The 56792-nt window shown below is 39.7% G+C and overlaps 1 protein-coding gene and 1 long non-coding RNA gene across 4 annotated transcripts; one reads left to right on the top strand and one right to left on the bottom strand.

Annotated features, from left to right (window-relative positions):
• Positions 1–15779: 15779 nt before the first annotated feature.
• EIF4H (eukaryotic translation initiation factor 4H) lies at positions 15780–39899 on the bottom strand. Of its 2 annotated transcripts, XM_077140965.1 has the most exons (7): positions 39698–39899; positions 21479–21666; positions 19774–19838; positions 19592–19688; positions 19249–19308; positions 16324–16461; positions 15780–16056 (listed from the first exon to the last, which is right to left on the bottom strand). In XM_077140965.1, the coding sequence occupies exons 1-7, from the start codon at positions 39868–39870 to the stop codon at positions 15917–15919; spliced, it is 861 nt and encodes a 286-aa protein (XP_076997080.1). In that variant the 5' UTR covers positions 39871–39899; the 3' UTR covers positions 15780–15916. The 2 variants fall into 2 exon arrangements, with proteins under 2 accessions (XP_076997080.1, XP_076997081.1); XM_077140966.1 differs by lacking the exon at positions 19249–19308 and having other exon boundaries at positions 39698–39892.
• A 149-nt stretch (positions 39900–40048) lies between these two features.
• Positions 40049–42542, top strand: LOC143667130 (uncharacterized). Of its 2 annotated transcripts, XR_013167863.1 has the most exons (3): positions 40049–40311; positions 41041–41269; positions 42373–42542. It is a non-coding gene; the product is annotated as an uncharacterized LOC143667130 (long non-coding RNA). The 2 variants fall into 2 exon arrangements; XR_013167864.1 differs by lacking the exon at positions 41041–41269.
• The last annotated feature ends 14250 nt before the right edge of the window (positions 42543–56792 follow it).

The following is a 56792-nucleotide window of genomic DNA, read 5'->3' as shown; positions in this document are numbered from 1 at the left end:
GACCTCTGTTCTTAACTGAAATTCTCCAAGTTCATTCATTAATGTTAGTTCATATCAGTGAGACCATACAGTATTTGTCCTTTTGTTTCTGGCTAATCTCACTCAGCATAATGTCCTCAAGGTCCATCTATGTTGTTACATACTTCATAACTTTATTCTGTCTTACAGCTGCATAATATTCCCTCGTATGCATATACCACAGCTTATTTAGCCACTCACCTGTTGATGGACATTTTGGCTGTTTCTATCTCTTTGCAATTGTAAATAATGCTGCTGTAAACATTGGTGCGCAAATGACCATTTGTGTCCTTGCCCTCATGTCTTCTGAGTAGAGACCTAGCAATGGTATTCCCGGGTCATATAGTCTCATCGGGCTTCCCTTGTAGGTGATGGATTGCTTTTCTCTTGTTGCTTTCAAAATCCTCTTTTTTAAAAAATTAATTTATTTATTAATAAAAAAATTTAACAAACGGAACTAAAACATTAATATGTGATCATTCCGTTCTACATGTATAATCAGAAATTCGCATTATCATCACTTAGTTGCATAGTCATCATTTCTTAGAACATTTGCATCAATTCAGAAAAAGAAATAAAAAGACAACAGAAAAAGAAATAAAACGAAAACAGAGGTCAAGAGGGCGGCTTAACAACGTGCACATTTTAGTTCGTCCTCCAGAACAACTACTAAATAACCAGAAACAGTACAGAACAGCTCCCCGAGCCATGATAGTGACCGGACACACAGCATACCCCAGTCTGGACCAGCTGGACTAGCTGCGGGCACCCCCCAGAACCGTGAGTTCCCAAAGCTGCGGTGGCCAGCGCCCCTCCCCCCAGGTCGCTTCCCAGAGGGAAAGGAAAGGACTTTACCAGCAGCAGGGACTGGGCACAATCAAACGCCAATTGTGGAACTAATTAACAAATACTGACTACTAAAAATAGGCCCCCAGCTTAGGTGAACCTGATCAAAGCGGAGGTTGCTCATTTTTGCCCCGGCGCCAAGGGGGCAGAACTGACAGAAAAACGGAAAAAAAAAAAAGAAGGAAACAGAGGTTTTTGTGGCTGTGTATCTACAAAGGCTTGACTGCCTCTGGATACAGTGGCAGGACTTTTCAGGCTGCAACTGCCCCAGGCATAGGCAGAAGTGAGCTCTTTGGGGGGCTTATCTGGAGCTTGTGCCTTCACCAGGGGAGGGGTGGAGCCCCACCCAGGTGGAATCTCTCCATCAAGGAATTCAGACACCAGGGCTTGGTAATTTGAAGCCATTAAAACGAGCCTACAACCTCTCCTCTGTCTCCACCATGCCCCCAGCAGGGAGAGTCTGCCAAAGTTAAAGGTACCACATCATCTTATGCTGGTGGGACCTGCAGTCAGACAAGCGCCACATACTGGGCAGGATAAGAAAAACAGTCCAGAGACTTCACAGGAAAGTCTTTCAACCTGCTGGGTCTCACCCTCAGGGAAAACCGACACAGGTGACTCTTTCCTCCTGATAGGAGGCCAGTTTGGTCTGGGAAAATCTGGCTGGGGTCTATAATATCTAAGTAGACCCTCCTAAGTGTGTGGGGGGGAAAGGCACCACACAAGCAGGGCAAGAAAAAAGAAAACAAGAACTGAAAAATTCTCCTCTGTTAAACAAAACTTAAGCTAAAGGTCCAGATAAAGCTGAACGGAATGCCAAAGAACAGATAGACAACAAATTTATCCAGCAAGAAAACCCTAGATAAAATAAGTGAAAGCAACCTCCAGAATAAACTAATTAAGGTAATTAAATGCCTAGGTGCCAGCAAAAAATAACAAATCACACTAGGAAAATTGAAGATATGGCCCAGTCAAAGGAACAAACCAACAATTCAAATGACATACAGGAGCTGAAACAATTCAGAATGTACGAACAGACATGGAAAACCTCACCAAAAACCAAATCAGTGAAGTGAGAGAGGATATAAAGAAAGAAAGGAACGAACAAAAAGAAGAAACTGAAAGTCTGAAAAAACAAATCACAGAACTTATGGGAATGAAAGACACAGTAGAAGAGATGAAAAAAACAATGGAAACCTACAATGGTAGATTTTGAGAGACAGAACACAGGATTTCTGAACTGGGGGACAGAACATCTGAAATCCAACAAGAAACAGAAACTATAGGAAAAAAAAAAGGAAAAATATGAGCAGGGACTCAGAGAATTGAAAGACAATATGAAGCGCACGAATATACGTGTTGTGGGTGTCCCAGAAGGAGAAGAGAAGGGAAAAGGAGGAGAAAAACTAATGGAGGAAATTATCACTGAAAATTTCCCAACTCTTATGAAAGACTTAAAATTACAGATCCAAGAAGTGGAGCATACCCCAAAGAGAATAGATCCACACAGACATACTCCAAGACATTTACTAATCAGAATGTCAGAGGTCAAAGAGAAAGAGAGGATCTTGAAAGCAGCAAGAGAAAAGCAATTTATCACATACAAGGGAAGCCCAATAAGACTATGCACAGATCTCTCAGCAGAAACCATGGAGGTGAGAAGACAGTGGAATAATATATTTAAATTATTAAAAGAGAAAAACTGCCAACCAAGAATCCTATATCCAGCAAAATCGTCCTTCAAAAATGAGGGAGAAATTAAAACATTTTCAGACAAAAAATCACTGAGAGAATTTGTGACCAAGAGACCAGCTCTGCAAGAAATACTAAAGGGAACACTAGAGACAGATACGAAGACAGAAGAGAGAGGTGTGGAGAAGAGTGTAGAAAGGAAGACTATGAGTAAAGGTAAAAAGAAGGAAAATTAGATATGACATATAAAATCCAGAAGGCAAAATAGTAGAAGAAAGTACTACCCATGCAGTAATAACACTGAATGTTAATGGATTAAACTCTCCAGTCAAAAGACATAGTCTGGCAGAATAGATTAAAAAACAGGACCCATCTATATGCTGTCTCTACTCAGAGGACACGAGGCCAAGGACACAAATGGACATTTACATACCAATGTTTATGGCAGCATTATTAACAATTACCAAGAGATGGAAACAGCCAAAATGTCTATCAACAGACAGTTGGCTAAACAAACTGTGACATTTACATAAGATGGAATATTATGCAGCTGTAAGACAGAATAAAGTTATGAAGTATGTAACAACATGAATGGACCTTAAGGACACTATACTGAGTGTGATTAGCCAGAAACAAAAGGACAGATTCTGTATGGTCTCACTGATATGAACTGATATTAGTGAATAAACTTGGAGTATTTCCTTGGTTAACAGAGACCATCAGGAGATAGAAATAGGGTAAGATATTGGGTAATTGGAGTTGAAGGGATACAGACTGTGCAACAGGACTGAATATAAAAACTCAGAAATGGACATCACAATATTACCTAACTGTAAAACAATTATGTTACAACACTGAATGAAGCTGCATATGAGAATGATAGAGGGAGGAGGGCTGGGGTATAAATGAAATCACAAAGAAAGATAGACAATAAAGATTGAGATGGTGTAATCTAGGAATGCCTAGAGTGTATAATGATAGTGACTAAATGTACAAATTTAAAAAATGTTTCTGCATGAGGAAGAACAAAAGAATGTCATTACTGCAGTGTGCTGAAAATAGATGGTACTTAATACTTTAAAATTTCAACTAAGGCCTAAGAGTCACCCCCAAGAGAGCCTGTTTTGTTGCTCAGATGTGGCCCCTCTCTCCAGCCAACACAACGAGCAGTCTCACCACCCTACCCCTCTCTATGTGGGACATGACTCCCAGGGGTGTGGACCTTCCTGGCAACGTGGGACAGAGATCTTGGAATGACGGAGACTCAGCATCAAGGGATTGAGAAAAACCCTAGAATGAGCTGAGATTTAGCATCAAGGGATTGAGAAAACCTTCTCGACCAAAAGGGGGAAGAGGGAAATGAGACAAAGTGTCAATGGCTGAGAGATTCCAAACAGAGTCGAGAGGTTATCCTGGAGGTTATTCTTATTCATCAAGTAGATATCATCTTGTTATTCAAGATGTAATGGAGAGGCTGGAGGGAACTGCCTGAAAATGTAGAGCTGTGTTCCAGTAATCATGTTTCTTGAGGATGATTTAATAATGATACAGCTGTAACAATGTGACTGTGTGACTGTGAAAACCTTGTGTCTGATGCTCCTTTTATCTACCTTGTCAACAGATGAGTAGAATTTATGGAATAAAAATAAATAATAGGGGGAACAAATGTTAAAATAAATTTAGTTTGAAATGCTAGTGATCAATGAAGGCAAGGGGTAAGGGGTATGATAGGTATAATCTTTTTTTTTTTCTTTCCTGTGTTCATTTTATTTCTTTTTCTACTGTCTTTTTGTTGCTTTTTCTGAATTAATGCAAATGTTCTAAGAAATGATGAATATGCAACTAGGTGATGATACTGTGAATTACTGATTATGTATGTTGTTTTATTTTGTTTCTTTTTTAATTATTAAATAAATTTTAAAAAATTCAACTAATGTGTGAGACTAAAGCAAAAAATGTTTATTTGGTACAAACCTATACTTTGACTAGTGCATCTCCTAATATAACTTATGTAGATAGTTGATTGAACACCTTAAGTACATGGAACTTTGTATAGGACATGAGATTTTGTTGGTTTGTCCAGGCGATGCCCTGATGAATCCCAGAGTGATTTGATCAGTGAGTGGAAAAGTATTTGCAAAGTCCCCTTCAGGGAATGGTGAGAATGGGGGAAAACTCAACTTCCCCAACTTGAATTCTTGATATTCTCACAAGCAGTGTGGACAACCAAAGCTATAGGCTGAGCTCTCAGTCTTGGGGTTCGTTCATATGAAACTTAACCCCACAGGGGATAGGTCAAGCCTACTTAAAATTAAGCCCAATAGTCACCCCCAAGAGAACCTCTTTTGTTGCTCAGATGTGGCCTCTCTCTCCAGCCAACACAACAAGCAGACTCACCACCCTCCCCCTGTCTACGTGGGGCATGACTCCCAGGGGTGTGGATCTTCCTAGCAGCGTGGAACAGAAATCCCAGAATGAGCTGAGACCCAGCATCAAGGGATTGAGAAAACCTTCTTCACCAAAAGGGGGAAGAGGGAAATGAGACAAAGTGTCAATGGCTGAGAGATTCCAAACAGAGTCGAGAGGTCATCCTGGAGGTTATTCTTAAGCACTGAGTACATGTCACCTTGTTATTCAAGATGTAATGGAGAGGCTGGAGGGAACTGCCTGAAAATGTAGAGCTGTATTCCAGTAGCCATGTTTCTTGAAGATAAATGTATAATGATATAGCTTTCACAATGTGACTGTGTGATTGTGAAAACCTTGTGTCTGATGCTCCTTTTATCTACCTTGTCAACAGACAAGTATAACATATGGAATAAAAATAAATAATAGGGAGAACAAATGTTAAAATAAATTTAGTTTGAAATGCTAGTGATCAATGAAAGGAATCAGTAAGGGGTATGGTCTGTAAAATTTTTTTTTTCCTGTTTGTTATATTTTTCTGTTGTCTTTTTTCTTTTTTTGAATTGATGCTAATGTTCTGGGAAATGATCATGATGATGAATATGCAACTATGTGATGATATTGCAAATCGCTGAGTGTATGTGTTGGGAATGTTTGTTTCTTGTAATTTTTTTTTTATTAATTAACAGAAAAAAAGAAATTAACCGAACATTTAGAAATCATACCATTCTACATATGCAATCAGTAATTCTTAACATCATCACATAGATGCATGATCATCGTTTCTTAGTACATTTGCATCGGTTTAGAAGAACTAGCAACACAACAGAAAAAGATATAGAATGTTAATATAGAGAAAAGAAATAAAAGTAATAATAATAGTAAAAAAAAAAAAACCTATAGCTCAGATGCAGCTTCATTCAGTGTTTTAACATGATTACTTTACAATTAGGTATTATTGTGCTGTCCATTTTTGAGTTTTTGTATCTAGTCCTGTTGCACAGTCTGTATCCCGTCAGCTCCAATTACCCATTATCTTACCCTGTTTCTAACTCCTGCTGGACTCTGTTACCAATGACATATTCCAAGTTTATTCTCGAATGTCCGTTCACATCAGTGGGACCATACAGTATTTGTCCTTTAGTTTTTGGCTAGACTCACTCAGCATAATGTTCTCTGGGTCCATCCATGTTATTACATGCTTCATAAGTTTATCTTGTCTTAAAGCTGCATAATATTCCATCGTATGTATATACCACAGTTTGTTTAGCCACTCGTCTGTTGATGGACATTTTGGCTGTTTCCATCTCTTTGCAATTGTAAATAACGCTGCTATGAACATTGGTGTGCAAATGTCCGTTTGTGTCTTTGCCCTTAAGTCCTTCGAGTAGATACCATTGCTGGGTCGTATGGCAATTCTATATTCAGCTTTTTGAGGAACCGCCAAACTGCCTTCCACAGTGGTTGCACCATTTGACATTCCCACCAACAGTGGGTAAGTGTGCCTCTTTCTCCGCATCCTCTCCAGCACTTGTCATTTTCTGTTTTGTTGATAATGGCCATTCTGGTGGGTGTGAGATGATATCTCATTGTGGTTTTGATTTGCATTTCTCTAATGGCCAGGGACATTGAGCATCTCTTCATGTGCCTTTTGGCCATTTGTATTTCCTCTTCTGGTAGGTGTCTGTTCAAGTCTTTTTCCCATTTTGTAATTGGGTTGGCTGTCCTTTTGTTGTTGAGTTGAACAATCTCTTTATAAATTCTGGATACTAGACCTTTATCTGATATGTCATTTCCAAATATTGTCTCCCATCGTGTAGGCTGTCTTTCTACTTTCTTGATGAAGTTCTTTGATGCACAAAAGTGTTTAATTTTGAGGAGTTCCCATTTATTTATTTCCTTCTTCAGTGCTCTCGCTTTAGGTTTAAGGTCCATAAAACCGCCTCCAATTGTAAGTTTCATAAGATATCTCCCTACATTTTCCTCTAACTGTTTTATGGTCTTAGACCTAATGTTTAGATCTTTGATCCATTTTGAGTTAACTTTTGTATAGGGTGTGAGATATGGGTCTTCTTTCATTCTTTTGCATATGGATATCCAGTTCTCTTGGCACCATTTATTGAAGAGACTGTTCTGTCCCAGGTGAGTTGGCTTGACTGCCTTATCAAAGATCAAATGTCCATAGATGAGAGGGTCTGTATCTGAGCACTCTATTCGATTCCATTGGTCGATATATCTATCTTTATGCCAATACCATGCTGTTTTGACCACTGTGGCTTCATAATATGCCTTAAAGTCAGGCAGCGTGAGACCTCCAGTTTAGTTTTTTTTCCTCAAGATGTTTTTAGCAATTTGGGGCACCCTGCCCTTCCAGATAAATTTGCTTATTGGTTTTTCTATTTCTGAAAAATAAGTTGTTGGGATTTTGATTGGTATTGCATTGAATCTGTAAATCAATTTAGGTAGGATTGACATCTTAACTATATTTAGTCTTCCAATCCATGAACACGGTATGCCCTTCCATCTATTTAGGTCTTCTGTGATTTCTTTTAACAGTTTTTTGTAGTTTTCTTTATATAGATTTTTTGTCCCTTTAGTTAAATTTATTCCTAGGTATTTTATTTTTAGTTGCAATTGTAAATGGGATTCATTTCTTGATTTCCCCCTCAGCTTGTTCATTACTAGTGTATAGAAATGCTACAGATTTTTGAATGTTGATCTTGTAACCTGCTACTTTGCTGTACTCATTTATTAACTCTAGTAGTTTTGTTGTGGATTTTTCCGGGTTTTCGACGTATAGTGTCATATCGTCTGCAAACAGTGATAGTTTTACTTCTTCCTTTCCAATTTTGATGCCTTGTATTTCTTTTTCTTGTCTAATTGCTCTGGCTAGAACCTCCAACATGATGTTGAATAATAGTGGTGATAATGGACATCCTTGTCTTGTTCCTGATCTTAGGGGGAAAGTTTTCAATTTTTCCCCATTGAGGATGATATTAACTGTGGGTTTTTCATATATTCCCTCTATCATTTTAAGGAAGTTCCCTTGTATTCCTATCTTTTGAAGTGTTTTCAACAGGAAAGGATGTTGAATCTTGTCAAATGCCTTCTCTGCATCAATTGAGATGATCATGTGATTTTTCTGCTTTGATTTGTTGATATGGTGTATTACATTAATTGATTTTCTTATGTTGAACCATCCTTGCATACCTGGGATGAATCCTACTTGGTCATGATGTATAATTCTTTTAATGTGTTGTTGGATACGATTTGCTAGAATTTTATTGAGGATTTTTGCATCTATATTCATTAGAGAGATTGGTCTGTAGTTTTCTTTTTTTGTAATATCTTTGCCTGGTTTTGGTATGAGGGTGATGTTGGCTTCGTAAAATGAATTAGGTAGTTTTCCCTCCACTTCGATTTTTTTGAAGAGTTTGAGGAGAGTTGGTACTAATTCTTTCTGGAATGTTTGATAGAATTCACATGTGAAGCCGTCTAGTCCTGGACTTTTCTTTTTAGGAAGCTTTTGAATGACTAATTCAATTTCTTTACTTGTGATTGGTTTGTTCAGGTCATCTATTTCTTCTTGAGTCAAAGTTGGTTGTTCATGTCTTTCCAGGAACCCGTCCATTTCATCTAAATTGTTGTATTTATTAGCGTAAAGTTGTTCATAGTATCCTGTTATTACCTCCTTTATTTCTGTGAGGTCAGTAGTTATGTCTCCTCTTCCATTTCTGATCTTATTTATTTGCATCCTCTCTCTTCTTCTTTTTGTCAATCTTGCTAAGGGCCCATCAATCTTATTGATTTTCTCATAGAACCAACTTCTGGTCTTATTGATTTTCTCTCTTGTAATTTTTTTAAATAAAAAAATTTAAAAAAACAAACAAAAATGATATACATACCATACCCCTTGCCCCTCACCTTCACTGATCACTAGCATTTCAAACTAAATTTATTTTAACATTTGTTCCCCTTACTATTTATTTTTATTCCATATGTTATACTCATCTGTTGTCATGGTAGATAAAAGGAGCATCAGACACAAGGTTTTCACAATCACACAGTCTCATTGTGAAAGCTATATCATTGTTTAATCATCATCAAGAAACATGGCTACTGGAACACAGCTCTACATTTTCAGGCAGTTTCCTCCAGCCTCTCCATTACATCTTGAATAACATGGTGATATCTACTTAATGCATAAGAATAACCTCCAGAATAACCTCTCGACTCTGTTTGGAATCTCTCAGCCATTGACACTTTGTCTCATTTCCCTCTTCCCCTTTTGGTCGAGAAGGTTTTCTCAATCCCTTGATGCTGAGTCTCAGCTCATTCTAGGGTTTCTGTCCCACATTGCCAGGGAGGTCCACACCCCTGGGAGTCATGTCTCACGTAGAAAGGGGTAGGGTGGTGAGACTGCTCGCTGTGTTGGCTGGAATAGAGAGGCCACATCTGAGCAACAAAACAGGCTCTCTTGGGGGTGACTCTAAGGCCTAAATTTTAAGTAGACTTGTCCTATCCTTTGTGGGTTAATTTTCATATGAATGAACCCCAAGACTGGAGGCTCAGCCTATAGCTTTGGTTGTCCACACTGCTTGTGAGAATATCAAGAATTCAACTTGGGGAAGTTGAATTTCTCCCTGTTCTCACCATTCCTCAAAGGGACTTTGCAAATACTTTTCCACTCAGTGATTGAATCACTCTGGGATTCACTGAGGCATCACTCTGGACAAACCCACAAAATCTCATGTCCTACCTAAGATTCCAAGTACTTATGGTGTTCAATCAAGCTATCTACATAAGTTATATTAGGAAATGCACTAGTCAAAATATAAATTTTGTACCAAGTAAACATTTTTTGCTTTAGTCTCACACATAAAGAGAGATTTAAAAATATTAATTACCACCTATTTTCAGCACCCTGCAGAAATGACATTCCTTTGTTCTTCCTCAAAATCCTCTCTCTGACATCTGACATTCTGATTAGTATGTATCTTGGAGTATATCTATTAGGATCTATTCTGTTTGGGGCATGCTGCTCTTCTTGGATCTGTAATATTAAGACTTTCATAAGAGTTGGGAAATTTTCAGTGATAATTTCCTCCATTAGTTTTTCTCCTCCTTTTCCCTTCTCTTGTCCTTCTGGGACACCCACAACATGTATATTCGTGCACTTCATGTAATCATTGAATTCCCTGAGTCCCTGCTCATATTTTTCCATTCTTTTCCTTAAAATTTCTTTTGCTTGCCAGATTTCAGATGTCCCGTCCTCCAGTTCACTAATCCTATCTTCTGCCTCTTGAAATCTAACATTGTAGGTTTCCATTGTTATTTTTCATCTCTTCTAATGTGCCTTTTATTCCCATAAGTTCTGTGATTTGTTTTTTCAGGCTTTTGATTTCTTCTTTTTGTTTGTCCCTTGGCTTTTTTATATCCCCCAATTCATTGATTTGATTTTTGATGAGGTTTTCCATGTCTGTTTGAACATCTTGAATTAACTGTTTCAATTCCTGTATCTCATTTGTATTGTTGGTTTTTTTCTTTGGGACGTATCTTCAATTTTCCTAGTATGTTTTGTTATTTTTTGCTGGCATCTAGGCATTTAATTTCCTTAATTAGTTTATTCTGGAAATTGTTTTTTTTTTTTTTTTTTTAACCTAGGATTTTCTTGCTGGATACTTTGTTCCCTATCTGTTCTTTGACATTCAGTTCAGCTTATTCTAGTTCTCTAGCTGAGGTTTTGCTTAACAGATCAGAATTTTTCAGTTCTTGTTTGTTTCTTGCCCTGCCTGTATGGTGCCTTTTTTCCCCCCTTAGGAGGGTCTACTAAGGTATAATAGACCCCAGTCAGATTTCCCCAAACCAAACTGGCCTCCTCTCAGGAGCATAGAGTCACCTGCATCAGTTTTCTCTGAGGGTGAGACCGAGCAGGTTGAAAGTCTTTCCTGTGATGCCTCTAGACTCTGTTTTTCCTACCCTTCCCAGTATGTGTAGCTTGTCTGCCTGTGGGTCCCACCAGCAGAAGGTGATGTGGTACCTTTAATTTTAGAAGACTCTCCCTGCTAGGGATGTAGTTGAGACAGGAGAGGTGGTAGGCTGTCTTTAATTGCTTCAGTTTTCCAGACCCTGGGGTCTGAATTCCTTGACGGAGGGATTCCACCAGAGCTAGGCAACCCCCTCTCCTGGGGAAGGCACAGCCTGCAGACAAGCTCTCAGACAAGCTTAATTCTGCCCTTGCCTGGGGCAGTTGGAGCCTGAGAAGCCTGGCACTGTATCCAAACAGCAGTCAAGCCATAGAAACACAGCCACAAAAAAGAATCCTCCTTTCCAGACTAGGACTCCCGTTCCTCGGGTTTGCCAATCAAGAGCTTAAGTTGGTACGCTGCTCTGTGTATCTTCAGGTCTTATGTGGCCCCTCCTTTCCTTCAGGGCCTAGATCCTTTCAAGTATTTTGTGCTGTCTGATCAAAAAAAAAAAAAATTTTTTTTTTCTTTTTCTGTCAGCCCTGTCCCTCTCTGCACCAGGGAAAAAACCAGCAACCTCAGCTTTTACTCTAGGTTCAGCTGAGCTGGGGGCCTATTTTTAACAGTCAGAATTTATTAATTCCACAAATTTGAGCTTGATTGCTCAGCCCCTTGCTGCTAGTCGTCTCTCTTTTTCCTTTCTGAGAACCAGCCTGTGGGGGAGGGGTGCTGGCTGCCACAGCTTGTGGGACTCAGAGTTCTGGGTGGGGTCGCAGCTGGTCCAGACTGGTACACACTGCATGTCTGGTCACTGATGTAGCCCCAGCAGTTGTTCTGTACTGTTTCTGGTTATTTACTAGCTGCTCTGGAAGACAAACTAAATCTCACACCTCACTAAGCCGCCATCTTGGCTCCTTCCTCTTCTTCATATATCCTTGATCTTTTTTTCTGTTTGTAATTTGTTTTCCCATATGAGAATGTTCTCAATTGTATGGTTTGATAAATGTAAGGTTTTTATCTAGTGAGCATATTCTTGATTTTAGTATAGAATGCATGAGACTTTTACCAACTCCAAGGAAACTTGGTGTTATTTACAGAATCTTTGGGCCTCTGATTTCCTTCCCTTCCAACCTGTTTAGGATAAGCAGTTCATTGCCATCATTTTAGATCATGTTAACAAAGTTAACTATCTCCCACAGTGAACAGAAGTACAGGAAACAAGGTCTCTCCAGTCTTCAAAATGGATATGACAAGAGCCTGCCACTACACACATGTGCTTTTACTTGTGTATTCAATAATTTTAGACCTGGTGGGTGTAGGTATTGATAGAGATAGAGACAAGATAAAAAGTGAAGTCATTACTTTGGTTCATTTTCATGACAAAAGGCCACAAGACCCTCTAAAATCCACATTGCTTCATCATGCCCCAAAGAAATGCTGTTTCTAGTGAGTCTCAAGTCATAATGGCTTTAGAAGTTGCAGTTGATTAATACAGCTCATTCTGTTCTGGAGTTAATCTCAGTATTAAGTAAGCTGCTTCACGGAGAAAACCAGGCTATTCTCTAGAAGTCAAAATGGACACCACGTAATCCCAGCACCTTCCTCCCTCAACCAATGTCCACATGCCCGTTGCCTGCCTCCTGCTAAGGACATCCATGAACATTTTGAGTCCCAATAGCAAATACAGGTTTGTAGAAATCAGCTGTGGAGACCCACCACCCCACTCCTGGGACCTAGAGACCAATTTTGTTTTTACCATAGAATCACACCATCAAAATTGAATCACCAAATACCAGGCTGGCTTTGGAGAAACTACCTGGCTCCTGACAAAATGGACTCCAGTGGTTAAGAATATTTATTAGAAAGTTGAGCCCTTTATCTTGGCACTTGTTCGGTTTGGTTTCTTTGAAGTTAATCTAAGAGCAGCAGAGAAAAACCTGGCATCAACTACTTGTCCCATCTCTCCAACACTGAAAAAGTTGGTAAGAACCCATGAGAATGACCCCATTCACTCACGTGCTTACTTGGGGCTGACATGCCCTCCTCTGATTTAGTCTCTTACAGGAGGAGACAGCTATCAACACGTTTTCTGTAAAAGAACTTACGTGCCAAAAGACCTAGGGGCCAGGTGCTTCTGAGAAGCAACCATTGTGAAACTAGAGTGCCAACCTTCAGGTGCACTATAAAGGTATTCACTGCAATCCTAAGAAACCCTCTCAACTGCTGGAAGGCCCAGATGACCCTTCCTAATTTACATTCCACAGGCCCTCAAAGATGGAATCCTAAGGACCCCTGCTTAAGCCCGTCTACCCAGCCTCAGAAAAACGGAAAACAAAGTCCCAATTCCTCAATTTAGAGGAGAACAGCCAGAATTATAGCTTTTCCTCCTTTAAAGAAAACACCAGCAGGCTTTCCAGTCCTCTGGGCACACGTTCCTGGCTAGGGTACAGTGGAAGCAGTTACTTCAGGCACTGGCTTTAACAGCACATCCCTCCTCATCCTATTTCACAAAACTAAGCTGAACCCCAGGCTCTTACCTCAGGATCCTAAGACACACCTCCCTTGGATAAGTTCCGCCTTGGGCCTAGGCCCCTACCACCACCCTCCCTGACAGCTGGGTCTCCCCCAAATATACCACCAAGGAATTCCACTGGGTTCTTCTGTTTACCTGCAGAAATTGGCTAGAAAAACAAATAAAAAATGGCAAACGCAACCCTCCCCTCAAAATGTGATTTGCCTGCCACGAAGCAGCAGATGACACTGTCATGTAGAGCACCTAGGATTTCTTTAAAAACAGCTGTTAGGGAAGGCAGGTGCACATTATGGAAAGACTTGATTTCTTCCATTTTTAAGAAAAAAATGACATTCCTTTAGCTAACCAAAAACTACTGCCAGACCATATCTGAAGTTTCTGTCTGGTTAAGAAAATTACATTTTTAGAAAGGGAGAAAAACTTCGCATCCTATTTCTAATTGCCAGCTTTTAACAAAATTTGTCACTAAACTTCTAACTTTGAAAAGCAAGATACTTTTCTCACTTCGATTACAGTATACTCTCTTCTAAATTTGGGCGGAGCTTCCCAAATTCAAAACTGATTTAATTTCTTGAATAGGTGAAAAAAACCCAAAATAAAAACAACCTTTAAATATTATGTAAGGTTTTCTTTTATTTAAAAGATCATTCACAAAATACCATATCCATAGATTTACTTTCTGTCATATAGCTGAATGTGTTAAGTGTTTGGAATTCCATTCTTACATTTAAAAGTCAACTGGACTGCCCAGAAGTTTTAGATGAATTTGTTTTGTTCTTAATCTTTTTCCACATTGAAGATGTAAGTAGGTCATCTGAAAGCATCAGGTTTGATTACAACCACATAATGCATGTCTTTCTTAAATTAAGTATTGGTGTTACACAAATGGTTCTTATCTCAGAAGCAGAAAAGAGGTGGAAGGAAAGAAAGGAGTGAGAGTTCTGTAAACTGCTGAGCCCCTGTGATAAAGAAGTAAGAAAAGGCAAGTGGCCACCTGGCCCTCCGGCATTCTGGAGAGGGCCTCTCTTCCTCAGCTTCATCTCTAGTTTCTCCAGCTGTGGGAGGACCCTGAATTGCTCCCCATGGACAGGCTGGGACTTGGGTATTAAAAGAATTTTTAATTTGTTTGCATGTAGGTGGTTCAAACTCAAAAGCTACTGCCTGGTCCCCTACCCCCAGGTAAGGGCTGAACACTGTACATGGGAACAATAAGCTTTGCCCCAAAGATGCAGCAGCAAATTTAATGATTTAGAGCCACCTACAAATTATTGTAAGGTTTCTGACAGTTCTGCATAGCAAAATTTTCAATTCATCAAGTGAAATAAAGTGCCACATTCTAGGTTCATTTTCACTATAAATTTAAGGGATGGTGGGAAGCACAGTGTCTTGTTACTTATGCTGGGAAGAGATAAACACAAGGGAGAGATGCAAAATACACAGACAAGACAGATTTGGAAAAAAAGCAATATCAGTGCTTTCAAGTGAGCCCAGCATAACTCCACCATGACCACTCAATCCTGCTAAGCACCGTTTCCCAGCGGAAATGAAATGAGATGGCAATCTGCTACATCTAGACAGCTCGAAGAGTCTTCTGACAAACCTGGTGAAAGGAGTGAACTAGTTTGGACTTGGTCTTGAAAGAGCTCTAATGAAAAATGTAAACACATCAGTGTATCCAATTTATCTTCTATGTGAGCTCCCCACCAACATTTCACAAGTCTCTTCTTTTAGGTTTCACTGTTTGCAAGGTGAGCCTCTTATGCTTGAATAATCCATTTGGGGAAGGCGTAATGGAGACAGGGCTACCTATAAATGGGGAGAGGACGGAATTTGCAAGGTACCAATAGATATTTTATCCTTGTTTTGAAAACAAAGTGTCTCAAATTCTGTATGATAATTGCTGAATAAAAACAAGATGCTATTTAATTTTCCAGTGACTTCATCTGTTCTTTTCTTGGAAGTCACAGCACTACAGAACTCAACATGCAGGTCCAAAGAGAGACACTGAGGAAAATCAAAGGAAAAGACTGGCATCTGGCCAGTATGTCTAAAAAGTAAAAAAGAGAAAGCAAAGGAGAAAAAGGAAGCAGCACCTTCACTGAAAGAACTGCCCACGTGCTTGCTGGCTGCCTTGGTTCCTCTACGGAATCCATGTGCTGTCTGCAAGATGAGGAGCAGGAAGGGAAAAAGGACAGAAGGAAAAAATGGGGAAGGGGTGGTAGAAAAAGGAAAAAAAAAAAAAAAAAAGCACAAAACAGGCACTAGATAGATATAGCAAAGCCAAGAATGTACTAAAAACCACTTGTTAACAGCTGACATGCACTCACAAGCTCTGTGTTTCCGTTGTGAGAAAGAAGGACAAAGGTCAGGTGCGGGAATGGTAACTGCAGGCCAGCCAGCCCAGGGGCTAACCTGGCTGCCCCCACCCCACGCCCCATTCCCTCCCGACGCCAGCTCATTCCTGCTCTTTGTGAACGACTTCCTCTCTGGGCCTGGCTCCCCCGAAGATAGCAGAGTTGGGATTGGCTACTTGATTGAGGGGCGTGGCAACTGTTCGAGGTTTAAGCTGGAGTCGTGGTCTCTGTGCTCTTTCCTCTGGGGGAGAAAAAACATGGTTTATAAAGAAATGAATCCCATTCCCCACCCAGGCAAAAATGTTGATCTCAATGACCCAGCCCGTTTTCTAAAACTTTATGTCCTTGAAGAACTACCATTCCATCACCAAATACTCTAATAAAGGTAAACTTAGTATTTAACCACTTAAGGGGGCAATCTACTGTGACAAAAGACAGCAATTTTGTATGCGGAGTATAATCAGCGTATTATGAAAAGACACCCTCCTTTTACAAGTTATCCCCGTACCTTCTGTTGGTTCTCTGAAATCCATGTTGGATCCACGAAGGGGTGGGCCGTCTCTAAACCGACTCCCCATGGGAGGGCCTGTTCGCCGGTCACCTGGGCGACTCCCTCCCCTGCCTCCCAAGAAGTCATCCCTGAAACCTGAAGATGGAAGATGACCCTGAATTATTTTTAAAAACTACTGTCTCAAAGGCTATGTAGTGTTTTGTGAACTGTTTCTGAGTTTAACTTTTTAAAAATTCTTTAGTTTTGTCCAGTATCTGAGGTTACTCCAAAATAAAGTGCACTGAAAATGAATCCAGGTGAATCTGCTGGGTAATTAGAATGCTAAAAGACTTTAAAAAAAGAGTCAGAATTTTAGGAGAGAAAAATAATTCTTAGCTTGTGGCAAAAGTGGAAAAATACCATAAAAGCCTGTTTTAAAATTGTTTAAAACTCCTCCTCAAAGTAGGTTTTATTCTGTTTTCTAGCATATAGCTAGCTATACAGTTATTGAAAACGATAAACCTGAAATTTCGAAGTATTCAGAGCACAAAATCTTAAGGAAAAGCTAGATATGAAGACAAAATAAAAAAACGAAGTCACCTCTGGGTGACACTCCCCATTTTCGTTTCTGCTGCTTTTCAGGTGTGGATCATTCTAATACCAGAGTACCTGTGTGGTAAACAAAGCAGTTATCCAAGTAAGGCCCACTCCCCACAGTGGGGGTGCCTGTTGGAAAGAGCAGAAAGCACCTGAGATCCAACCTATACCTCCTGTTTGTAAAGAGATTTTTACTTTTCCCATTCATTTGTGTATCTATTAAAACAGTTACAAACAGAATCAAATTACATCTCCTTCAGAAACATCAAAAGTAAGTTGCAATTCTCATAGGGTGTGGTGAAGGAAGATTATTTCCTCAATGGATTTTAAGCTCCTTAGGCTTTAGTTTTATCAGATTTAAGTGAAAGTCTTTCATAGGGAGCAGTAAACTAACTTTTTAATAGTATAGCCCATTAGAGTTAACTTTCAGTAAAAACAAACTTAAGAAATAAAACCACAATTAAATAAGCTGGTCCCTTTAAGCTCCCAGAGATGACTTTCACTCATTCCAAGGATGGTACTGAGGAACTTTAAGCAGAACTCCCTGAGCCTGAGTTCCATGTATCACTAATGGTACACATTTATCTTTCCAAGGGGCAGCAAGGATAAGTGCAACGAAACCCAGTTCAGAGACTGAGTTGAACAGGATTAATTTTAATGAGACAAGAAAGATTTAGACCATTATGTGCTTTTGAAAAAAAAAAAAAAACACTTGGATGCAGAGTCAAGTATAAGAATCTTTACAAAATCTGTTAACAACCACAGCATACACAGTTCATTAACAAACTTAATTAGCATTCAAACATTTAACCTGACATTTTCCCCAAACCAGCATCTAAACTGTGACAAGTACCTTTCCTTGTGAGTACTGAAGTAAAATTACTCCCCTTCATTGAGATTAAATAATTTTCCACCACCAGTGTTTAGCATAAAACAAATAAGTTCACACACTGTCAAGGCAAATAAACACAACTGTTACTTCGTCCACGGAACAAGAGACAGTACAGAAGAGGATAAAAAAAATCAGTGTATATTCGTATCAAGTGAAGGCTTCGTTTTAAAAATTACATGATCCAATACTGGGGAGATTACAAGGGAAAAGCAAAGCTCAACACTGGCTGTTTGCTACCTGTTTCTGCATGAATCAAAGCCCAAGCCAATCCCAAAGGTGTCAGTTACCGAGGTAACCCTCGCAGTTCCTGAGCCACGAGCAGACTGTGCTACAGCACCGAGGAAATCAGAACTGGCAGGTCAAAGGCCATTATTCACTGAATCATTACTGTACTTGGACTGGCTTGGAGAAGACATTCGTTGCATGTTTCAATCAGAGACCAGTTTATACATAAAATTACAGGTTTACTGGATTATACCGTAATTTGATGAACAAGCTTATTTCTGACTGGTTATAGAACTTCTAGGAATTACATTATTCAACAGATAATTTAGTTACTTGTTTAGCTAAAGCAGTACTGTAAATGGATTTTTTAAAATTTTAAACTCACAAGACACTTTGCGCCAGTCTTCCCCATACTCACCTATTATTTTACAGAGTTAGTTTTTTCTAGTGAGGGTAAGGGGATACTGCAGTGTAGAGGGGGACGTAGAGAGAATATCAAGTTTGTGGGAAGGAAATTGACTTGTTTTTCTTTTTCTGCCCTTTCTTGACATTAGACTTTTTTTTCCCCACTCTGTATACAAATTACTTTCATAATTAAAAAAATGCTAAAGATGAACATATGCTTAGGAGATCAATTCTTAAAAAGCCTAAGTCTGGCATGCAAAGTGACCATTTGAGTTGAGACAAGGAGGCACCTATTGGTTAGCCTTGGCAGGTTAACAAAAGGAACGATGAGGATGGTGCCCACCATTAATTTCAATTAAAAAAAAAAAAAGCCACCAGGACCACCTTTTAACACCTCAGAAAAAGTCACGAGAAACCAGTTACGAGGCTTTTTGTAAATGTCTAGAAAATCTGCAATATTTCTAGAAATAACAGCACCATGTGAGCAGTACACAAAGCGACCACTAAGAAGTCTCCCTGGACTGGATCCTGAGAAAGACCACTGAGAGATAAAGGCCCATAAACACACAAGGCCCGGGAGGCTAAGGTGAAGGAACAGCAGGAGGTGGATCATTCCAGCTTGTCCTAAGTGTGGTGTCTCTCAAGTCCTACCACCCCATTTAGGTTCAAGAGAGGCTTACTTGCATGCCTGGGCACCTTTTAGGGAAGTTTCATTGTGAAAAGAGCTAAAGGAGTAGTCCGACCAGACAGACTACTCACAAGAAACATACGAGAGCAGCAAGGCCTCTGGGAAAGATAAGGGGTGATACTTTAAATACTGATACCGGAATTGAAGTCATCCCGGGAATCCCATCCACCTCTAGATTCTCGAGAGCCACCCATTCCTGAGGATACACAAAAAAGATAAAGTTGAGGTTGTATCATTACCTTGCTGCAAACATGGAAAATTTCATTTGGAAGATGTACAACTCATGTGATGGGAAATTCAATGAAATTATAAGAGTTTTTGCTGCCAACAGAAAAAAGAAATCCCAGGCCTGCAGAAGCATTATTCAGTCTTTCTAAGATTTTATATTTATTATTAAAGGTCACAAAAACCTACCAGACCTACGTGACAGTATTCTACTAGTCATCTGTGGACATATAGCAAGTTTTAAAACTAATCACCTCTGTCGTCTGGTCCACCTTTCCTGAATCCAAAGCCGCCTTTATCTTGTTTTCTGCCTTCTGCAATGTCCACACGCAGTGACCGATCACCCAACAGCTACGATAAAGAGAAAACCGGGTAAGTACTGGCAAGAAAAAACTCTCAGCTGCTAACTCAATAGAGAAAAGCTGAAGATACTTACTGCACCATCATACGTCAAAGCTTCCTTAAGGGAATCCACCTCATCAAATTCTACATAGCAGAATCCTGTAAGAGAGAAAACAAACCCTCAAGTTCGAATAATTTAGAGTTAGAGATATGGGGGGGATATATATCCATACCCCACATCAGAACTACCGTTTTGTTGTGTCTACTTCATAGTAGACTGGTAGAGGCTGAAAGAGCATATTTTACTTCTCAATAAATACAACTTCACTGCTATTCACTCCTTTCAATTACATGCTTTCAGATAGAAAGTGCTAAGCAAACAGGCACTGAAACAGCAGCTGTGTTTCTATAAAGGTTTCTTATGTTTTACCGCTATATTAAAACCTTTCTTGGGTCACTGCAGAACTCTTAGATTTGACTTTCAAATGACTCTTTAATGTAACCCAACTGCAGTTTTAAGAAGAGCTTTTAAATTCAGTATCTAAAATGCTGAAGGTACCTATTACTACTTAGTCAGTAAACATAAAATTCACTTTAAAAAGCTAAAAAATATAACCTTGGCAACAGAAGCATCTTCCTTTGGATATTAATGACAAGACAGATGCCCCAGATCCAAGCACATGCTACTGACAACCTGCTTTCCTAACACTGGGTTTGAATGTAGGCTTGTAAGCAGAGGAGGGAGAGGAGTATTCCAGGTAGAGGAAACTGCACCTTCTCTCTAACCTCTAACTGTTCCCTCTACATGGAACAGTCTTGTCCATATCCCCTCTTCTCCCAGGTACTCAGCCTTAAACCTCAGTTTTGTAGGCCCTTCCTATGGCAAATCTGTCTGGACTCTAAATCTGTATTAAGTACTTTCCTCTGACCCATCCTGGAGGCAAACGTTTCCCGATTATTTCTATTCACCATTTACTGAGTAAGTATTTAAAGAAAGTACTGCCTTGGTTGGAGGATTGTCCTCCCCATTCCCCTCTAACTTTCTTGCCTAAGTGGATTCAGTATTGAGAGTAACAGAAAACCACTCTCAAGTTCAAAGAGACAAAAAGCAATGCCGTCATCCACTCACAACCATACCCTCTCTAGGGCTGCTTAAACTAAAAACGATCCTCAATGGGACAAACTCTAAAACCTGTTGCTACTAATCCAGCCAAAGGCTGGGTTCACCAACATATTTATAATTTTATGTCTATATAAAGCAGGTTAGCAGGCAAAATGAACAGGACTGACTTTCTTTCATAAACTTAACTGACACATTTGTTTCCATAATTTGATCATCTACCATACACATGGTTTCAGGTTCTAAAGTAAAAAAAAACTTCCAATAAGGTAAGAACAGCACCTATGCTATATGCAAAACCACTCTAATAGGCAATACCTTCTCTGCTTCTCGTGCATCTCCCCCCTGTATCTTTTTAAGGATGTATCTTTGGACAAATCATTAAACCATGTGTCCTGCACTTAAATGCTGGGTGCATGTCCCTGAAAGAAACCTTGAAAGCTGGATGACAATACTCACTCAATTCTGCACTCTCATTCTCCTACTCAAGTGCCCCAGAGACCAACCTACAGACACATACACTCTAGGAGGTAAAGAGCATATATATTTGTTTCAGCTACCTAGCCCTGGCAAATATTTAAATCCTTCCATGATTAGGGTCCTTTGGTTCACTAACACATTTTGGTTCTTAGATCTCCCCCCCTTTTACCTAATACAATATGAATCCCATCACACTCACCTTTAAATTTGTCTGTGTCTTTGTCTCTGACTAGCCGTACACTCCTTATGCTGAGATCCTTAAAGATAGCATCGATGTCGCCCTGAACTGTGTTAAAAGGTAGATTTCCTACATATGCTGTGTAGGGGGGCTCTGTGGGCAGCTCCTTCTGGCTTCGGGAACCATGGCCACCAGCACTACCGCGGGACCTAGGAGGGAAAACAGACAGGATTCTGAGTCTACCTGTGTGTACCTGTCTCCAGAGGACGGGTCAAGGAAGACTGGCTTCCTCTCAGCCGCATGAGTTGGCACCCCAAGTGAGAGGCTGTGCTCTAATTTATTTTCTTATCATATACAATAACATTTGAAAGATTTTATAGAGAAATATCATTTGTAAAAAAGGTACTTTTTGGTGAAAAAAAAAAGCCCACTAAAATGCAGAATGTATATAAATTAACTTGTTCTTTGGAAAAATAAAATCCAAACCTAATGTCCTAAGACAACCGGTTTCTCTCCAATTCACTTAGAGTCAGAATCTGTAATGTTTCATTCTAAAACGTAAGCAAATCCATTCCTTCACACCCCAAAATACTAAGAAATACACAAATGGAATCTCCAGAAGTAAAGCATTCTATGTATAGGAAGGGCTATAGAAGCTGCTAATTTTTACCTCATTCTTCTATAATATAATTATTGCTGTTTTTAAATCATGGATAACAAAGATGCTGTAATAAAAATTGTAAATTGTGAGTAGCAAGTACCATTTATGTAACAGTCTCCACAGATCACGTCACTGGGTCCTTAGTGTACGGTGTGTTTGACTAATCCATTTAAACCTCAAAGTCTTTTCCTCAGCTACTGAGTTGTTTACCTGTCCGTGATTACATACTAAAAAGTGGCAATTCTATCAAATCACTGCTAACTTTCAGAGGTACTGGTTTAAATCTCTGCTTGGTTACTTACTAGCCATAGGACCTGAGGAGTTACTCAGCTTTTCTAAGCTTCATTTTCTTCATCTGTAAAATGGGGTTACGACCAAACAGGCCTTTAGTTAGAGAAACGATAAATACAAGGGGCTTCAAACAGTGCAGGTGTGCAGGACAGCAAGTACCACCATTACCTTCAACCAGGACCTGAGGCTAAAAATATATTCTATACATACTTCAAAGTAAATGGGGGGGCACATTTCTTTACACTAGTGGCAGGATGTCAGCTAACATATAGAAGGAACCACGTGGTTAGACAATCACTATCCTACAACCATGAATGCAGTGATAATTCAGGCAAGGCTCATGGTGACTGCTAAAACCACGAAATAAGTGGTTTTGGGGAACAAGATATTCATATGACCTCAAATTATGACCCCACAAATTAGTAATCTCAAATGGGAAAAAAAATTCTTTTCAAATGGAGCACTCTGGCATTTAAAATCTAAAATCAAATCTAAATCTAATGTCTAGGACTAAACAGCACTGCCAATAAGGAACAAATTTACATTATGTGTCTCCTGATTTTGGCTTGGATTTTTCAAATATGAAGTCACGAAAGTCAGAAAAAAATTCTGACCACTCACTGCTGCGTGCAGTCTTTGGACCCTGGAATGAAAAAAAAAAAAAACAGCTATAAAAGTCATTACTAGGGTGGGCCAAGGTGGCTCAGCAGGCAGAGTTCTCGCCTGCCAGGCAGGAGACCTGGATTCGATTCCCAGTGCCTGCCCATGAAAAAAAAAAAGTCATTACTAAGGCAGTTGGAGAAATTTGAATATGGTATAAATAGAAATTATTTTTATCAATGTTAAATTTCTCAGGAGGGATAATGATATAGTTAGAAAATACCTATATTCTCAGGAAAGACTTTAAGGCATTATGAGTAAGTGTCAAGGCAGCCAAGATTCATGTTCAAATGACTCAGTATAAAGTATATGTATGCAGATATGTATATACAGAGATAAAACAAGTGTGGTGTGCTGGTGTGAAACTGTTGTATACCACAGAAAGGCCAGGTTCTTTAATTCTGATTCAATATTGTTTATGGTGGGACCTTCTGATTAGGTGGTTTCCATGGAGACGTGTGTCCACTCATTCAAGGCAGTTGCTTATTGGAGTCCTTTAAGAGGGATCCATTTTGGAAAAGAGCAGACAGAAGTGACAGAGCCAACAGGAGAGCCAGATGTTTGCAGATGCAGAAAATGTCCCTGGGGAAGCTGTTTGAACCAGAAGCCAAAGACCCCAGCAGACACCTTCCCAGCTGACAGAGGTGTTCTAACCCACCAGCCGTTTCTTGAGTCAAGGTATCTTTCCATAGATACCTTAGTTTGGACATTTTTATAGCCTTAGAACTGTAAACTAGCAACTTAATAAAGTTCCTTTTTAAAAGCTAACCCATTTCTGGTATATTGCATTTTTGGCAGCTTTAACAAACCAAAACACGTGGCAGGTATCCACTGTATCATTTTTTCAACCTTAAGTTTGAACATTTTCAAAACAAAATGTTGGAGTCATGGTAAACTCAGGAGAAAAATTTTTTAAGGGGGGTTGTTTCCTTTTTAAGGGACACATTTAAAACCAACACCCCCTCGGGGCAAAGATCTACTCAAAGTCACCCTTTTCTTTTCAGGGAAATTACCACGAAAACCAGCTTTGGAAAGCAAACTATGTACTGCTTTCCTCCATATGAAGGAAATCACACACCTACCTTGAGATAAACGACAGATATCTTAAATATTTGACAAGAAATTAATCTTTAAAACAACAGTTTCCTAAAGCAGTTAGGGGGCTAAAATTCGTAAGTTCTATAATTTAGAATTCTGCTACTTCACAGTAGGATGCCCCGTGTTCTGTTCAAGGTACCCCAGAGAAATAGGTTTACAAGTCGCGTCCCATTTCTCCTACTGTGCTGGTTTGAAGTTGTTATGTACCCCAGAAAAACCACATTCTCTTAACCCAATCTTGTGGGGGCAGATGCAGTGCTGGTCGAGCCCTCTTGATTAGATTATTTCCAAGGAGACGCGGCCTTGCCAATTGAAGGTGGGTCTTGGACTGAGGCCATCAAGACAACCCCCCCAGAGTGCATATGCACATAAAATGATATAACCTTCCTACCCACCAATCAAAAAATCAAATGTGAGAGAACTCTTGGAGCTAAAATTCCAATGATACCTTGAAGTTACTAGAGTGGTATCTAAATAAAGAAGCTGTGTTACATGAAAGTACTTTCTAAAACAGGTCTGTTCACCCATGGGGAGAACAGATTCATCTGATACATTAACATGCATGGTGTAGGACCTCTGTGCCTCAGTTTTCTTGTTTGCTATTTTTTTGTGTGTGATTTAAAAAAGATAAAAGTTTATTCCTAGCTGCCCCCATCATGACGTTAAGAACCATGTTTCTTCTTTCCTTTGTGCTGTCACTCTCAGCATGCAGCCTTCTACTGGATGACTGCTGACTCTCCAGCATCAGGTCCATGTTCCAGACGGTAAGAAAGAGGAAAGGGATAAAGAGCATGTGTTCTGCTTTTAAGGACACCCTCAGAAGTCCTTCTGTTTATATCCCATCAGCCAAAAGCTGTACACATTCTAGCTAAAACCTATTTGGGGGGAGAGAGAAGAAAGGAAGAATGGATACTAGGAAACAATTTGCAGTCTCTGACTGCTAAACACATTGGTTTGAAATCATATCAAAATCACCTCCAGGACTCCATGGCCTACTTGTATTGTTGAGGTTTTCTCATCTTCTTAGTGTTTAATCCCAAAGATATGGTAATAAAATCATGTTTCCTTTAACACATTAAATCTAATAATAAACGTGAGTACACATTAAATCTTTGCTGAAACTATGTAGTATCTTAAAAAAAGGAATAACAGGCAATGCGTGAAATGTGTGAATGTGCCTGGGAGAATAAAGTTTCCTTCCGTTGTCTCTGGATTGTACAGGAAAGGACCACACCTCCTAATCTGTGGGAGAACTGCATGTGTATACTCTTGACTTCTCAACTCCTCTCTCCTGATTTCCCTGCTATTTCTCTGGCTTTTAAAAAATGAACTTTTTATTTGGAAGTACTTTCAAATTTACAGGACATTTACACAAAAACAATGCAAACCCCACACAGAGATATTCAACATCCCCTCCTGACACCCAGATTCACCAATTTTAACATTCTGCCACATTTGCCTATCATTCTATCTGCCCAGACATCCACCCATCAATCATTTTCTGAACACTTGAGTGAAGGCTGTATATATATCACACTCTTTGAACATTTAATGCTGCTATGTATATTTCCTAAGAGAATAAAGATATCCACTGAAGTATTAACTAATTAACTTAAGTGCAATAATCAAGTTCAGGAAACTTAACAGTGACATAAAGCTTGCAGTCTATATTCCGATTTTTTCATCTGACCCAATAATGTCCCTTTGAGCCTTTTCTCCTCCCTGCTAAAGACCCCACCCAGGATCATGTATCGCAGTACCCCACTACCTCCCTAAACAGAAACTCTCCAGCCATTATGCATTAAGTCCCCACTCCCTGCCACCCCCTCATCCCTGGCAACCTGTACTTTAATTTCTGACTCTCTGAGCTCACATATTCTTCAATATTTTCTTTGTAGTTACCATGGGGTTTAAATTTAACATCCTAAATCTATAACAATCTCCTGTGCTTTGATACTAACAACTTCAACAGTAAACACAAACTGTGTTCCTATAATCCTGTTTCCCCACCTTTATATAGAGCTCTTGTCCCAAATTACATGCTTGTATCAGCAAAACTACTGATTTCATAATTACATTTTATGCATTTGTCTTTCAGATTCCACTAGAAGTACAAAGTGGAGTTAGATACCAAAAATACACTAGTACCGGCATTTATATTTACCCATATCACTACTCACTGGAGATCTTTATTTCTTCACGTGGCTTTGCTCTACTGTCTTGTCCTTTTCTTTCAACCAGCAGAAATGCCTCAGCTTTTGCTTCTCTGGGAATATCTTAATCTCTCCCTCACATCTGAAAGGCAGTTTTGCCTGGTATAGTTTTTGGTTGGCACTTTTTGGTTTTCAGCACGTTAAATATTTAGTTTTCCTACTGCCTTTTTGCCTCCCTGGTTTCCTATGAGAAATCTCATCACTAAGTCTTGTACATCTCATGTTGCTTCTCTCTTGTGACATTCAGAATTCCCTATTTTTGGCATTTTATAGTTTGATTATAATCTGCCATGTAGGTCTATTTGGGTTTATTCTGTTTGGAGTTCACTGTACGTAGTGGAGGTATATATTCATGTCTGTCGTTAAATTGGGATGCTTTTAACCATTATTTCTTTGAATATTCTTTGTGTCCCCTTCTCTCTTTCTTGTTCTTCTTGGACCCCCACAATGATTATGGTATGCTTGATAGTGTCCCACACGTTCCTTAGGCTCTGTTTACTATTTTCATTCGTTATTCTCACATTGAGAAGTTCTCTTTTTTATGCCAGTTCCAAAATGCTATTGAATCCCTCTAGGAACTTTTAATTTCTGTTACTGTGGTCTTCCGTTTGGTCCCTTTTCCTAATTTCCATCTCTATATCAATATTCTCTTTGTGTTTCTCTGTCATTTTCCTGATTTCTTTTAGTTCTTTGTCCATGTTTTCATTTAATTGAGTACACTTAGGATCATTTTTTAAGACTTCTGGTTTGTCCCAGGTCCGGTCCTCCGTACAGATTTCTAATGCTTTAAACTCTTTTGCCTAGGCTAACGCTTCTTTGTATGTTTTGTAACCTTCTGCAAAACCTGGACATTGAGATATACATATATATATATATATTTTTTTAAATTAAAAAAATTTTTTTAAACAACATGCAAACATTAACATTCTTAACAAATGATCATTCCATTCTTGGTATATAAACAATAACTCACAGTTATCATCACATAGTTGTATATTCATCACCACGATCATCTCAGAACATTTGCATCAACTCAGAAAAATAAAAAGAAAAAAATTCATACATACTATACTCCCTCCCCCTCCCTGATCACCAGCATTTCAATCTACTAAATTTATTTTAACGTTTGTTCCCCCATTATTTATTTATTATTAATCTATAGGACATTGATATTTTAATGTGCTATCGCTGGAATTGAGACTCTAAGGCATGTATTTTCATGTGGGTAGCCAGTCACTGTTAATGTCAGAACTTTCCTTGACTGCCAGGAGCTAACCAAAAAAGGAAAAACACCTTTCCCAATCCTTGCACACTGACCTGCATGAGGGCCCTTCGTCAAGGCTTATCCATAACCAGTTTGAAGAATAGCTCCACGCAGAAGTGTAGGGAACCTCCTAATCATTACTTTCTACCCTTGTAATTACCGTTTACGCGGTTCTGAATGTCCCCTCATGCCTAGGAAGCAGGTTTTTTATGGTGCTGCGCACTGTATCGTTTGTCCTACAGTTGGCAGTCTCCTGCCCCACAGGCAGCACGATTTAACTGCTCCCCGTAGTTTTCTGGAGGAGAGTTCTGTGGGCCCCTTTCTACGCGCAGAGCAAGTTCTGGGAGACCAAGTCTCTTAGGTCACCAAACAGCTCGGGCCAGACATACATGGTACCAATATGACATGAAATGGGACCAGGGATCTGCACTGGGAAAGCAGGGGTGAGAGTTAGGGGAGGGGCCAGCTATTCCCCTACTGCATTTAAAATGCCTTCTTATCGTTTAGGTGCTTGCCCTGTTGCTGCACTCCTTTAATTCTTTCTGGAGATTTGAGAAAAATGTTTCCGTCAGTTTCTTGCTGACTGTTCAAAGCTTCTGTTAGGGGATGAAGCCCTGAAGCATCTCACTCTGCCACCGTGTTTGGGGTGAGGCCCATCTATTATTTTATAAATGCGTCAAATCTCTATTTTATGAAGATATTAAAAGTGACCATAAAAGCACTTCATAAAGACTGTATGCCATATGAATGTTTAATAACAATCTTCAAGCGTTCATGGGTAAAAGTGAGTAACACCTGAGGCTATGCAGTTCCTGCACAAGGCCATGGTTTGGCAGCCAGTGAGTGCATTAACAGGAACAGTTAAGCAGAGCACTGGAGTTGGGGGAACGACCCTCCCACGAGAGACTCCCACAACTAAGTCAGGGTCTGTGCTACACAACTCTGAGGATAGATCATCCTTCCTCATTACTGCCTCCTACTGTTCTGTAGGATGGTCTGCTACATTTTAAAACAATATATGTAAATTTTAAAGTAATAAATTACACTCTGTGTTAGACTGAATTAAGTACCCCAATTGAGACATGTTCTTAATCTTAATTTGCATTCCTGTGGGTGTGAACTCATCATTAATAAGACCTTTTGAATATGTTATTTTTATTTCAGGTGTGGCCCGACTAAATGAGGTAAGACTTAATCCGGATTATTGGAGTCTTTTTAGAACAGAAGAAATTGAGACAGAAAGCTACAGGGAAAAGAAGTCTAAAGAAACTCAGAAGACAAAGGGGGAGATATCACCATGTGCCTGGAAAGTCAAGGATTACTGGTGAGCCATAATGCTACCAAATTTGGGACGAAAAAAGACTTCCAGACTCCAGAGCTACGAGCCAATAAATCCCCAGGGCTTAGGCCAACCCATTGTGTGGCATTGGTCATAGCAGCCTGGAGACTAAGACCAAGCCTTAGTAATTTAAGAAACCAATGACCAATCTGGATGAATCCAACTTTCAACTCCAAGCATGATGACCCAAACTCTTTACAGACAAATCACTTTTCTTCACTCAATCAGCCAAGTATTTGTCTATGGAGTACAAAGCACAGGGCTACAGAGGGCACAAAGCTAACACCCAATTAATGCTCTCAAAGAGGTGATGATTCCACTGCGGAGGACAAGGTCTCTAGATGAGAAATCACATCATAAGCAAAGGACTGCAGAAAATTCAGGAGACATCTGAGTAATTGTGGTATTGTCAAATTATACAGCAACAGAACTTGGACTCCACTTTCCAGACAGCACACAGGGAAACACTGACCTGTTGACAAGCTGACAATATGTGGATTGGCAAAGACATGTAGGAGTGAAAGGACACTAGAGGCAGGCCAACTGACTACATAAGAAAAGGAACCAAAGAAAAAGGAAAGAGGAGACATTGTTAGAGCTTGGATGCAATAAATAGATGAAACAGGTCAAAGCACAAAATATAACAAAATGAAGGACTCCTGATACAACTGGAGTGTTTTGTGGAAAGATTTTATTATAAACATTTCTAGACATATTAGAAACTATACAGAATTTAAGCACTGTTGTACTATGCCACTCTTAGAACTTTGTGCTAGCTTCCACAAACTATAAATTGACCCTATATAATAACATCACAATAAAAGTGCCTTCATAACAGCAAAATGCAGTTAATGAACAAAGACAAAATCCAGTAGGCATGCTTCTTCTAAAAAATGAAAAACAAAAGAAACGATAGTCAAATTTTAACTACTTGGTTTCTAGATAATTTAAAAAGATATGCTCTCAAAAGTCAAGTCCTCACTGCACAGAAGCCATTTTATACTGTAAAAATGCAGACGTGACCACAAAAATAAAGTGGAATGTTTATTATGTAAAACCAAATAATATAAAAGCTACATGTTCCTTTTACTCCACATCCCCTTTTGTGGGCAAGATTAGCTTTGGTTTATAAAATGTCAATAACTAGCTTTATTTTCTAGAACAGTTTTAGATTTACACAAGGTTCGAGTTCCCACATACCCCCTCTCACTCTGGTTTTCCCTATAAGCAGCTTACATTTGTATGGTATACTTGTTAAAATCAATGATACCATATCATTATTCAAAGTCCATGGCTTTAGATTTTCTTAGTTGTTGCCTAACGTCCTTTTACTGTTCTAAGATCCCATTCAGGATCCCATATTACAGGTAGGTGTATTATTGATAAATCACATTTAGGTGTAGCTTAAGTTTCTAAAAACTAGTGCAAGAAAAAAACACAAACAAAGCAAGTTGTATTAACTAGTGCAATACAACTGAACTACAAGTAAAATTCTCTCTTACCAGCACATGCATTTTCCAAGCATTCAAAATTAAATCCCTTTATCTTGGTAACTATCATTTCTAGTGGATGTACATGAAATCCTCTAGAAGTTTCTGGTAAACAAGGGGTAGAGGATAGTTTCCATGGTGAATTCTTCAATGATCTCTATTTCAAGGAGCTCTTTTCTGCTACCTCTAGTGAATGAAATCTTAATAACTCAATCACATCTCTAACATATTAAAAATGTCTTAGGGAGGTGTGCACGGTGGTTCAGTGGTAAAATGCTCACCTGCCAGGCAGGAGACCCAGGCTGTTTGATTCTCAGCCCATGTGCCATACTTAACCAAACTCCACCCCTAACCCCCACAAAAGCTTTTCAGGGAATTAAATATTCAGTAGTTCTAACCTGTAGAATCTAAGTTCTAGGCAGGCAGGATTTCTGTTCATTCACTGTCGTATCTCCAAAGCTGTTATACTATCTAGTATTTACCAGGTGTGGAAATTATTTATTAAAAGAAGAAAAGAAGGAACAAAGGGAAGGAGGGAGGAAGAGTCACAGATCTGATCTAGCAACTAAAAGATTTCAAATACCTTTTATTACTAATAAGAATACTCTTATTTGGGGAAAAAAATGTAAAATACAGGTGAGCATTTCACGTATTTAGAGGACTTAACCCCAAATTAGGTACTTAAATGTTTTTAAAAATATTGTTGGCTATGATCAACAGTAAGAAATACATCTTACACCATGAGTTAATACATGCATATATATACATGTACGCATGCTAACAACACAAACAATAAAACAAAAATCTTGCCCAACAGCATAAATTCTTATTATGTACGATGCACACTCTATTCTATTTTATTTCATTAAAAAAATAAAATTTATCGGGTCCTATTAAATTGATTCCATGTTCTAGGAATAGGACACGATGGGCAGCTTATAAACAGGTTATTAATTTAGCGACTTTGTAGGAGAGAATACTGCCACAGTAACGCTTGTCTTAAAACTATGGTATAAACTATTTCTGTGGATTTGTTTGGAACTTCATAGGCCAAGAATTTTTCTTTCTAAAGAAGAATGTTCACTATTTGATATTCCAAATATTATCAGCTCCAAGCAATTTTAAATGAAACTTCACTTTTTTTTTTTTTTTTAACATGGGCAGGCACTGGGAATCGAACCCGGGTCCTCTGGCATGGCAGGCAACCATTCTTGCCTGCTGAGTCACTGTGGCCCGAAACTTCACATTTTTACATGTTGGATTTGATATGATCCACAAATAACTAAATAACAATTTACTTAAAATGTTCACTTATTTAGATAACTGCAAATTGCTACAGGTAAACCACCATTTAAGATCTAGAATTCAGAGGGACTCAGACATAGCTAACATCCCTTCTCTTCTTAACATTTGAAAATACATTTAAAAATCTAAGTTACTTGTAGTAAAACATACAAGGAGGAACATTTTAATACTGTGTTTGTTCATACCTAATCAATGTCAATTTATAGCTACTTTACATGGTTGTCCAAAGAATGCAAGCCAGTCTCGTTTTGATTCAAACAAATCAGTTGTATGGTGAAATTGACAAACCAACTGGAGAAACTGAAATACTGACTAGACTGTTACAAGACTAGCTCTAAAATAATCAAGATGTGGGGAGGGGGAGTGAAGTGAAGAGGTACGGATGAAATAAGAGTAGGCACTTAAAGAAATTGTTGATTAAAAACTCAAAACCTTATCTGTCACAAACATATATTCAAAGTATTGTAAGTATTTAAGGAAGAATGACAGGATAACTGGAACTGTCTTTAAAATAATCTAGCCACTCTTATCACCCTGTCGCAAAAATGAGAGAGACAGATGTAACAGGAAGGGCAAAATCTTTAAAAAGTTAAAACTGAGTGATGGACATGGGGGGTGAATATGCTAGTCTCTCCATTACAGGCTCTACTTTGTTGATGCCTTATGGTTTTCTAGAGCAGCTCATGATATTTCAGATTTAGCAGGGAATGCAGAAACCTGTGCTGATCTTGCAAATGGCCTTAGCAGGAATCAAAGTAGTGGCACCAAACTGTACTATTATTACTCACTGTATGTTATCAATACCAGGCACTCACAATATTAAAAAAGCCAGCTTGGATAAAAAGTGCCTTCACAAAGCAGTACTAATTATAAAATCTTATTAAATCCTGACCCCCAAATACATGTTTTTCAATAATGTTAGAAAATGAGCAGGTACACTTAAATCACATCTGCTGCATACAAAAGTATGATGGCTGACTCCAGGAAAAGCACTTGTTCAATTAAGTTGCAAGTTGAACTAGTTGCTCTTTTCATGGAATGCCATTTTTATCTGAAAGGACTAACAAACTACGGTTATTCACGCTTGGGTATAAGGTAGATATTTTTTCCAAAATGACTGAAATGAACTTTCCCTTCAAGGTAAACAAAAACAGTGTTGTTGTCAATGGCAAAATTTGAGCTTTTAAGCAAAAATGAGAATACTGGAAAACTTTTTTCTACAAACATAAGCTTGACAACCTCCCAATCAGACTTTTCTGATTACACCAGTAATATTAACGAATGTGACTTCTGATACTGTAAAAGGAAATGTACTGATGTTTGGAAGAGCTGCATAACTCAGTGAACCAAAATTTTCCAATGATCAATGCACCATGGTCATTACATTATCATTTTGATTGATTATAAAATCAACCACTGGGTAAAGGAACCATTCAAAGTGCAAGATAAAGCAATCAATTTTAATGTAACAGTATAAAAAGTTCATTGGTAAGGTTTCAGACTCCACACTGCAACTAGCCTTTAAAGAAAGTATAGTTTTGGTACAGTACCAAATAAGAATGGCCACAATTATCTAAAAGGCTATTAAAATACTGCTCCCTTTCCCAACTTAGTTAATCTGAATAAGGCCAGATTTCTTTGTATATGCCAAGAGAGTGAATGGAGATGCAGGTATAAGAGACCAGCTGTCTCTATATAGTCAGATAACAGTTTGCAAAAATATAAAACAATGACACTATTACCACAAACCTCTTTTGTTTTAGAAAATGATTATTTTTCATAAAATGTTACCATGTAATGGTTTGTTATGGTTATTTTAATAAAAAAATTTCAAATGTTCTTTTAATATTCTCAGTTTCAATTTCTAATAAGGTAAATATAGATAGATATAATCCACCTAAGCAGAAAAGCTCTTTGGGGTCCTTAATTATTTCTAAGGATGTGAACAGGTTTTTTTTTTTTTTTATTAATTAAAGAAAAAAAATAAATTAACCCAACATTTAGAAATCATTCCATTCTACATATGCAATCAGTAATTCTTAACATCATCACATAGATGCATGATCATCATTTCTTAGTACATTTACATCGATTTAGGAAAAGAACTAGCAAAACAACAGAACAAGATACAGAATGTTAATATAGAGAAAAAAATAAAAATAATAACAATAGTAAAAAAAAAGAAAAGGAAAAAGAAAGAAAAAAAGACAAACAAACAGACAAAAAAAAAAACCAAACCTATAGCTCAGATGCAGCTTCATTCAGTGTTTTAACATGATTACTTTACAATTAGGTATTATTGTGCTGTCCATTTTTGAGTTTTTGTATCTAGTCCTGTTGCACAGTCTGTATCCCTTCAGCTCCAATTACCCATTATCTTACCCTGTTTCTAACTCCTGCTGGACTCTGTTACCAATGACATATTCCAAGTTTATTCTCGAATGTCCGTTCACATCAGTGGGACCATACAGTATTTGTTCTTTAGTTTTTGGCTAGACTCACTCAGCATAATGTTCTCTGGGTCCATCCATGTTATTACATGCTTCATAAGTTTATCCTGTCTTAAAGCTGCATAATATTCCATCGTATGTATATACCACAGTTTGTTTAGCCACACTTCTGTTGATGGACATTTTGGCTGTTTCCATTTCTTTGCAATTGTAAATAACGCTGCTATAAACATTGGTGTGCAAATGTCCGTTTGTGTCTTTGCCCTTAAGTCCTTTGAGTAGATACCCAGCAATGGTATTGCTGGGTCGTATGGCAATTCTATATTCAGCTTTTTGAGGAACCGCCAAACTGCCTTCCACAGTGGTTGCACCATTTGACATTCCCACCAACAGTGGATAAGTGTGCCTCTTTCTCCGCATCCTCTCCAGCACTTGTCATTTTCTGTTTTGTTGATAATGGCCATTCTGGTGGGTGTGAGATGATATCTCATTGTGGTTTTGATTTGCATTTCTCTAATGGCCAGGGACGTGAACAGGTTTTGAGATCAAAAAGTTTGAGTTTGCCCACAGAAAAGGCTCAGAGGAGTTTTTAGTTAATGAAAAATTATTAAAAGGCTCCCAAACTGCAACTGACTACATTAAATAACAGAATAGTATACAAAACAAGGGAGAGCATAGCTCCAGACAATCCCACACTGGGGACAGTGCCTAGCTGAAGGTACCATGTTTTAAGGGGAGTATCAACACACCAGAGCACAGTCAGAGGGTCCTGGTTTTGACCAAGATGGAAAATGTCAGTAATTATGCCATGGGGAAAACATCAAAGAACAAAGGAAATGAATCTATAAAAAAGAAGACAGACATGATGACAGTCACTAAGTTCTATTAAAATCATGCAATCACACTTATTTGGTGGTCTAACTAAATGTATAAACAATAAAAGGCAAAGAGGTAGGTACTGTGTGCTTGTTCAACTCTCCCTTGGATTCTGAGGGGAATCTGGAAACTAGAAGATGGAGTCTTATCTTGAACTGGTACCTACTCAAGCATCCAGCTTTGTATGTTACAAGCTTCTGGAAAGACCCCCTGAAATTGTGTGGAGTCTTCCCACAACCTAACTTCTAATAGACACACTTTTGAAATTTTTAATTAAGAGAAGCATACGAAGGATTTTAGAATCTCAGAAGCATTTATATTAAATATTCTAGGTAAAAAGTCTATATCAAACCAATTATTTAAAATAACTAATTACTTTAAATCAATTATTTAAAGTAACTGATTACTTACTTAGTACTCCTTTAAAATGCATTAGTTATATAAAGAAAATGAACAGATCTCTCTCACCTGACTTTAGAAATAGCTAGGAAAAGAAAAACTCACTTCTGTTTATTCAACAGAACTTTTCCCACTCCCACCAATCTAAAGCGGGGGAAATACTTTAAGACATAAAACTATTATAAACCAAAGGTACTATTAAGCATTTTCTATATACTAGACATGGTGCTATACACTTTAGACATATCTCATGTAATCCTCCCCATAGCTGTTTGTATGTCACAGATGAGGAGGAAAATGAAGCTCAGAGAGGTAAAGCAGTTTGCTCCAGCTCACAGAGCTAACATGTGACTGAGCTGACACTCAAAGGGTGATCTGACTTGAAATCCAGGCATCTGCCCAAAGTGTCACCCAGAAATCACTCAGTAAACCTTACATAGATGATAAAGAACTAGAATCAAGCACTGGTGGTGGTGGTGGTGGCCCTGGTAATGTTAGTGGGACACAGGATTTATAACAACACACCCAGACAACTTGACATTCAACAGGTAAAGGCAACTTTAGAAGAAGCTTATTTCAGAATAAGTGGAAATAGCTGGCATTTTTACATACTGTTCTTTCCTGTTTTTTAAGTCTTAAAATATAAGTTCAGCAATTTAGACAGAGATGACAGGCCCTAGTCCCACAAGACTCAGCTAAATCCCTGGTTCTCTCCTTGGCTGCCGGAACACTCAACACACCTCTAAGTATAAGCTTGGAAAACAAAAGTAGCTGTAACTCCTCAAGACATTCAGTATTGCTTCCTGACAGCTGCTCTGATAATTACAAAACAGGGATTGTACAATTACTGATTAAAACTAAGTTTTCAGACTATTAATAGTCTGAAACCAATTATTAAAACCTACTATTCCTTTAACCTATGACTGAAGTGGCTTAGAGTTAAGACCTCTTACCTAGTCTAAGGAATTTTAGATTAAGGGAAGGTATTTTACAAATGTACCAAAGCAATACAAGGTCATACTATAGATGACAATGTGCTATATATTTAAGCACCGAGAGGTTTGCTGATGTGAACATAACCCAAATAACCAAAATTATCACTGAAGGGTATCTGGTCAACTGTAATACCATACTGCCAAATTTCAGAGCTCACCATAACAGGTAACTCCTGACTTGTTCAAATTAAAAAGTGACTCTAAGATATGAACGCTTTTTCCATTATCACACCACTTCACTTTTAGACCTCTGTGAAGTTAACTCACCCACTTCAGACACTAAAATCATCATGACCAAATCACTTTTAGTAAACTGAGAAATACTTTCTTTGTACTTTTACATAAATATGAAGTCAAATGGAAAATTCTAAGGAGGTCAGAAGATACTTAATAGTCAAAGGGACTTTGTACCCTCAATCATGAGGCTTACTTTTGTCAAGCTTTATGCATGTAGAGGAGAAGCTTAGACTACCTATAGGCATGCCTAAGAGTTAGTTCTGGAGGATCTCTGTCATTGCTCAGATGTGGCCTCAGTCTCTCTAAGCCCAACTCTGCAAGTGAAATCATTGCTCTCCCCACTACGCGGGACATGACATCCATGGGTGAAAGTCTCCCTGGCGACGTGGGAGATGACTCCCAGGGCTGCATCCAGACCTGGCACTGTGGAATCAACAATTCCACTCTAACCAAAAGGGGGAAAAGAAGTGTAATTAATAAAGTATCAGTGGCAGAGAGAGTTCAAATAGAATTTGAGAGACTACTCTGGAGGTTGCTCTTATGCACGCTTTAGGTAGACCTTGCTACCTATCATAACCTGCCAACCCCCAACCAGAACCATTCCAACCAATCCTAAAGAACACCTAGGGCAATATATGATTCCACAAGGGTTCCAGGAAGTAGAGTAACTTTCCAGAAACCTGCAACCTCCAGATGGGTCCCTGGTCCAGATAAGTCCTGAAACGTAGCCCAGCCTCTCCAGACCATCAGATAGTTCCATCTTCCTACCCCATATTAGCGACAGACCCTTCCAATATCAAAAATTTAGAACTGCCATAGCCCAAACAACCCCAAAGAGAGGTATGGAAAGATCAAAGGTGATGGTGGAATTATACATAGAAGATAGCACTTAACAAATGAATATGAATGTTGAATCATTAAATTGATATCTTTTATTCTGTAGTATTTTAGAGCAGCTAGAAGTAAAAACCTAAAATTGTGAAATTGTGACCCATGTCAAAGTCTAAAATATGTTCTACAACCAATTGTGGTGCTGTGCTTTGAAATTCATAGTTTTTTTGTATATATGCTATTGGTCACAAAAAAAGAAGGAAAAAAAAAGTCTATTGTGATGATAAAAAAGTATTTTAAGTCCTCTAGCCTCCTATATTCTGGATCACCTAGAAGGTAAAATATGAGAGGATTGTATGGTAGCCCATGACAAACTCTGGGATCTGTCCTGTAACCACTTGTTGAAGAGTGCTTTGAAAACTATTGCTTTTTTATTTCTTTGTTTGGTATATATGTTATACTATACAATAAAAAAAGCTAAAAAAAAAGGGGACCTTATATCAAGAAGCTTAGGAGACATAGGGGGCTAGCGACTAGTTTGTGTTTGGAGTACATCAGGGCAAATGACTAACATTTTCAGTTGCCTTTTGATATTTGAAATGAATAACATCTTAAAGAGATTTTATTATTGACAAATAAGACACTCCCAACTGTCAACATGATGACATGCACTCAAAGTTCAGTGTGAACACCTGAAGTCACTAGAACGGCTGGCAAATTTTGTCTCAAGGCAGAATGAAAAAAAAAAAAAAGGTTCCACTGCATCTAACAGCCCTTAAATGTGCTTAAATTGAAGCTCACTCTATTTAAGCTGATAAGTTTCTGGTTACTTCTGAATGTTTCTGAAACTAGGGGGAAAAATTAGTTATTAGATTCCAGATGACTGAAGCACAATTTTGAAGACTAGAAACCTACCCCAAAGGCAATAATTCTACATGTCATCCAACACCTATTTCTTTTTTTATTAGCAAATAAAATATTCTTTGAAATTAAAGGGTGGCTCCATCTCCCCAGCATTCACATTATAATGTCATGAATACACTACTGCACCAAAACAAGCCTTCGTTTGAGCTACTTCCTAAGCAAGGCATTAAAAATGATCATTCCTCACCAAACAAAGATACTTTTCGGGTCGTGACCCAGGCGACTGAGCACCTCAGTAGGCTCTATTTATTGGTGTTATCCTAGGAAAGCAATCCGTTTGTTTCCATTACAAGGGCCAAAGTGTGTCCTTGACAAAAGCAAGATGTTTATAACTCATCTTCTAAATTCCGTGACGAGGTAACTTGTATTAAAAAAAAAAAAAAATCCAGCGCGGGTTCCTGGCCTTAAATACCATGAGCTTTTTATTCTCCAGTCAACAACTTGTATTTTAAACAAAGTGTCACAATCGTACATAGTCTTCTGCATTTGAACAGAATCAGAACGAGGCTAAAAGCGATTCGTTCTCCAAGTCAGAATGGGAAACTAAGGAGGAAAAAGATCTTCGGCCAGCCAGCACGTCGTATCTGTCAACAAGGCACTTTGTCTCATAAGACCTAAAAAAACAGGCTCTGATGCGCTGGCTTTCGTTGGTATACCCCCCACCCGCAGTGAATCCGGCCAATCCCGGGTAGAAGCGGCCAAATATGCCTCACTCGCGAGGGGAAGGAAATCGCCCCTCTCGGCCTCCGACTTTACGCAGCCTTCTGGCCTCACCGCGAAGAGGCTAGGGCGCCTGAGGCGTAGGTGGACAACAGGAGGCCGCGACCCCACGCCACTGCGTTGCAGCAGAGCCCCGCGCTGGCTCGGCTGTACGTACTGGCAGACAGGGTTGGAAGCGGGAGCTTGTCTTCCCGGACCCTCAACGCCGCCGCAGCCTGGCCTCCCGGGCGAGGTAGCAGGAAAACCACACGCTGTCCTCGGCGGGAGGCAAAGGGAGGCATCCACCCCGCAAGCAAGATCCCCGCAACCTAACCGCCGCCGCCCCCTCTCCGAGCGCGCCATTTCCAGGCCCTGACCCTCCAAGCGCCTTTCCCAGGCCTCCGCGGGCCCCCTACCTCTCACCGCACCGGGGGGGCGCGGGAAGGCCACCGCCCCCAGCTCCGCCCGTCCCCCGCGCCCGACTGGGCTCGGTGCACGCCCGCCTCACCCTCTGCCGCCGCCGAAGCTGCTGTAGGCCCGATCGTCGTAGGTATCGAAGTCCGCCATTTGCCGTCTCCGCTCCGAGAGGAACCAGGGTGAGCAAGGAAGGACCCCGTAATATAACTCCCCCCCGCCCCGCAGCTGGGGCTGTCCGCTGCGCCGCCTGATCGCAAATCGCATGCACGCACGCGCGCGCGCGCGCACGCACGCCGCGCCGCGCCCGGCCTGGGCCGACCGGCCGCTCCTGGCCCCGGCGCGCCCTCTAGGCCTCGTGGTGCGGCCGCACGTTTGCCCCGGCCCATTGTGTGCTAGCGGAGTGGCCTCGCCCGCGGCCGCCCACTGCCCTCGGCCCCGCCCCGCCCGTGCACGCCGGCCTTGCCCTCCGTCAGAAACCTCTCGTGGCCTCTCCGCGTTCTCTGAGGGTGCCTCTGCCGCTTCGCCTCGGGCCCACCCCCGGGCCCGCCGCGCGCTCTGCGGAGGGTTCGCTTTCCTCTCGCAGCCTAGGCAGGGACCCGGGAGGCCTCCGCGGGTCCCCGATGCGACAGCCCTTTTCCCGGCCTAGAGTTCGCCCGGGAACTCCAACCTAAGGGCCCCCGCCTTCGGGGCAGACACCGCCCCGAGGTGCGCACACGCCGAGAATAGCACCTGGGAAGGGGGTGAGATTGGGGGCAGGGTTTGAGATAGAGAGGTGAGTTCTGCCCACCAGTGTCTACCCCATGCCCGGGTCATGGGGTTTTTGAGGTGTCGTTGAAGGGTCGGCTCATCGCGCCTCGCAGAAGTCATTGCACTGGGAAAACGTTTAATCCTGACGCGAATTTTTTTGTATAGTAATAGTAAGCAGGTAGGCCATGAGGAGTCTTTTTTTGTTTTTAATTGATTTTTTAGAGCAATTGTAGATTTACAGAGTAAACATGCAGAAACTGCAGAGTTCCTATATACCCACCCTCACACACAGTTTTCCCTGATACTAACATTTTGCATTAATGAGACACATGTATTAAAATTGATCAATATTACACTTACTAACCATAGTCCATAGTTTGCATTAGGGTTCACTCTTGTGTACAATTCTATGACTTAAAAAAAATTTATCGTGATAACATATAGGACATAAATTTTCCCATCTCAACCACCTTCAGATACAATTCAGTGGTTTAATTACATTCACAATGTTTGCTACTGTCAACACCATCCGTTACCAAAACTTTTCCAGCACCCCAAACAAACTCTGTTCTAATTAACCATTAACTACCCGTTTCCCACCCCCTTCCTTACTCTTGGTAACCTGTTTTCTATTTTTTACCATGAATTTGCATATTCTAACTATTTCATGTGTCTTACCATCTTCAGTGTTTTATTTCACCCAACGTGATACCTTCAAGATTCATCTATGTTATAGCATGTATCAACTTCATTCCTTCTTATGGCTGAACAATATTTCATTGTATGGATATCCCACATCTTTTTAATCCATTGTCTGTTGATGGACTCTTGCCTCCCTTTTGACAATTGTGGGTAATGCTGCTGTGAACATTGATGTGAAAATACGTGTTCAAGCCTCTGCTTTCAGTACTTTCAGGTATATATCTAGAATTGGGATTGTATATGGTAGTTTTATGTTTAACTTTTGAGGAACTGCCCAGCTGTTTTCCACAGAAGCTGCACCATTTTACATTCCTGCCAACACACCAGTGTTCCTGTTTCCCCACATCCTCACCAACACTTACATTTTTTAAATGAAAGGCATTCTAGTACCTATTCAGTGATACCTCATTGTGGTTTTGATTTGCATGTTCCTAATGGAATTAGGAAATGGAATGATGTTAAACATCTTTTCACATGCTTAATGCCATTTGTGTATCTTCTTTGGAGAAATGTAAACTCAAGTCCTTGGCCTTGAGTCATTTGGGTTGTCTTTTTCTTGTTGGGTTGTAGGAGTTCTTTATATATTCTGGATATTAAACCCTTATTGGAGCTCCAAATATTTTCTCCCATTCTGTAGGTTTTGTCCTTTACACAAGTTTTAAATTTTGATGCAGTTCAATTTATGTATTTTTTCTTTTGTTCATGCTTTTGGTGTAAAATCTAAGACTCCATTGCCTAATACAAAGTCCTGGAGATGATTCAAATTCCAAGACAATGAATCATGCTGCTAATTTCTCAGGGTCCTAATTGAGGTTGTGGTTATATTGGATATCCCTACGGTAGAGTGCACCAGTGTGGACAAGCCCTACTGGGTTATGGCACAATTTTAAAGAAATTTATAGAGTCTTCTTACTATGTGCATAGCGAGGTATTTTACGCTTATACAGTACTTTTAAACTTTAAGCATTATCCCAGTTCTGGGTTGACAGAGCAGCTATAAATATAGTTTTTGTTTGTTGTTCTAAGTAATAAAACAACTTGGCTATCAGATAGACCCAGACTTACCCTGGGCTCCATTAACCTTGGCTCTGCCTCTTACTAGCCGTGTGATCTTGAACAAGTTGGTTAATCTCTTTAACATCTCAGTTTTCTTGTCTATAGAAAGGGATGGCTGTACCTCCCTCCTTGGGGTTGTGCAGATTAAACAAGGAAATGTTTGTTAACTTTCCCTGGCACATAATAATATATATTGAGCACCCACTGTGGTGTCATTCTGGGTGCTTTACATGTATAATTTCCACATCTTTTATTTTACAGGGATGGAAACAGGCCCAGAGAAGAACTGACTTGCCGAAGGGCACACGGCTTTGGCTTCTTTTCTCCCTGCAGTTTAAACATGGGCTCCTCCTCTACATGCCTGCCTCATAACTCATGTACCCTTAAAATACACATAAATGCTTTTGACTAAGTAAAAACCTTAATATTTATTCTTGAATGACCTTATGCTTTTTTAATCCAAACTCTCCCAGTCCAAGTCACCTTAAGGTGAGCTCCTGGAGGGCAAGGAACCCTGTTGGGGGCGTCTCTCATTGGACACTCCAGGAGGGAGAATGGGAGTAATTTTTCATTATGAAGTAAAGAGAGGGAAGATTTCTAGGACTTCCTACAACTAGGGCTCTGTGGGACCCTCCATGGGCCATCCCCTCCACCCTGGCCTTGTACCCCTTTCCATCCCTTCCTACCCAGCCAGCATCCCAGGCCAGTCACTTGGACCACACTCCCAGACCCTCCACTCCTTAGGCTCTTTCCCCCTCTGTGGGCGTCAGGCTCACAGCTCACCTCCCGCTTAGGATCTGGGGCACCGAGCCCGACCCGAGAAAGTTCCTTAAAACAAAGGTGACTGACACCAATGCTCACCTTAGTTGTCCACCCTCTCCTGAGGCTGTCCTCATGAGTTTTGGTCCTAATCTGCTTGCTCTCCCCTTCCCAGGGTGGACATCCCAGCCCTGGGGTAGAGGTGGGGGCCATACCCCTCCGAAGGCCCAAATCAGACATCCCTGAAAAACTTTTACTGCAGTGGTGAAGCCCCGAGGTTTACATTTTAAACTGCTTGTGTTCAAGTCCTGGCCAGCAACTTCCTACTAGCTGTGTGACCTCTCTCAAGTTGCATAATCTCTTGGAACTGAGAGCTTCACTTATAAAGTATGAATAATAGTCATTACTTCTTCATGTAATCATTAGTAGTTCTTAAATGTTGGTATTTTGTTGGTGTAATACCATTAATTATCTAAAATAATCTGCAGTATGGGTCATTTTTATGTTGAGATTAAGATCGGTGACTTAAATATTCAATTTCTGTGAAAAAAAACACTAATATCCCCTCCATAAATCTACAGATATGCCCCCAGGTGAATCTCAGTCAGTGCCCATATTGAGCTCCTGCAAAACTACTCACTTCATACTGCAAGCATGAGTGTGACTCTAGGTCAGAGACTTTCCAAACAAGTGAATATCAACACAAGATAATCAGAATTGGCATAAGGACTCTCCGTCTACATGTGAAGAAAATAAAGGAGGAAATAATGTACTGCCAATGCTTTCTTGAAAATATAGCTTGCTAGCACTACAAATGCAGACTTTACAAAATAACTCAAAAACTTGTTCGGAAAGATCTTAAATCATGTATTTGAGATGAAAATATTTGTAGGTAAAAGGTCCTTCAACTCTTACCCTCCTCCACCCTGGTCTGTTTTCCACACAACAATGGTAGTGGTGCCTCTAAAACCTGAATCAGGTCGGGTCGCTTCTACTCAAACCTTCTTGTCCCTGTAGAATAGGAGCCACAGTCCTTCCTGTGGCCTCCAGTGAGACCCTGCGTGGTCTGCCCACCCCCAAGCCCTCCCTTGCCCACCTTCTCCCTCTCACTCACCTGCCTGGCCACACCTGCCTCCTGGCTTTTTCACTAACACTGCAGTCACCTGCCCAGCTCAAACCTTTGCTTTTGCCATTCTATCCCCAGGTTAACATGTGCTCCCACCTTCGCTTCCTCTAGGCCTCTGCTCAGCTACCCTGTTTGAAACATTGCCAGCGCTGGGTTTTCTCTCCCTTGCCTTGCTCTTTTTCCTAGCATTGTCACTCATCTGATTTTTTTACCATTTAGTACTTTCATATTTAATGTCTGTCCATTTTCCCTGAGGGCAGCGAGTTTGTTTTGCTCACTGAAGAGCAGGCCTTGCCTTCAATAAATAGTCCTTTCAAGGAAGATGAATCAGACAAAAATATTTGGAGTTTGATTGAACCCATTTTCATATACTCAAGTAGTATTGCAGAAAGCTTTTGCAGTCACTTGAGACTTTGGGACTCAATGGCACTGCTCATGTGCTTTATTATTTTAAACAGCTTTATCAAGATAAGATTCATCTATCATAAAATTCATGCTTTTAAAGAACAATTCAATGAATGGCTTTTGGCATATTCACAGAGTGTGCATCCATCACTAGTCAATTTTTAAACATTTTCATTACCCCCAAAAGAAACTTGGTACCCACTGACTGTCACCCTGTGATGCGTTCCCCCTTCCCTCCCCTGCCAGGCCCTAGGCAACCAGTAACCTACCTTCTGTCACTCTGGTTTTCCCTCTTCTGTTCATTTCATATAAATGGAATCACAATGTATGGTCCTTTGTGACTGGCTTGTTTTACTTAACCCAGTGTTTTCAAGCTTTGTGCATGTTGTAGCATATAACAAAACTGCATTTATTTTCATTGCCAAATAATTAATTATATAGCTTTTCCCCATCTTATATATCCATTCATTACTGGATGGATATGTCCACCCTTTGGCTAATACGAATTATGCTGCTATGAACATTCATGTACAACTTTTCTGTGTGAACCAGGTTGAGGAAGTTGTCTCCTATTCCTAGTTTATTTAGAGTTTTTATCATAAAAGGGCATGGAATTTTGTCAAATGCCTTTTCTGAGTCTATTGAGATCATTGTGTGGTTTTTGTCCCTTATGCTGTTGATGTATTATATTATATCAAATGGTTTTGGGGTGTGAAACTAACCTTGCATTCTTAGAATGAATTCCATTTCATTATGATTTATAATCCTTTTTGATAATCAGATTTGGTCATGATGTATAATCCTTATATGTTACTGGATGTGGTTTTTTAGCATTTTGTTGAGGATTTTTAATTTCTTTTCCTAAGAGGTATTTGTGTTTTTTTTTCTGATGTCTTTGTTGTTTTTTCAAAGATGGCCCTTTTTTAAGAGAAATAGACCATTTCATTTAAATTTTTTTCATGATTAATTCAAGTCTCTTCATTTTGAAATGGTATTTAGGTAGTTGTTTTTTGAATAGTATTCCTATGCTTTCTAATCTGCTTTTCCTAAATCATTTGTGTTTTTATGAATGTGAGTTTTAACTTGATATTTTATGATATTAAGGTTTTTGTATTTGAAATACTGTAAATATTAGTTTCACCGAATTTACTTTTTTTTGCATCTGGACCACTTTTAAAAAAATAGATTTTACCCAATAAGCTCTGAAATACCAATATTGTCAGAGCTGTCATTTTCTCCCTCATGGGGTTGTCCCCAGCATTGGGTGAGATCAGTCCTGTAATGCTCTTAGCACAATGGCAGGCATACAAGGAATAGAAAAACACTGCACGGCTTTTCATGTATATAACGATATATTCTTCTGTTTTAAATTTAACTTAATTTTTTACCTTGTTTCATCCTGATCAGCACCCATACTGTGCTCATGGGAGTAGGTGGCCTTGCAGCAGCCAGTTGTCCTGCTGCCTACCCTGCTGCTGGACACTTGTCTCCTTTAGGCACAGGGAGTCTTGTCTGTTTGGGTTCTCTCTGCCCACCTGAGGCCTGGCTCCCAGGGACTCTGGGTCTCTCGGTATATTTGCTCAATAAAGGTATCTTTTCCCTGCCCTGGGAGAGAAGGAAGCTCAGGTCACAGGCTGATCCCAGGGCAGGGCCGACCTACATTCCAACCAGACCTTGGGCAAGTTCTCTGAGGTCTTTGAAAGTCAAGGGGGAAGGATGAAGGCTGGCCTAGATGCCATTCTGTGGGGTGAGGCCTTAGTGCGTAAGGAATGGACCAGTTGGCCTGGAGGGTCATCCCGAGGTGTGCCCCAGGAGTCCATGTGAGGCTCCCCCTATTTATTTGGGGACCCGGCACAAAAATGAGAAGGATCAAGAACACCTTGAGTTACAGTCAGGACCCCAAATGGCCTTTTGTGGCTTTCAGCCTTGGCCCTCCTCCCCTGCCCCCACTTTATCCTCAGCCCTGTCCTGACCATCCGTATCTCTCCAAACTCCCTCTCCAGTGAGGCCTACCTACCCCAGGGACTCCAGCTCCCCAGGGGCCTCAGTTCACAGCCTCACACGTCTCACAATTCCCCCAAACAACCTACTCTTCCAACCCCATATGCCTTTGCACACTGTTCTCCTTTCCTAGCAGGCCCTCTCAGTTACCCTCCCTAAGCCTTTTCCTGTTGGGCAAATGTTCGCTAATCCTTCAAAGCCAAGCTCAAATGTCACCTCTTCTAGGGAGTCTTTCCTAAGACCCCAACTTGTATACTCCCCAGATACCCTAACATACATGTTCTAATATACATCCCATACCCATAGCTACTTATTTATATAAATAAATATATTTTAAAATTTTTATTCTGGTAAAATATACATAACTTAAAAATTGCCATTTTTAACCATTTTTAAGTGTACAGTTCAGTGGCGTTAGGTACATTCATCACGTTTTGTAACCATTACCACTATCCCAAAACTATTTCATCTACCCAAACAAACTCTGTACCCATTAAACAATAACTCTCCTTCCCTCCCTTTCCTATGGCCCTGTAAACTTTATTCTACTTTCTGTATCTATGAATTTACCTAGTCTAGATGCTTTATATAAGTGGAATCATAAAATATTTGTCCTTTTGTGTCTGGCTTACTGCATTCAACATGTTGTCTTCAAGGTTCATCCATGTTGTGGCCTGTATCAGAACTTAGTTCATTTTGATATATTTATGTAGCTAAGTAATATTTCATTGTATGGATAAACCACATTTTGTTTATCCATTAATCCACAGATGGACACTTGGGTTGTTTCTACCCTTTGGCTCTTGTGAACAATGCCTCAATGAATATCAGTGTGCAAATATGTGTCTGAGTCCCTACTTTCGTTTTTTTCGAGTATATACTTAGAAATGGGATTGCTGGGTTATTTGGTAATTCTATATTTACCTTCCTGAGGACCTGCCAAGCTGCCTTCTGCAGCAGCTATACCATTTCACATTTCCACCAGCAATGTATGAGTGTTCCTTTTTCTCCATATCCAACTCTTGTAATTTTCCATTTTTTTAATAGTAGCTGTTCTATTGGGGGTGAAATGGTACCTCATTGTGGTTTTGGTTTGCATTTCCCTAATGGCTTATGATATTGAGCATCTTTTCATGCACTTTTAGGCCATTTGTAGCTCTTTCTTGGAGAAATGTCTAATCAAGTCTTTTGCCCATTTTTAAAGTGCGTTGTTTGTCTTGTTGAGTTGCAGGATTTCTTTATAATTTCTGGTTATTAAACACTTATCAGATATCCACTTAGGTTTCCAAATATTTTCCCCCATTGTATAGGTATTTTATTTTCATAATGAAGTTCTTTGAGGTCAAAAATTTTTAATTTCAGTGAGAAATGAAATTTCTTTCATTCTTTGTGATTTCGGTGTCAAGTCTTAAGAAACTATAGCCTACACAAGGTCCTGAAGATGCTTTCCTATGTTTTTTTCTAGGAGTTTGATAGTTCTGGCTCCTATGTGTAGGTCTTTGAACCATTTTGAATTGATTTTTGTGTTTGGTGTGAGGTGTAGGGGTCCCCTTCATTTTGCAAGTGAAGATCCAGTTTTCCCAGCACCAATAGTTGAAAAGACTGTTCTTTCTCAACTGAGTATCTTTGCTCTCTTGTCAAAAATCAGTTGACCATAAAGGTGAGGGTTGGTTTCTGAGCTCTCAGTTCTATTCCATTTGTCTATCTGTCCTTGTGCTGGTACCATGCTGTTTTGATTACTGTGGCTTTATAATAAGTTTTAAGATTTGGAAGTATGAGTCCTCCAACTTCGTGCTTTTTTTCCAAGATGTTTCTGGCTATTCATAAAGGGCTTTACCCTTAGTTTGCGTTTACTAAAGCTGCTGGAATGCAAAATACCAGAAATGGATTGGCTTTCTCAAGGGGATTTGTTAAGTTATAAATTTACAGTTCTATGTCCATGAAAATGCTCAAATTAAGGCATCCAGAGGATACCTTCACTTTGAAGAAAGGCTGCTGGCATCTGGAACACCTTTGTCAGCAGGAAGGCATGTGGCTGGCGTCTCCTGGTCCTTGCTCCCAATTTGTTGCTTCCAGCTTCTGATTCCATTTTTGCAAAGAAAATTGTTGAAATTTTTATTGGGATTGCTTTGAATCTGTAAATTGCTTTGGGTAGAACTGACATCCTAACAGTATTTAGTCTTTTAACCCACAAACATGAATGTCCTTCCATTTATTTAGATCTTCTTTGATTTCTATAAGCAATGCTTTCTAGTTTTTTTTTGTACAAATCCAATATATCCTTGGTTAGATGTAATCCTAGGTATTTGATTCTTTTAATTACTATTGTAAATGGAAATTTTCTTGATTTCTGCTTCTGATTGTTCATTACCAGTGTATAGAAACACTACTGGCTTTGGCATGTTGATCTTGTTACACCACCAGTTAGCACTAGTAGTTTTGTTGTAGATTTTTCATTATTTTCTTAGGATCATGCCATTGCAAATAAGGAAAGTTTTAGTTCTTCTTTTCCAATTTGGATGCTTTTATTTCTTGCCTAAGTGCTCTTATTAGAACCTTGAGTGCAACATTGAGTGGCAGTAGTGACAGTGGGCATCCTTGTCTTTTTATTGATCTTAGGGAAAAAGCTTTCAGCCTTTCACCATTGTGATGTTACCTGTGGGTTTTTTTTTTTTTTATAAATGTCCTTTATTATGTTAAGGATGCTTCCTTCTATTCCTACTTTTCTAAGTGTTTTTATGAAGAAGGGGGCCGGCATGTGAATGCATACCTGAGGGTGACTTTAGCAGGAAGAATGTTTTAATAATCAAGTGGATTAGATGACTCATTCTGTGGATACCAGTCAGCCTCTTTCCCCAGCCACTCCTGTCATTGCCCAATGGACTCATGAACAAAGTGGGCATGGTGGTAAGGTAGAAGGTTATGTATGGGTTCAGCAACATTGGACTTCCACTCACCAAGGCCACCATGGCTACAGGCACTGCTGAGTGTCCAGTCTGCCAGCAGCAGAGACCCTCACTCATTTCTCAATATGGCACCTTTACCTGAGGTGATCAGCCTGCCACGTGGTGGCAGGTTGATTACATTGGACAACTTCTATCATGGAAGGGGTGCAGTTTGTTCTAACTGGAATAGACACTTACTCTGGATATGGGTTTGCCTCCCCTGCATGCAATGCTTCTGCCCAAATTACCATCCGTGGACTTAGAGAATGCCTTATCCACTGTCATGGTATTCCACACAGCATTGCTGTGATCTAGGAACTCACTTCATAAATGAAGGGCAGGAATGGGCACATGCTCATGGAAATTCTCTGGTCTTACTATGTTCCCCACCATCCAGAAACAGCTCTATTGATAGTAACGGTGGAATGGCCTTTTGAAGACCCAATTACGGTGCCAACGAGGTGACAATACCTGGAGAACACTGTTTTTCCCATACTTAGGATTCATGAGTCCAAGAATCAAGGGGTGGAAATGGAAGTGGCACCACTTACTATCACCCCTAGTAATCCACTAGGAAAATTTTTGTCCCTGCGACCTTGAGCTCTGTTGGTCTATGGGTCTTAGTTCCAGAAGGAGGAGTGCTTCCACTAGGAGACACAACAATGATTCCGTTAAACTGGAAGCTAATACAGCCACCTGGCCACTTTGGGCTTCTCATGCCCCAGAATCAATGGCAAAGAAGGGGATTGCTTTACTGGCTGTGGTGATTGATCCTAACTATACAATAGAGGTAAATAGAGGAAATTTCCTGGAATACAGGAGATCTCCTAGGGCATCTCTCAAAAGTACCATGCCCTGTGATTAAAGTCAATAGAAAACCGCAACAACCCAATACAGACAGGACTACCAATGGCCCAGAAACTTCAGAAATGAAGGTTTGGGTCACCCCACCAGGTGAAGAATCATGGCCAACTGACGTGCTTGCTGAGGATAAGGGGAACATAGAATGGATAGTAGAAGATGGTAGTGATAAATATGAACTGCAACCATGTGACCAGTTACAGAAATGAGGACTGTAATAGTGTATTTATTTGTTAAGCTGCTGGAATGCAATATAGTAGAAGTGGAATGACTTTTAAAAGGGGAATTGAATGAGTTACAAGTTTACAGGTCTCGTGCTGAGAAAATGTCCAAACTAAGATGCCAACAAGAGGTGCCAAGAGGCGCCAACCTTGTGTCTAGCCACTCTAATACACCATAAACTAAAAAAGGCTATCTATGTAATGCATAAGAATAACCTCCAGGATACCCTCCCAACTCTGCTTGAAATCTCTCAGCCACTGAAACTTTATTTGATCTCATTTCTCTCTTCCCCCTTTGGGCCAAGAAGGCTTTCTCAAATTCTTGATGTTGGGACCCGGCTCATTCCCCGGAATCCTGTCTCACATTGCCAAGGAGATTTACCACCCCTGGGAGTCATGTACCATGCAGTGGGAAGGGTAGTGAGTTCACCTGTGGAGTTGGCTTAGAGAGAGAGGCCACATCTGAGCAACAAAAGAAGTTCTCTGGGGGTGACTCTTAGGCATAATTATAATTAGGCTTAGCTTCTCCTTTGCAGGAATAAGTTTCAGAGGGGTGAGCCCCAAGATCAAGGGCTCAGCCTATTGAATTGGTTGTCTTCACTGCTTGTGAGAATATCAGGAACTCCCCAGTTGGGGAAGTTTATTTCCTCCTCTCTCCCCAGTCTCCAGAGGGACTTTGCAAATACTTCTTTATTCTCTGTCCAAATTACTCTGGGATGTATTGGGGCATCATACTAACCTGTACAAATCAACAAGATCTCATTCCCTATTCAAGATTACATGTAATTCTGGTGTTCCCATAAATTGACCATACAAGTTAAATTAGATAAAGCACTACCAAAAATATAAATTTTACACCAAATAAATATCTCTTCCTTTGATCTCACATAGAAGTTGAGGTTTTAACATATAAACCATATCATCCTTTACCCTGTGTTCTGATTTGCCTTAGTCCTGTCCAGATCAGCTTCATTCATATCTCTAGAAATGACTGACTCTTGACCAGAGTCAGATTAAAATTAAACCATCCCATGCTTCATAAAAAAATAATAATTTGGGCGGGCCGCGGTGGCTCAGCGGGCAAGAGTGCTTGCCTGCCGTGCCGGAGGACCCCGGTTCGATTCCCGGCCCCAGCCCATGTGGGAAACAAACAAACAAACAAAATATAATAAAAAAAAAAACAAGAAAATGTTTAAAAATGTTTCCCTTTCTTCCTCCTTTCCTTCCTTCCATCCTTCCTTCCTTCTCTGTCTTTCCTTCCTTTAAAAAAAAAAAAAATAATAATAATAATTTGGCTCATTAACTGCTGACTGCATTCTGCAGTCATTGAGAGGAAAAAATTTCAAAAAGTCTTCACAAATTTCCCCTGTTAGAAAGAGGAGTACTTTTCCCTTCCCCTGTTGGGAGATAATGTTATAACCAAGGCAAGAATTTCCTCATCAGTATTCTTGATTCATGTTCTGCCTCTGCTGGGATACTGGCAGTGATGGGGATCTGAGCACCTCACGATGCAGCTCCCCTATTTTCAGACTGCTTTGGTCATCGTTCAGGTCTTTTTCCTCCAGGATCTTTCACCGAGTAATCCTAGTTCAGTTCTGTCGACACTTGGATGCTAAGTCTAAGCCCACTTTGGCTTCAAGAGATTTCTGTTTTCCTATCTAAAAAATCCCCAGGTTCTTTCTAATTTGACATAAAAGATACAATCTCCAGACCTTTCAACATCCTGGGAACAAGCTTCATTTTATTCATCTAACTGGAAAATTGTACTGGCTCAGATCTAATATGCCACCTTGACTAGAGAAGAACATTCACTCTACTTCACTCTGATCTTACTAGTCAAGCTCAGTGGTTGCTAGCGATAGAGACCAACTCAAACTGGCTTACGAAAAACAAAGCAAAACAAAATTCAAATTCAGTGACTCACATAACTGTCCCAGGAACAAGGGAGGGTTTTTAATCTCCCTGCAAATGTGCAGCGATACACTTTAATATACCTCTTTTGAACATGGATAGAACATCTAGACAGAAGATCAGCAAGGAAATAGAAGAACTGAGTGATATTATATAAACCAGCTAGACCTAAGAGACATGTATAAAACAGTTTACCCAAAAGCAGCAGAATACACATTCTTCTCCGGTGCACATAGGTCATTCTCCAGGAGAAAAGACCATATGTTGGGTCATAAAACAAGTCTCAATAAATTTAAAAATATTGAAATCACTCATGTCCTTCCTGGCCACAAGTGAAAGCTAGAAACCAATAACAGAAGGAGAAATGGAAAATTCACAAGTATGTATGGAAATTGAACAACCAATGGGTCAAAGAAGAAATCATGTGCCCCGATAAATCCCAGAGTGATTTGAACAGTGAATCAAAAAGTATTTGCAAAGTCCCCTTCGGGGAATGGTGAGAAAGGGGGAAAATTCAACTTTCCCAAGTTGAATTCTTGATATTCTCACAAGCAGTGTGGACAACCAAAGCTATAGGCTGAGCCCCCAGTCTTAGGGTTTGTTCATATGAAACAACCCCACAAAGAATAGGTCAAGCCTACTTAAAATTAGGCCTAAGAGTCACCCCCAAGAGAATCTCTTTTGTTGCTCAGATGTGGCCTCCCTCTCCAGCCAACACAACAAGCAAACTCACCACCCTCCCCCTGTCTACATGGGACATGACTCCCAGGGGTGTGGACCTTCCTGGCAACGTGGGACAGAAATCCTGGAATGAGCTGAGACTCAGCATCAGGGGATTGAGAAAATCTTCTTGACCAATAGGGAAGAGTGAAATGAGACAAAATAAGTGTCAATGGCTGAGAGATTCCAGAGTCAAGAGGTTATCCTGGAGGTTATTCTTACGCATTAAATAGATATCACCTTGTCAGTCAAGATGTAGTGGAGAGGCTGGAGGGAACTGCCTGAAAATGTGGAGCTGTGTTCCAGTAGCCATGTTTCTTGAAGATGATTGTATAATGATATAGCTTTCACAGTGTGACTGTGTGATTGTGAAAACCTTGTGTCTGATGCTCCTTTTATCTACGTTATCAACAGACGAGTAAAACATATGGAATAAAGATGAATAATAGGGGGAAAATGTTAAAATAAATTTAGAGTGAAATGCTGGTGATCAGTGAGGGGGAGGGGTGGGGGGTATGGTATATATGATTTTTTTTCTGTTTTCTTTTTATTTCTTTTTCTGAATAGATGCAAATGTTCTGAGAAATGATCATGATGATGAATATGCAACTGATGAATATTGTGAATTACTGATTATATATGTAGAACAGAATGATCAAAAATTACGAATGTTTGAGTGTTTTTTGGTATTAAAAAAATAAACAAAAAAGAAGAAATCATGAAGGAAATAAGGAAATATCTTGAAGCAGAGGAAAAGGAACACACCTCATCAGTGTTCTTGGGTCCTCTAGCCTTGGCTTGAACTCCCCCAGACACAAGGAGCTCACCACTTCATGTGGCACCCCATGACACTTTAAGCAGCTCTGAGCTTTTCCTTTTTTCCTGGAACATCCACCAGCTAGTTCCAGTTACCTCTCCAACTGCGGAGAGGAAATCAAATTCCTTTCACATGCCAGGCTCTTAAGTATCTAAGAACAGCCCTGGAATAGGTCTCCCCAGCCTGTTTCCTCTTCTCCAGGCTAAACACCCCAGTTTTTTCTTGGGTCCTGATCACGGATTCTAGACTTTGTACTCGCAGGGTAACCAGTTGTCCTTTGTGAGCTGCCCTCCAAACCTGTTCCACCATAGCCAGCATGCGACCCCAATGGGGTATACACCCCCCACCCCTGCCAAGCAGTTTTACTGAGATTTATTCATATATCAAACAGTCCATCCAAAATGTACAAGCAGTGGTCACAGTATCATCAAATAGTTGGGCATTCCTCACCATAGTTTAGAACGTATTTATTACTCAAAAACAACAACTGCAAAAACCCAATAACCTCATACATCCCTTATTCCCCCCTATTATTGACCCTTAGCATTGGTGTGGTTCATTTGCTACTTTTGATGATAGAATATTAAAACATTATTGTTTTACTGTAATATTGTCCATAGTTTGCAGTAGATTCATTTTTCCTATATATCAGTCATAAACTCCCTATAATAGTGACATTTGTTCTAGTTGATGAAAAAACATTTTTATATTTGTCCTGTCAATTACAGTTATCATCCACTGCAGGGCTCACTGTGTTATACAGCCCCATGTTTTATCCCCTAGCTTTCCTTCTAGTAATACATTTGACTCTAAACCTTCCCTTTCAACCACTGTCGCTCGCATATTTCCGTGGTGTTAATTACACGCACCATATCGTGCCACCATCACCTCTGTCCATTCCCAAACATTAAAATTCAACCTAGTTGAGAATTCTGCACAGATTAAGTATCTGATCCCTATTCTCTACCCACATGCTATTTGCCTGTTTGAATCTGTTGTGTTTCCCAGAAAAGCCATGTCCTTTAATCCTCATTCAATTTCGCTGGGTGGTAACTTTTGATTAGATGGTTTCCATGGAGAAGTGTCTCCACCCATTCAAGGTGGGATTGCTTACTAGAGGCTTTTAAGAGGGAACCATTTTGGAAAAAGGTTTAGAGTCGAGAGAGCCCATAGCAGCCAGAGACCTTTGGAAATGAAGAAGGAAAACGCCCCAGGAAGAGATGCATCTTGCCATGTGCCCTTCCAGCTGAGAGAGAAACCCTGAATGTCATAGGCCTTCTTGAACCAAGATATATTTCCCTGGGATGCCTTAGATTGGCCATTTTTAAAGCCTTGCATTAATCTGGACATTTTCTCGGCCTTAGAACTGTTAACTCGCAACGTAGTAAATTCCCCCTTTTAAAAACTGTTCCATTTCTGGTATATTGCATTCCAGCAGCTTTTGCAAACTAAAACACCTGGTAACTAATATTCTAGATTTTAACTCTATGGTTTTTATTATAATTACTCATATTAGTAAGATCATACAGCATTTGTCCTTTTGTATCTGACTTCTATCACTTAATATAATGTCCTCAAGGTTTGTGTATTTTGGATATCAAACCCTTATCAGATATGTGTTTTCCAAATATTTTCTCCCATTGAATTGGCTGCCTTTTCACATTTTGACAAAGTCCTTTGAAGCACAGAAGTACTCAGTTTTGAAGAGGTTCCATTTATCTATTTTTTATTTCCTTGCTTGTGCTTTGGGTGTAAAATCAAATAAATTACCACTTATCACTAGATCTTGAAGATGTTTCCCTACATTTTCTTCCAAGAATTTTATGCTACTGGCTCTTATATTTAGGTCTGACATCCATTTTGAGTTAATTTTTGTATAGGGTGTGAGGTACGGGTCCTCCTTCATTATCTGGATATGGATATCCAGTTCTCCCAGCACCATTTATTGAATTTATTCTGTCCCAGTTGAGCAGACTTGGGAGCCTTGTCAAAAGTCAGTTGCCCATCATGTTAGGATCTATTTCTGAACTCTCAATTCAATTCCATTCATCTAAAACAGCCAGTACCATACTGTTTTAACCAGTGACTTTATAATATTCTTTAAAGTTAGGAAGCATGAGTCATTCTACTTTATTCTTTTTTTTTTTTTTCAAGATGTTTTTGGCTATTTGAGGCCCTTTACCCTTCCAAATAAATTTGATAATTAGCTTTTCCATTTCTGCAAAATAGGCTGTTAGATTTTTTTTAGTATTGCATGGACTCTGTAGATCACTTTGGATAGACTTGATATCTTAATGATATTTAGTCTTCCAATCCATGAACACGAATGTCTTTCCATTTATTTAGGCCTTTTTGATTTCTTTCAGCAATGTTTTGTAATTTTCTGAATATAGGTCCTTTACATCCTTGCTTAAGTTTATTCCTAGATATTTGATTCTTTTTTCAGTTGTTATTGTAAGTGAAATTGTTTTCTTGATTTCCTCCTCAGATAGCTCTTTGCTAGTATATAGACATGCAATTCATTTTTCTTTCTTTCTTTCTTTTTCTTCTTTTTTTTTTGCATGGGCAGGCAAACACACCAGGAATTGAACCCGGGTCTCTGGCATGGCAGGTGAGAACAATGCAACTCATTTTTGTGTGCTGATCTTATATCCCACCACTTTGCTAAATTCATTTATTAGCTCTAGTAGCTTTGTTGTAGATTTTTTGGGACTTTCTAGGTATAGGATTTTGTCTTCTGCACATAGTGAAAGTTTTGTGTCTTCTTTTCCTATTTGGATGTCTTTTATTTCTTTTTCTTGCTAATTGCTCTAGCACGATGTCAAAAAAGAGTGGTGAGGGCCACGGTGGTTCAGCAGGCAAGGATGCTTGCCTGCCATGCCAGAGGACCCGGGTTCGATTCCCAGTGCCTGCTC

The sequence above is a fragment of the Tamandua tetradactyla genome, chromosome 23 (genome assembly GCF_023851605.1).
Source record: "Tamandua tetradactyla isolate mTamTet1 chromosome 23, mTamTet1.pri, whole genome shotgun sequence".
NCBI lineage: Eukaryota > Metazoa > Chordata > Mammalia > Pilosa > Myrmecophagidae > Tamandua > Tamandua tetradactyla.
The sequence above is the reverse complement of the archived record's forward strand: the minus strand, read 5'-3'. Positions and strand labels throughout refer to the sequence as shown.

What these genes read in the sequence shown, in the direction of transcription:
- EIF4H (XM_077140965.1), bottom strand. Translation starts at nt 39,870, where the DNA reads ATGCGATTTGCGATCAGGCGGCGCAGCGGACAGCCCCAGCTGCGGGGC. An exon ending in CTTTGACGTATGATGGTGCA is followed by an intron (nt 19,689 to 19,773) that starts GTAAGTATCTTC and finishes TCTTTATCGTAG; the next exon opens with CTGTTGGGTGATCGGTCACT. An exon ending in TTTCAGAGAACCAACAGAAG is followed by an intron (nt 16,057 to 16,323) that starts GTACGGGGATAA and finishes TTTCTCCCCCAG; the next exon opens with AGGAAAGAGCACAGAGACCA.